At 53.9% G+C, this 72089-nt stretch overlaps 2 protein-coding genes and 2 pseudogenes across 2 annotated transcripts; 2 read left to right on the top strand and 2 right to left on the bottom strand.

The window, feature by feature from the left end:
* The first annotated feature begins 29899 nt into the window (after positions 1-29899).
* On the top strand, positions 29900-32243 carry LOC123450921 (zinc finger CCCH domain-containing protein 20-like). Its single transcript, XM_045127953.1, has 4 exons — positions 29900-29940; positions 30042-31093; positions 31176-31297; positions 31382-32243. The coding sequence occupies exons 1-4, from the start codon at positions 29900-29902 to the stop codon at positions 31829-31831; spliced, it is 1665 nt and encodes a 554-aa protein (XP_044983888.1). The 3' UTR covers positions 31832-32243.
* A 412-nt stretch (positions 32244-32655) lies between these two features.
* Positions 32656-36656, bottom strand: LOC123450030 (transmembrane and coiled-coil domain-containing protein 4-like). Its single transcript, XM_045127425.1, has 15 exons — positions 36320-36656; positions 36126-36207; positions 35490-35918; positions 35170-35335; positions 34939-35091; positions 34547-34644; positions 34344-34435; positions 34145-34215; positions 33932-34067; positions 33672-33731; positions 33505-33587; positions 33353-33429; positions 33183-33253; positions 32985-33042; positions 32656-32880 (listed from the first exon to the last, which is right to left on the bottom strand). The coding sequence occupies exons 1-15, from the start codon at positions 36589-36591 to the stop codon at positions 32755-32757; spliced, it is 1974 nt and encodes a 657-aa protein (XP_044983360.1). The 5' UTR covers positions 36592-36656; the 3' UTR covers positions 32656-32754.
* A 10626-nt stretch (positions 36657-47282) lies between these two features.
* On the bottom strand, positions 47283-48493 carry LOC123450918 (annotated as a pseudogene).
* A 165-nt stretch (positions 48494-48658) lies between these two features.
* Positions 48659-48743, top strand: LOC123451514 (annotated as a pseudogene).
* The last annotated feature ends 23346 nt before the right edge of the window (positions 48744-72089 follow it).

Genomic DNA, 72089 nt, shown 5'->3' with positions numbered 1-72089 from the left:
TCACCAAAATTACTTAGGCATAAACTATGCCCCAACAGTAATGTAATGCATTTACATCACGGCGGCGCTCTTAACATGGAATATGGCGACACTGATGTGGAGTTTTTGAACAACTAAAGCCTTGTGTTGTGTTTCCTAAGGATCCAACTCTTGTTGAACTTGTTCATAAGGTGAGGCAAGTGATGGATGTGGAAGAAAGTTTTATAGTAAGGTTGAAAGAAAGGTATGACGTCGGCACAAGCCATAGGTTGTTGAATCATGCATGAGGATCCTTATTACATATAAAGTGGTCCATGGTCGGCCTTGTATTTCGTAAAGCCCTAGACAAACTCGGCGATATAGGCCCATATATATAGGTAAAATGTTCGGGGCACCTAGGTGCCTAGGCCTATTATGGCAAGCCATTTTCATTGGTGCATTGCGTGCATTCAATGAAATAGTACCTTCCCATTTTTCATTTGCATGCATTAACACCTCTCAATACTTAATGATTGCTTTTCAAAAAAATATTATGCTGATTTTCCAGCAATAATCCCTTTCCAAATATTATTTTCATGTATGATACCTAATGAAAATGTACACGTAAGTATAGTCAAAAAATGTACACGTAAGTGGGCTATTATATCTAATAAAAATATACACATACCATAAATATCACTTAAGAAAAAATATACAGGTATGTATATGTTCTTAGTACATATACATATAATAACATGGATATATGTGTATTTTTTCTGTGTACATAGAAATTGGGAGATGGATCATGGATGAATTGTTGAATACGTACTAAAGAATGAAATAAACTACTGAAATTATGGTTGGAGGGATGGATGAGGAACATGCATGGTACAGGGGAATCATGAATGGGTACGTCCTTGTCCTTATTTCTTTCTTTGTTCGTTTATTACCCATCCAAAGCCATTAGCATTTCAGCTCTAGTCCTTCTCTCTTTCTTGTTTCAATTCAGCTTACCCATTTCGGCAGGGCTGCTGGCGCCATGAACGGATGGATGGATGGATCATGGGTGGATATATACCGAGCACCCTCCGCAAATGGGTAAGCTGAAATACTAGAAACGTGCCACCTCAACCGATCCCATCCACATCCCCATCCCCATCCCCTCTGAATGAATCTCGTCTTCTTGTGTCTTGTATGTATGGACCATGGCTTGCCTTTCACGACGCGACCAACGCCAACGGGGTCAAAACCCCACCCGTACACGAACGGTTGCATCATCCACGCGATGTCTGTTTTAGCCCATAGAGAGACTTATTGAGGCGGCCACACACATGGCCGGCCTTGAGGATGTCGACAAACCCCGACAGTTGTGCATGATAGACCATTTCAATGAGGGTACCATGTAGGAACCTTGTTAAACGTGATGACTTTACCACCCATTTATCAACACACGACACACATCAATAAGATCAAACGAGACACAAAGTAAGAACAAACCAACTACTACTACCAGGCATAGGTTTTAAAATAGCAGGGCATCCCCATAACCCCGCTGGACCCCAGGGTGTTGCTCTCTAGGAAAAATATGAACAAGTTTCACATCATAAGTGTCGATCGGGCTTTAGTTCAACCTACATTACTTCACTAAATACTAACAGGAACACGTTAGATAGCAAGAGAAATATCGTGATGCAGCCGTGCTTGGAGCACCAGACCCTCTAGATGTTAGAGCTGTTGGCGTTGAAGATCTTCACCTTGAGCCCCAAGCCATATAGCGTGACACTACTCGGGAAAAAGTTTTATAGATGAACCCTAATAAGTGTCGGGCGTTGTGGGTCATCCGTCACTGATAATGTTTATAAAGAGTTGTGGCTGTGTTAGAGTCCACCCGCCACAACTATGGTCATACCAGTGGCAGGTTGTAGTATGTGCCCGTCATAGGTACGCTCTTTCACAGTAGTCCACTCGCTCGACAGTTCAATGACGGGCATATCAAAACGCTCGTCGCTGGTTCTCTCATACCTAGCCTATGACGGGTTGCTATAGACGCCGGCGACAATAATGTTTGGCAAACCGCGCCGACCCATCCAATTTTTTATTGAAATTTTCGGTGGCGGGCAGCTGCTTCCCGCCCGCCATAGCTGTGTTATGCTTCGCGCTTGGTCGCATATATTTTTAGTTTCTCTCCCCCTCACTCACTCAGCCCGTTCCTCCCTCGTCTTCCCCTTCCACGCCGTTGTGTGCCTCGCCCGCCGTCGCCGTCATGCCTTCGACCCGCACTGCCGATGGATCTGCTAGCCGACGGTCCTTCTCCGTAGTCGTCGTCGGATCTGCTCTTCGTTCGCCTTCGACCCGCGACGCTGTATGATTTGCTCGGTGTCATCCGCCTCTACCGCCGCTGCCGACGTCCGACTCGACCGACGGTCACCGTCATCCGCCTCTACCGCCAGCTGCCGTCGTCCGACTCGACCGGCGGTCACCGTCATCCGCCTCTACCGCCAGCTGCCGTCGTCCGACTCGACCGACGGTCACCGTCATCCGCCTCTACCGCCAGCTCCCGTCGTCCGACTCGACCGACGGTCACCGTCATCCACCTCGACCGCCAGCTGCCGTCGTCCGACTCGACCACCACAGCCTTCATCCGCCTCGACCGCGAGCTGTCGTTGTCCGACTCGACCGACGGTCACCGTCATCCGCCTCTACCGCCAGCTGCCGTCGTCCGACTCGACCGACGGTCACCGTCATCCACCTCGACCGCCAGCTGCCGTCGTCCGACTCGACCACCACAGCCTTCATCCGCCTCGACCGCGAGCTGTCGTTGTCCGCCTCGACCGACGGTCACCGTCATCCGCCTCTACCGCCAGCTGCCGTCGTCCGACTCGACCGACGGTCACCGTCATCCACCTCGACCGCCAGCTGCCGTCGTCCGACTCGACCACCACAGCCTTCATCCGCCTCGACCGCGAGCTGTCGTTGTCCGACTCGACCACCACAGCCTTCATCCGCCTCGACCGCGAGCTGTCGTTGTCCGACTCGACCGACGGTCACCGTCATCCGCCTCTACCGCCAGCTGCCGTCGTCCGACTCGACCGACGGTCACCGTCATCCACCTCGACCGCCAGCTGCCGTCGTCCGACTCGACCACCACAGCCTTCATCCGCCTCGACCGCGAGCTGTCGTTGTCCGCCTCGACCGACGGTCACCGTCATCCGCCTCTACCGCCAGCTGCCGTCGTCCGACTCGACCGACGGTCACCGTCATCCACCTCGACCGCCAGCTGCCGTCGTCCGACTCGACCACCACAGCCTTCATCCGCCTCGACCGCGAGCTGTCGTTGTCCGACTCGACCACCGCAGCCTTCATCCGCCTCGACCGCGAGCTGTCGTTGTCCGACTCGACCGACGGTCACCGTCATCCGCCTCTACCGCCAGCTGCCGTCGTCCGACTCGACCGACGGTCACCGTCATCCTCCTCGACCGCCAGCTGCCGTCGTCCGACTCGACCACCACAGCCTTCATCCGCCTCGACCGCGAGCTGTCGTTGTCCTCCTCGACCGACGGTCACCGTCATCCGCCTCTACCGCCAGCTGCCGTCGTCCGACTCGACCGACGGTCACCGTCATCCACCTCGACCGCCAGCTGCCGTCGTCCGACTCGACCACCACAGCCTTCATCCGCCTCGACCGCGAGCTGTCGTTGTCCGACTCGACCGACGGTCACCGTCATCCGCCTCTACCGCCAGCTGCCGTCGTCCGACTCGACCGACGGTCACCGTCATCCACCTCGACCGCCAGCTGCCGTCGTCCGACTCGACCACCACAGCCTTCATCCGCCTCGACCGCGAGCTGTCGTTGTCCGACTCGACCGACGGTCACCGTCATCCGCCTCTACCGCCAGCTGCCGTCGTCCGACTCGACCGACGGTCACCGTCATCCGCCTCTACCGCCAGCTGCCGTCGTCCGACTCGACCACCACAGCCTTCATCCGCCTCGACCGCGAGCTGTCGTTGTCCGCCTCGACCGACGGTCACCGTCATCCGCCTCTACCGCCAGCTGCCGTCGTCCGACTCGACCGACGGTCACCGTCATCCACCTCGACCGCCAGCTGCCGTCGTCCGACTCGACCACCACAGCCTTCATCCGCCTCGGCCGCGAGCTGTCGTTGTCCGACTCGACCACCGCAGCCTTCATCCGCCTCGACAGCGAGCTGTCGTTGTCCGACTCGACCGACGGTCACCGTCATCCGCCTCTACCGCCAGCTGCCGTCGTCCGACTCGACCGACGGTCACCGTCATCCACCTCGACCGCCAGCTGCCGTCGTCCGACTCGACCACCACAGCCTTCATCCGCCTCGACCGCGAGTTGTCGTTGTCCGACTCGACCGACGGTCACCGTCATCCGCCTCTACCGCCAGCTGCCGTCGTCCGACTCGACCACCACAGCCTTCATCCGCCTCGACTGCGAGCTGTCGTTGTCCGCCTCGACCGACGGTCACCGTCATCCGCCTCTACCGCCAGCTGCCGTCGTCCGACTCGACCGACGGTCACCGTCCTCCACCTCGACCGCCAGCTGCCGTCGTCCGACTCGACCACCACAGCCTTCATCCGCCTCGACCGCGAGCTGTCGTTGTCCGACTCGACCACCGCAGCCTTCATCCGCCTCGACCGCGAGCTGTCGTTGTCCGACTCGACCGACGGTCACCGTCATCCGCCTCTACCGCCAGCTGCCGTCGTCCGACTCGACCGACGGTCACCGTCATCCCCCTCGACCGCCAGCTGCCGTCGTCCGACTCGACCACCACAGCCTTCATCCGCCTCGACCGCGAGCTGTCGTTGTCCGACTCGACCACCGCAGCCTTCATCCGCCTCGACCGCGAGCTGTCGTTGTCCGACTCGACCGACGGTCACCGTCATCCGCCTCTACCGCCAGCTGCCGTCGTCCGACTCGACCGACGGTCACCGTCATCCACCTCGACCGCCAGCTGCCGTCGTCCGACTCGACCACCACAGCCTTCATCCGCCTCGACCGCGAGCTGTCGTTGTCCGACTCGACCGACGGTCACCGTCATCCGCCTCTACCGCCAGCTGCCGTCGTCCGACTCGACCACCACAGCCTTCATCCGCCTCGACCGCGAGCTGTCGTTGTCCGCCTCGACCGACGGTCACCGTCATCCGCCTCTACCGCCAGCTGCCGTCGTCCGACTCGACCGACGGTCACCGTCATCCACCTCGACCGCCAGCTGCCGTCGTCCGACTCGACCACCACAGCCTTCATCCGCCTCGACCGCGAGCTGTCGTTGTCCGACTCGACCACCGCAGCCTTCATCCGCCTCGACCGCGAGCTGTCGTTGTCCGACTCGACCGACGGTCACCGTCATCCGCCTCTACCGCCAGCTGCCGTCGTCCGACTCGACCGACGGTCACCGTCATCCACCTCGACCGCCAGCTGCCGTCGTCCGACTCGACCACCACAGCCTTCATCCGCCTCGACCGCGAGCTGTCGTTGTCCGACTCGACCACCGCAGCCTTCATCCGCCTCGACCGCGAGCTGTCGTTGTCCGCCTCGACCGACGGTCACCGTCATCCGCCTCTACCGCCAGCTGCCGTCGTCCGACTCGACCGACGGTCACCGTCATCCACCTCGACCGCCAGCTGCCGTCGTCCGACTCGACCACCACAGCCTTCATCCGCCTCGACCGCGAGCTGTCGTTGTCCGACTCGACCACCGCAGCCTTCATCCGCCTCGACCGCGAGCTGTCGTTGTCCGACTCGACCGACGGTCACCGTCATCCGCCTCTACCGCCAGCTGCCGTCGTCCGACTCGACCGACGGTCACCGTCATCCACCTCGACCGCCAGCTGCCGTCGTCCGACTCGACCACCACAGCCTTCATCCGCCTCGACCGCGAGCTGTCGTTGTCCGACTCGACCACCGCAGCCTTCATCCGCCTCGACCGCGAGCTGTCGTTGTCCGACTCGACCGACGGTCACCGTCATCCGCCTCTACCGCCAGCTGCCGTCGTCCGACTCGACCGACGGTCACCGTCATCCACCTCGACCGCCAGCTGCCGTCGTCCGACTCGACCACCACAGCCTTCATCCGCCTCGACCGCGAGCTGTCGTTGTCCGACTCGACCGACGGTCACCGTCATCCGCCTCTACCGCCAGCTGCCGTCGTCCGACTCGACCACCACAGCCTTCATCCGCCTCGACCGCGAGCTGTCGTTGTCCGCCTCGACCGACGGTCACCGTCATCCGCCTCTACCGCCAGCTGCCGTCGTCCGACTCGACCGACGGTCACTGTCATCCACCTCGACCGCCAGCTGCCGTCGTCCGACTCGACCACCACAGCCTTCATCCGCCTCGACCGCGAGCTGTCGTTGTCCGACTCGACCACCGCAGCCTTCATCCGCCTCGACCGCGAGCTGTCGTTGTCCGACTCGACCGACGGTCACCGTCATCCGCCTCTACCGCCAGCTGCCGTCGTCCGACTCGACCGACGGTCACCGTCATCCACCTCGACCGCCAGCTGCCGTCGTCCGACTCGACCACCACAGCCTTCATCCGCCTCGACCGCGAGCTGTCGTTGTCCGCCTCGACCGACGGTCACCGTCATCCGCCTCTACCGCCAGCTGCCGTCGTCCGACTCGACCGACGGTCACCGTCATCCACCTCTACCGCCAGCTGCCGTCGTCCGACTCGACCACCACAGCCTTCATCCGCCTCGACCGCGAGCTGTCGTTGTCCGACTCGACCGACGGTCACCGTCATCCGCCTCTACCGCCAGCTGCCGTCGTCCGACTCGACCACCACAGCCTTCATCCGCCTCGACCGCGAGCTGTCGTTGTCCGCCTCGACCGACGGTCACCGTCATCCGCCTCTACCGCCAGCTGCCGTCGTCCGACTCGACCGACGGTCACCGTCATCCACCTCGACCGCCAGCTGCCGTCGTCCGACTCGACCACCACAGCCTTCATCCGCCTCGACCGCCAGCTGTCGTTGTCCGACTCGACCGACGGTCACCGTTATCCGCCTCTACCGCCAGCTGCCGTCGTCCGACTCGACCACCACAGCCTTCATCCGCCTCGACCGCGAGCTGTCGTTGTCCGCCTCGACCGACGTTCACCGTCATCCGCCTCTACCGCCAGCTGCCGTCGTCCGACTCGACCGACGGTCACCGTCATCCACCTCGACCGCCAGCTGCCGTCGTCCGACTCGACCACCACAGCCTTCATCCGCCTCGACCGCGAGCTGTCGTTGTCCGACTCGACCACCGCAGCCTTCATCCGCCTCGACCGCGAGCTGTCGTTGTCCGACTCGACCGACGGTCACCGTCATCCGCCTCTACCGCCAGCTGCCGTCGTCCGACTCGACCGACGGTCACCGTCATCCACCTCGACCGCCAGCTGCCGTCGTCCGACTCGACCACCACAGCCTTCATCCGCCTCGACCGCGAGCTGTCGTTGTCCGCCTCGACCGACGGTCACCGTCATCCGCCTCTACCGCCAGCTGCCGTCGTCCGACTCGACCGACGGTCACCGTCATCCACCTCGACCGCCAGCTGCCGTCGTCCGACTCGACCACCACAGCCTTCATCCGCCTCGACCGCGAGCTGTCGTTGTCCGACTCGACCGACGGTCACCGTCATCCGCCTCTACCGCCAGCTGCCGTCGTCCGACTCGACCGACGGTCACCGTCATCCACCTCGACCGCCAGCTGCCGTCGTCCGACTCGACCACCACAGCCTTCATCCGCCTCGACCGCGAGCTGTCGTTGTCCGACTCGACCGACGGTCACCGTCATCCGCCTCTACCGCCAGCTGCCGTCGTCCGACTCGACCGACGGTCACCGTCATCCGCCTCTACCGCCAGCTGCCGTCGTCCGACTCGACCACCACAGCCTTCATCCGCCTCGACCGCGAGCTGTCGTTGTCCGCCTCGACCGACGGTCACCGTCATCCGCCTCTACCGCCAGCTGCCGTCGTCCGACTCGACCGACGGTCACCGTCATCCCCCTCGACCGCCAGCTGCCGTCGTCCGACTCGACCACCACAGCCTTCATCCGCCTCGACCGCGAGCTGTCGTTGTCCGACTCGACCACCGCAGCCTTCATCCGCCTCGACCGCGAGCTGTCGTTGTCCGACTCGACCGACGGTCACCGTCATCCGCCTCTACCGCCAGCTGCCGTCGTCCGACTCGACCGACGGTCACCGTCATCCACCTCGACCGCCAGCTGCCGTCGTCCGACTCGACCACCACAGCCTTCATCCGCCTCGACCGCGAGCTGTCGTTGTCCGACTCGACCGACGGTCACCGTCATCCGCCTCTACCGCCAGCTGCCGTCGTCCGACTCGACCACCACAGCCTTCATCCGCCTCGACCGCGAGCTGTCGTTGTCCGCCTCGACCGACGGTCACCGTCATCCGCCTCTACCGCCAGCTGCCGTCGTCCGACTCGACCGACGGTCACCGTCATCCACCTCGACCGCCAGCTGCCGTCGTCCGACTCGACCACCACAGCCTTCATCCGCCTCGACCGCGAGCTGTCGTTGTCCGACTCGACCACCGCAGCCTTCATCCGCCTCGACCGCGAGCTGTCGTTGTCCGACTCGACCGACGGTCACCGTCATCCGCCTCTACCGCCAGCTGCCGTCGTCCGACTCGACCGACGGTCACCGTCATCCCCCTCGACCGCCAGCTGCCGTCGTCCGACTCGACCACCACAGCCTTCATCCGCCTCGACCGCGAGCTGTCGTTGTCCGACTCGACCACCGCAGCCTTCATCCGCCTCGACCGCGAGCTGTCGTTGTCCGACTCGACCGACGGTCATCGTCATCCGCCTCTACCGCCAGCTGCCGTCGTCCGACTCGACCGACGGTCACCGTCATCCACCTCGACCGCCAGCTGCCGTCGTCCGACTCGACCACCACAGCCTTCATCCGCCTCGACCGCGAGCTGTCGTTGTCCGACTCGACCACCGCAGCCTTCATCCGCCTCGACCGCGAGCTGTCGTTGTCCGACTCGACCGACGGTCACCGTCATCCGCCTCTACCGCCAGCTGCCGTCGTCCGACTCGACCGACGGTCACCGTCATCCACCTCGACCGCCAGCTGCCGTCGTCCGACTCGACCACCACAGCCTTCATCCGCCTCGACCGCGAGCTGTCGTTGTCCGCCTCGACCGACGGTCACCGTCATCCGCCTCTACCGCCAGCTGCCGTCGTCCGACTCGACCGACGGTCACCGTCATCCACCTCGACCGCCAGCTGCCGTCGTCCGACTCGACCACCACAGCCTTCATCCGCCTCGACCGCGAGCTGTCGTTGTCCGACTCGACCGACGGTCACCGTCATCCGCCTCTACCGCCAGCTGCCGTCGTCCGACTCGACCGACGGTCACCGTCATCCACCTCGACCGCCAGCTGCCGTCGTCCGACTCGACCACCACAGCCTTCATCCGCCTCGACCGCGAGCTGTCGTTGTCCGACTCGACCGACGGTCACCGTCATCCGCCTCTACCGCCAGCTGCCGTCGTCCGACTCGACCGACGGTCACCGTCATCCGCCTCTACCGCCAGCTGCCGTCGTCCGACTCGACCACCACAGCCTTCATCCGCCTCGACCGCGAGCTGTCGTTGTCCGCCTCGACCGACGGTCACCGTCATCCGCCTCTACCGCCAGCTGCCGTCGTCCGACTCGACCGACGGTCACCGTCATCCCCCTCGACCGCCAGCTGCCGTCGTCCGACTCGACCACCACAGCCTTCATCCGCCTCGACCGCGAGCTGTCGTTGTCCGACTCGACCACCGCAGCCTTCATCCGCCTCGACCGCGAGCTGTCGTTGTCCGACTCGACCGACGGTCACCGTCATCCGCCTCTACCGCCAGCTGCCGTCGTCCGACTCGACCGACGGTCACCGTCATCCACCTCGACCGCCAGCTGCCGTCGTCCGACTCGACCACCACAGCCTTCATCCGCCTCGACCGCGAGCTGTCGTTGTCCGACTCGACCGACGGTCACCGTCATCCGCCTCTACCGCCAGCTGCCGTCGTCCGACTCGACCACCACAGCCTTCATCCGCCTCGACCGCGAGCTGTCGTTGTCCGCCTCGACCGACGGTCACCGTCATCCGCCTCTACCGCCAGCTGCCGTCGTCCGACTCGACCGACGGTCACCGTCATCCACCTCGACCGCCAGCTGCCGTCGTCCGACTCGACCACCACAGCCTTCATCCGCCTCGACCGCGAGCTGTCGTTGTCCGACTCGACCACCGCAGCCTTCATCCGCCTCGACTGCGAGCTGTCGTTGTCCGACTCGACCGACGGTCACCGTCATCCGCCTCTACCGCCAGCTGCCGTCGTCCGACTCGACCGACGGTCACCGTCATCCCCCTCGACCGCCAGCTGCCGTCGTCCGACTCGACCACCACAGCCTTCATCCGCCTCGACCGCGAGCTGTCGTTGTCCGACTCGACCACCGCAGCCTTCATCCGCCTCGACCGCGAGCTGTCGTTGTCCGACTCGACCGACGGTCATCGTCATCCGCCTCTACCGCCAGCTGCCGTCGTCTGACTCGACCGACGGTCACCGTCATCCACCTCGACCGCCAGCTGCCGTCGTCCGACTCGACCACCACAGCCTTCATCCGCCTCGACCGCGAGCTGTCGTTGTCCGACTCGACCGACGGTCACCGTCATCCGCCTCTACCGCCAGCTGCCGTCGTCCGACTCGACCACCACAGCCTTCATCCGCCTCGACCGCGAGCTGTCGTTGTCCGCCTCGACCGACGGTCACCGTCATCCGCCTCTACCGCCAGCTACCGTCGTCCGACTCGACCGACGGTCACCGTCATCCACCTCGACCGCCAGCTGCCGTCGTCCGACTCGACCACCACAGCCTTCATCCGCCTCGACCGCGAGCTGTCGTTGTCCGACTCAACCACCGCAGCCTTCATCCGCCTCGACCGCGAGCTGTCGTTGTCCGACTCGACCGACGGTCACCGTCATCCGCCTCTACCGCCAGCTGCCGTCGTCCGACTCGACCGACGGTCACCGTCATCCACCTCGACCGCCAGCTGCCGTCGTCCGACTCGACCACCACAGCCTTCATCCGCCTCGACCGCCAGCTGTCGTTGTCCGACTCGACCGACGGTCACCGTCATCCGCCTCTACCGCCAGCTGCCGTCGTCCGACTCGACCACCACAGCCTTCATCCGCCTCGACCGCGAGCTGTCGTTGTCCGCCTCGACCGACGGTCACCGTCATCCGCCTGTACCGCCAGCTGCCGTCGTCCGACTCGACCGACGGTCACCGTCATCCACCTCGACCGCCAGCTGCCGTCGTCCGACTCGACCACCACAGCCTTCATCCGCCTCGACCGCGAGCTGTCGTTGTCCGACTCGACCACCGCAGCCTTCATCCGCCTCGACCGCGAGCTGTCGTTGTCCGACTCGACCGACGGTCACCGTCATCCGCCTCTACCGCCAGCTGCCGTCGTCCGACTCGACCGACGGTCACCGTCATCCACCTCGACCGCCAGCTGCCGTCGTCCGACTCGACCACCACAGCCTTCATCCGCCTCGACCGCGAGCTGTCGTTGTCCGACTCGACCACCGCAGCCTTCATCCGCCTCGACCGCGAGCTGTCGTTGTCCGCCTCGACCGACGATCACCGTCATCCGCCTCTACCGCCAGCTGCCGTCGTCCGACTCGACCGACGGTCACCGTCATCCACCTCGACCGCCAGCTGCCGTCGTCCGACTCGACCACCACAGCCTTCATCCGCCTCGACCGCGAGCTGTCGTTGTCCGACTCGACCGACGGTCACCGTCATCCGCCTCTACCGCCAGCTGCCGTCGTCCGACTCGACCACCACAGCCTTCATCCGCCTCGACCGCGAGCTGTCGTTGTCCGCCTCGACCGACGGTCACCGTCATCCGCCTCTACCGCCAGCTGCTGTCGTCCGACTCGACCGACGGTCACCGTCATCCACCTCGACCGCCAGCTGCCGTCGTCCGACTCGACCACCACAGCCTTCATCCGCCTCGACCGCGAGCTGTCGTTGTCCGACTCGACCACCGCAGCCTTCATCCGCCTCGACCGCGAGCTGTCGTTGTCCGACTCGACCGACGGTCACCGTCATCCGCCTCTACCGCCAGCTGCCGTCGTCCGACTCGACCGACGGTCACCGTCATCCACCTCGACCGCCAGCTGCCGTCGTCCGACTCGACCACCACAGCCTTCATCCGCCTCGACCGCGAGCTGTCGTTGTCCGCCTCGACCGACGGTCACCGTCATCCGCCTCTACCGCCAGCTGCCGTCGTCCGACTCGACCGACGGTCACCGTCATCCACCTCGACCGCCAGCTGCCGTCGTCCGACTCGACCACCACAGCCTTCATCCGCCTCGACCGCGAGCTGTCGTTGTCCGACTCGACCGACGGTCACCGTAATCCGCCTCTACCGCCAGCTGCCGTCGTCCGACTCGACCACCACAGCCTTCATCCGCCTCGACCGCGAGCTGTCGTTGTCCGCCTCGACCGACGGTCACCGTCATCCGCCTCTACCGCCAGCTGCCGTCGTCCGACTCGACCGACGGTCACCGTCATCCACCTCGACCGCCAGCTGCCGTCGTCCGACTCGACCACCACAGCCTTCATCCGCCTCGACCGCGAGCTGTCGTTGTCCGACTCGACCGACGGTCACCGTCATCCGCCTCTACCGCCAGCTGCCGTCGTCCGACTCGACCACCACAGCCTTCATCCGCCTCGACCGCGAGCTGTCGTTGTCCGCCTCGACCGACGGTCACCGTCATCCGCCTCTACCGCCAGCTGCCGTCGTCCGACTCGACCGACGGTCACCGTCATCCACCTCGACCGCCAGCTGCCGTCGTCCGACTCGACCACCACAGCCTTCATCCGCCTCGACCGCGAGCTGTCGTTGTCCGACTCGACCACCGCAGCCTTCATCCGCCTCGACCGCGAGCTGTCGTTGTCCGACTCGACCGACGGTCACCGTCATCCGCCTCTACCGCCAGCTGCCGTCGTCCGACTCGACCGACGGTCACCGTCATCCACCTCGACCGCCAGCTGCCGTCGTCCGACTCGACCACCACAGCCTTCATCCGCCTCGACCGCGAGCTGTCATTGTCCGACTCGACCACCGCAGCCTTCATCCGCCTCGACCGCGAGCTGTCGTTGTCCGCCTCGACCGACGATCACCGTCATCCGCCTCTACCGCCAGCTGCCGTCGTCCGACTCGACCGACGGTCACCGTCATCCACCTCGACCGCCAGCTGCCGTCGTCCGACTCGACCACCACAGCCTTCATCCGCCTCGACCGCGAGCTGTCGTTGTCCGACTCGACCACCGCAGCCTTCATCCGCCTCGACCGCGAGCTGTCGTTGTCCGACTCGACCGACGGTCACCGTCATCCGCCTCTACCGCCAGCTGCCGTCGTCCGACTCAACCGACGGTCACCGTCATCCACCTCGACCGCCAGCTGCCGTCGTCCGACTCGACCACCACAGCCTTCATCCGCCTCGACCGCGAGCTGTCGTTGTCCGACTCGACCACCGCAGCCTTCATCCGCCTCGACCGCGAGCTGTCGTTGTCCGACTCGACCGACGGTCACCGTCATCCGCCTCTACCGCCAGCTGCCGTCGTCCGACTCGACCGACGGTCACCGTCATCCACCTCTACCGCCAGCTGCCGTCGTCCGACTCGACCACCACAGCCTTCATCCGCCTCGACCGCGAGCTGTCGTTGTCCGCCTCGACCGACGGTCACCGTCATCCGCCTCTACCGCCAGCTGCTGTCGTCCGACTCGACCGACGGTCACCGTCATCCACCTCGACCGCCAGCTGCCGTCGTCCGACTCGACCACCACAGCCTTCATCCGCCTCGACCGCGAGCTGTCGTTGTCCGACTCGACCACCGCAGCCTTCATCCGCCTCGACCGCGAGCTGTCGTTGTCCGACTCGACCGACGGTCACCGTCATCCGCCTCTACCGCCAGCTGCCGTCGTCCGACTCGACCGACGGTCACCGTCATCCACCTCGACCGCCAGCTGCCGTCGTCCGACTCGACCACCACAGCCTTCATCCGCCTCGACCGCGAGCTGTCGTTGTCCGCCTCGACCGACGGTCACCGTCATCCGCCTCTACCGCCAGCTGCCGTCGTCCGACTCGACCGACGGTCACCGTCATCCACCTCGACCGCCAGCTGCCGTCGTCCGACTCGACCACCACAGCCTTCATCCGCCTCGACCGCGAGCTGTCGTTGTCCGACTCGACCGACGGTCACCGTCATCCGCCTCTACCGCCAGCTGCCGTCGTCCGACTCGACCACCACAGCCTTCATCCGCCTCGACCGCGAGCTGTCGTTGTCCGCCTCGACCGACGGTCACCGTCATCCGCCTCTACCGCCAGCTGCCGTCGTCCGACTCGACCGACGGTCACCGTCATCCACCTCGACCGCCAGCTGCCGTCGTCCGACTCGACCACCACAGCCTTCATCCGCCTCGACCGCGAGCTGTCGTTGTCCGACTCGACCGACGGTCACCGTCATCCGCCTCTACCGCCAGCTGCCGTCGTCCGACTCGACCACCACAGCCTTCATCCGCCTCGACCGCGAGCTGTCGTTGTCCGCCTCGACCGACGGTTACCGTCATCCGCCTCGACCGCCAGCTGCCGTCGTCCGACTCGACCACCACAACCTTCATCCGCCTCGACCGCGAGCTGTCGTTGTCCGCCTCGACCGACGGTCACCGTCATCCGCCTCTACCGCCAGCTGCCGTCGTCCGACTCGACCGACGGTCACCGTCATCCACCTCGACCGCCAGCTGTCGTCGTCCGACTCGACCACCACAGCCTTCATCCGCCTCGACCGCGAGCTGTCGTTGTCCGACTCGACCACCGCAGCCTTCATCCGCCTCGACCGCGAGCTGTCGTTGTCCGACTCGACCGACGGTCACCGTCATCCGCCTCTACCGCCAGCTGCCGTCGTCCGACTCGACCACCACAGCCTTCATCCGCCTCGACCGCGAGCTGTCGTTGTCCGCCTCGACCGACGGTCACCGTCATCCGCCTCTACCGCCAGCTGCCGTCGTCCGACTCGACCGACGGTCACCGTCATCCACCTCGACCGCCAGCTGCCGTCGTCCGACTCGACCACCACAGCCTTCATCCGCCTCGACCGCGAGCTGTCGTTGTCCGCCTCGACCGACGGTCACCGTCATCCGCCTCTACCGCCAGCTGCCGTCGTCCGACTCGACCGACGGTCACCGTCATCCACCTCGACCGCCAGCTGCCGTCGTCCGACTCGACCACCACAGCCTTCATCCGCCTCGACCGCGAGCTGTCGTTGTCCGACTCGACCGACGGTCACCGTCATCCGCCTCTACCGCCAGCTGCCGTCGTCCGACTCGACCACCACAGCCTTCATCCGCCTCGACCGCGAGCTGTCGTTGTCCGCCTCGACCGACGGTCACCGTCATCCGCCTCTACCGCCAGCTGCCGTCGTCCGACTCGACCGACGGTCACCGTCATCCACCTCGACCGCCAGCTGCCGTCGTCCGACTCGACCACCACAGCCTTCATCCGCCTCGACCGCGAGCTGTCGTTGTCCGACTCGACCACCGCAGCCTTCATCCGCCTCGACCGCGAGCTGTCGTTGTCCGACTCGACCGACGGTCACCGTCATCCGCCTCTACCGCCAGCTGCCGTCGTCCGACTCGACCGACGGTCACCGTCATCCACCTCGACCGCCAGCTGCCGTCGTCCGACTCGACCACCACAGCCTTCATCCGCCTCGACCGCGAGCTGTCGTTGTCCGACTCGACCGACGGTCACCGTCATCCGCCTCTACTGCCAGCTGCCGTCGTCCGACTCGACCACCACAGCCTTCATCCGCCTCGACCGCGAGCTGTCGTTGTCCGACTCGACCACCGCAGCCTTCATCCGCCTCGACCGCGAGCTGTCGTTGTCCGACTCGACCGACGGTCACCGTCATCCGCCTCTACCGCCAGCTGCCGTCGTCCGACTCGACCGACGGTCACCGTCATCCACCTCGACCGCCAGCTGCCGTCGTCCGACTCGACCACCACAGCCTTCATCCGCCTCGACCGCGAGCTGTCGTTGTCCGACTCGACCGACGGTCACCGTCATCCGCCTCTACCGCCAGCTGCCGTCGTCCGACTCGACCACCACAGCCTTCATCCGCCTCGACCGCGAGCTGTCGTTGTCCGCCTCGACCGACGGTCACCGTCATCCGCCTCTACCGCCAGCTGCCGTCGTCCGACTCGACCGACGGTCACCGTCATCCACCTCGACCGCCAGCTGCCGTCGTCCGACTCGACCACCACAGCCTTCATCCGCCTCGACCGCGAGCTGTCGTTGTCCGACTCGACCACCGCAGCCTTCATCCGCCTCGACCGCGAGCTGTCGTTGTCCGACTCGACCGACGGTCACCGTCATCCGCCTCTACCGCCAGCTGCCGTCGTCCGACTCGACCGACGGTCACCGTCATCCACCTCGACCGCCAGCTGCCGTCGTCCGACTCGACCACCACAGCCTTCATCCGCCTCGACCGCGAGCTGTCGTTGTCCGACTCGACCGACGGTCACCGTCATCCGCCTCTACCGCCAGCTGCCGTCGTCCGACTCGACCACCACAGCCTTCATCCGCCTCGACCGCGAGCTGTCGTTGTCCGCCTCGACCGACGGTCACCGTCATCCGCCTCTACCGCCAGCTGCCGTCGTCCGACTCGACCGACGGTCACCGTCATCCACCTCGACCGCCAGCTGCCGTCGTCCGACTCGACCACCACAGCCTTCATCCGCCTCGACCGCGAGCTGTCGTTGTCCGACTCGACCACCGCAGCCTTCATCCGCCTCGACCGCGAGCTGTCGTTGTCCGACTCGACCGACGGTCACCGTCATCCGCCTCTACCGCCAGCTGCCGTCGTCCGACTCGACCGACGGTCACCGTCATCCACCTCGACCGCCAGCTGCCGTCGTCCGACTCGACCACCACAGCCTTCATCCGCCTCGACCGCGAGCTGTCGTTGTCCGACTCGACCGACGGTCACCGTCATCCGCCTCTACCGCCAGCTGCCGTCGTCCGACTCGACCACCACAGCCTTCATCCGCCTCGACCGCGAGCTGTCGTTGTCCGCCTCGACCGACGGTCACCGTCATCCGCCTCTACCGCCAGCTGCCGTCGTCCGACTCGACCGACGGTCACCGTCATCCACCTCGACCGCCAGCTGTCGTCGTCCGACTCGACCACCACAGCCTTCATCCGCCTCGACCGCGAGCTGTCGTTGTCCGCCTCGACCGACGGTCACCGTCATCCGCCTCTACCGCCAGCTGCCGTCGTCCGACTCGACCGACGGTCACCGTCATCCACCTCAACCGCCAGCTGTCGTCGTCCGACTCGACCACCACAGCCTTCATCCGCCTCGACCGCGAGCTGTCGTTGTCCGACTCGACCACCGCAGCCTTCATCCGCCTCGACCGCGAGCTGTCGTTGTCCGACTCGACCGACGGTCACCGTCATCCGCCTCTACCGCCAGCTGCCGTCGTCCGACTCGACCACCACAGCCTTCATCCGCCTCGACCGCGAGCTGTCGTTGTCCGCCTCGACCGACGGTCACCGTCATCCGCCTCTACCGCCAGCTGCCGTCGTCCGACTCGACCGACGGTCACCGTCATCCACCTCGACCGCCAGCTGCCGTCGTCCGACTCGACCACCACAGCCTTCATCCGCCTCGACCGCGAGCTGTCGTTGTCCGACTCGACCACCGCAGCCTTCATCCGCCTCGACCGCGAGCTGTCGTTGTCCGACTCGACCGACGGTCACCGTCATCCGCCTCTACCGCCAGCTGCCGTCGTCCGACTCGACCGACGGTCACCGTCATCCACCTCGACCGCCAGCTGCCGTCGTCCGACTCGACCACCACAGCCTTCATCCGCCTCGACCGCGAGCTGTCGTTGTCCGACTCGACCACCGCAGCCTTCATCCGCCTCGACCGCGAGCTGTCGTTGTCCGCCTCGACCGACGATCACCGTCATCCGCCTCTACCGCCAGCTGCCGTCGTCCGACTCGACCGACGGTCACCGTCATCCACCTCGACCGCCAGCTGCCGTCGTCCGACTCGACCACCACAGCCTTCATCCGCCTCGACCGCGAGCTGTCGTTGTCCGACTCGACCGACGGTCACCGTCATCCGCCTCTACCGCCAGCTGCCGTCGTCCGACTCGACCACCACAGCCTTCATCCGCCTCGACCGCGAGCTGTCGTTGTCCGCCTCGACCGACGGTCACCGTCATCCGCCTCTACCGCCAGCTGCTGTCGTCCGACTCGACCGACGGTCACCGTCATCCACCTCGACCGCCAGCTGCCGTCGTCCGACTCGACCACCACAGCCTTCATCCGCCTCGACCGCGAGCTGTCGTTGTCCGACTCGACCACCGCAGCCTTCATCCGCCTCGACCGCGAGCTGTCGTTGTCCGACTCGACCGACGGTCACCGTCATCCGCCTCTACCGCCAGCTGCCGTCGTCCGACTCGACCGACGGTCACCGTCATCCACCTCGACCGCCAGCTGCCGTCGTCCGACTCGACCACCACAGCCTTCATCCGCCTCGACCGCGAGCTGTCGTTGTCCGCCTCGACCGACGGTCACCGTCATCCGCCTCTACCGCCAGCTGCCGTCGTCCGACTCGACCGACGGTCACCGTCATCCACCTCGACCGCCAGCTGCCGTCGTCCGACTCGACCACCACAGCCTTCATCCGCCTCGACCGCGAGCTGTCGTTGTCCGACTCGACCGACGGTCACCGTCATCCGCCTCTACCGCCAGCTGCCGTCGTCCGACTCGACCACCACAGCCTTCATCCGCCTCGACCGCGAGCTGTCGTTGTCCGCCTCGACCGACGGTCACCGTCATCCGCCTCTACCGCCAGCTGCCGTCGTCCGACTCGACCGACGGTCACCGTCATCCACCTCGACCGCCAGCTGCCGTCGTCCGACTCGACCACCACAGCCTTCATCCGCCTCGACCGCGAGCTGTCGTTGTCCGACTCGACCGACGGTCACCGTCATCCGCCTCTACCGCCAGCTGCCGTCGTCCGACTCGACCACCACAGCCTTCATCCGCCTCGACCGCGAGCTGTCGTTGTCCGCCTCGACCGACGGTCACCGTCATCCGCCTCTACCGCCAGCTGCCGTCGTCCGAGTCGACCGACGGTCACCGTCATCCACCTCGACCGCCAGCTGCCGTCGTCCGACTCGACCACCACAGCCTTCATCCGCCTCGACCGCGAGCTGTCGTTGTCCGCCTCGACCGACGGTCACCGTCATCCGCCTCTACCGCCAGCTGCCGTCGTCCGACTCGACCGACGGTCACCGTCATCCACCTCGACCGCCAGCTGCCGTCGTCCGACTCGACCACCACAGCCTTCATCCGCCTCGACCGCGAGCTGTCGTTGTCCGCCTCGACCGACGGTCACCGTCATCCGCCTCTACCGCCAGCTGCCGTCGTCCGACTCGACCGACGGTCACCGTCATCCACCTCGACCGCCAGCTGCCGTCGTCCGACTCGACCACCACAGCCTTCATCCGCCTCGACCGCGAGCTGTCGTTGTCCGACTCGACCGACGGTCACCGTCATCCGCCTCTACCGCCAGCTGCCGTCGTCCGACTCGACCACCACAGCCTTCATCCGCCTCGACCGCGAGCTGTCGTTGTCCGCCTCGACCGACAGTCACCGTCATCCGCCTCTACCGCCAGCTGCCGTCGTCCGACTCGACCGACGGTCACCGTCATCCACCTCGACCGCCAGCTGCCGTCGTCCGACTCGACCACCACAGCCTTCATCCGCCTCGACCGCGAGCTGTCGTTGTCCGACTCGACCACCGCAGCCTTCATCCGCCTCGACCGCGAGCTGTCGTTGTCCGACTCGACCGACGGTCACCGTCATCCGCCTCTACCGCCAGCTGCCGTCGTCCGACTCGACCGACGGTCACCGTCATCCACCTCGACCGCCAGCTGCCGTCGTCCGACTCGACCACCACAGCCTTCATCCGCCTCGACCGCGAGCTGTCATTGTCCGACTCGACCACCGCAGCCTTCATCCGCCTCGACCGCGAGCTGTCGTTGTCCGCCTCGACCGACGATCACCGTCATCCGCCTCTACCGCCAGCTGCCGTCGTCCGACTCGACCGACGGTCACCGTCATCCACCTCGACCGCCAGCTGCCGTCGTCCGACTCGACCACCACAGCCTTCATCCGCCTCGACCGCGAGCTGTCGTTGTCCGACTCGACCACCGCAGCCTTCATCCGCCTCGACCGCGAGCTGTCGTTGTCCGACTCGACCGACGGTCACCGTCATCCGCCTCTACCGCCAGCTGCCGTCGTCCGACTCAACCGACGGTCACCGTCATCCACCTCGACCGCCAGCTGCCGTCGTCCGACTCGACCACCACAGCCTTCATCCGCCTCGACCGCGAGCTGTCGTTGTCCGACTCGACCACCGCAGCCTTCATCCGCCTCGACCGCGAGCTGTCGTTGTCCGACTCGACCGACGGTCACCGTCATCCGCCTCTACCGCCAGCTGCCGTCGTCCGACTCGACCGACGGTCACCGTCATCCACCTCTACCGCCAGCTGCCGTCGTCCGACTCGACCACCACAGCCTTCATCCGCCTCGACCGCGAGCTGTCGTTGTCCGCCTCGACCGACGGTCACCGTCATCCGCCTCTACCGCCAGCTGCTGTCGTCCGACTCGACCGACGGTCACCGTCATCCACCTCGACCGCCAGCTGCCGTCGTCCGACTCGACCACCACAGCCTTCATCCGCCTCGACCGCGAGCTGTCGTTGTCCGACTCGACCACCGCAGCCTTCATCCGCCTCGACCGCGAGCTGTCGTTGTCCGACTCGACCGACGGTCACCGTCATCCGCCTCTACCGCCAGCTGCCGTCGTCCGACTCGACCGACGGTCACCGTCATCCACCTCGACCGCCAGCTGCCGTCGTCCGACTCGACCACCACAGCCTTCATCCGCCTCGACCGCGAGCTGTCGTTGTCCGCCTCGACCGACGGTCACCGTCATCCGCCTCTACCGCCAGCTGCCGTCGTCCGACTCGACCGACGGTCACCGTCATCCACCTCGACCGCCAGCTGCCGTCGTCCGACTCGACCACCACAGCCTTCATCCGCCTCGACCGCGAGCTGTCGTTGTCCGACTCGACCGACGGTCACCGTCATCCGCCTCTACCGCCAGCTGCCGTCGTCCGACTCGACCACCACAGCCTTCATCCGCCTCGACCGCGAGCTGTCGTTGTCCGCCTCGACCGACGGTCACCGTCATCCGCCTCTACCGCCAGCTGCCGTCGTCCGACTCGACCGACGGTCACCGTCATCCACCTCGACCGCCAGCTGCCGTCGTCCGACTCGACCACCACAGCCTTCATCCGCCTCGACCGCGAGCTGTCGTTGTCCGACTCGACCGACGGTCACCGTCATCCGCCTCTACCGCCAGCTGCCGTCGTCCGACTCGACCACCACAGCCTTCATCCGCCTCGACCGCGAGCTGTCGTTGTCCGCCTCGACCGACGGTCACCGTCATCCGCCTCTACCGCCAGCTGCCGTCGTCCGACTCGACCGACGGTCACCGTCATCCACCTCGACCGCCAGCTGCCGTCGTCCGACTCGACCACCACAACCTTCATCCGCCTCGACCGCGAGCTGTCGTTGTCCGCCTCGACCGACGGTCACCGTCATCCGCCTCTACCGCCAGCTGCCGTCGTCCGACTCGACCGACGGTCACCGTCATCCACCTCGACCGCCAGCTGTCGTCGTCCGACTCGACCACCACAGCCTTCATCCGCCTCGACCGCGAGCTGTCGTTGTCCGACTCGACCACCGCAGCCTTCATCCGCCTCGACCGCGAGCTGTCGTTGTCCGACTCGACCGACGGTCACCGTCATCCGCCTCTACCGCCAGCTGCCGTCGTCCGACTCGACCACCACAGCCTTCATCCGCCTCGACCGCGAGCTGTCGTTGTCCGCCTCGACCGACGGTCACCGTCATCCGCCTCTACCGCCAGCTGCCGTCGTCCGACTCGACCGACGGTCACCGTCATCCACCTCGACCGCCAGCTCCCGTCGTCCGACTCGACCACCACAGCCTTCATCCGCCTCGACCGCGAGCTGTCGTTGTCCGCCTCGACCGACGGTCACCGTCATCCGCCTCTACCGCCAGCTGCCGTCGTCCGACTCGACCGACGGTCACCGTCATCCACCTCGACCGCCAGCTGCCGTCGTCCGACTCGACCACCACAGCCTTCATCCGCCTCGACCGCGAGCTGTCGTTGTCCGACTCGACCGACGGTCACCGTCATCCGCCTCTACCGCCAGCTGCCGTCGTCCGACTCGACCACCACAGCCTTCATCCGCCTCGACCGCGAGCTGTCGTTGTCCGCCTCGACCGACGGTCACCGTCATCCGCCTCTACCGCCAGCTGCCGTCGTCCGACTCGACCGACGGTCACCGTCATCCACCTCGACCGCCAGCTGCCGTCGTCCGACTCGACCACCACAGCCTTCATCCGCCTCGACCGCGAGCTGTCGTTGTCCGACTCGACCACCGCAGCCTTCATCCGCCTCGACCGCGAGCTGTCGTTGTCCGACTCGACCGACGGTCACCGTCATCCGCCTCTACCGCCAGCTGCCGTCGTCCGACTCGACCGACGGTCACCGTCATCCACCTCGACCGCCAGCTGCCGTCGTCCGACTCGACCACCACAGCCTTCATCCGCCTCGACCGCGAGCTGTCGTTGTCCGACTCGACCGACGGTCACCGTCATCCGCCTCTACTGCCAGCTGCCGTCGTCCGACTCGACCACCACAGCCTTCATCCGCCTCGACCGCGAGCTGTCGTTGTCCGACTCGACCACCGCAGCCTTCATCCGCCTCGACCGCGAGCTGTCGTTGTCCGACTCGACCGACGGTCACCGTCATCCGCCTCTACCGCCAGCTGCCGTCGTCCGACTCGACCGACGGTCACCGTCATCCACCTCGACCGCCAGCTGCCGTCGTCCGACTCGACCACCACAGCCTTCATCCGCCTCGACCGCGAGCTGTCGTTGTCCGACTCGACCGACGGTCACCGTCATCCGCCTCTACCGCCAGCTGCCGTCGTCCGACTCGACCACCACAGCCTTCATCCGCCTCGACCGCGAGCTGTCGTTGTCCGCCTCGACCGACGGTCACCGTCATCCGCCTCTACCGCCAGCTGCCGTCGTCCGACTCGACCGACGGTCACCGTCATCCACCTCGACCGCCAGCTGCCGTCGTCCGACTCGACCACCACAGCCTTCATCCGCCTCGACCGCGAGCTGTCGTTGTCCGACTCGACCACCGCAGCCTTCATCCGCCTCGACCGCGAGCTGTCGTTGTCCGACTCGACCGACGGTCACCGTCATCCGCCTCTACCGCCAGCTGCCGTCGTCCGACTCGACCGACGGTCACCGTCATCCACCTCGACCGCCAGCTGCCGTCGTCCGACTCGACCACCACAGCCTTCATCCGCCTCGACCGCGAGCTGTCGTTGTCCGACTCGACCGACGGTCACCGTCATCCGCCTCTACCGCCAGCTGCCGTCGTCCGACTCGACCACCACAGCCTTCATCCGCCTCGACCGCGAGCTGTCGTTGTCCGCCTCGACCGACGGTCACCGTCATCCGCCTCTACCGCCAGCTGCCGTCGTCCGACTCGACCGACGGTCACCGTCATCCACCTCGACCGCCAGCTGCCGTCGTCCGACTCGACCACCACAGCCTTCATCCGCCTCGACCGCGAGCTGTCGTTGTCCGACTCGACCACCGCAGCCTTCATCCGCCTCGACCGCGAGCTGTCGTTGTCCGACTCGACCGACGGTCACCGTCATCCGCCTCTACCGCCAGCTGCCGTCGTCCGACTCGACCGACGGTCACCGTCATCCACCTCGACCGCCAGCTGCCGTCGTCCGACTCGACCACCACAGCCTTCATCCGCCTCGACCGCGAGCTGTCGTTGTCCGACTCGACCGACGGTCACCGTCATCCGCCTCTACCGCCAGCTGCCGTCGTCCGACTCGACCACCACAGCCTTCATCCGCCTCGACCGCGAGCTGTCGTTGTCCGCCTCGACCGACGGTCACCGTCATCCGCCTCTACCGCCAGCTGCTGTCGTCCGACTCGACCGACGGTCACCGTCATCCACCTCGACCGCCAGCTGCCGTCGTCCGACTCGACCACCACAGCCTTCATCCGCCTCGACCGCGAGCTGTCGTTGTCCGACTCGACCACCGCAGCCTTCATCCGCCTCGACCGCGAGCTGTCGTTGTCCGACTCGACCGACGGTCACCGTCATCCGCCTCTACCGCCAGCTGCCGTCGTCCGACTCGACCGACGGTCACCGTCATCCACCTCGACCGCCAGCTGCCGTCGTCCGACTCGACCACCACAGCCTTCATCCGCCTCGACCGCGAGCTGTCGTTGTCCGCCTCGACCGACGGTCACCGTCATCCGCCTCTACCGCCAGCTGCCGTCGTCCGACTCGACCGACGGTCACCGTCATCCACCTCGACCGCCAGCTGCCGTCGTCCGACTCGACCACCACAGCCTTCATCCGCCTCGACCGCGAGCTGTCGTTGTCCGACTCGACCGACGGTCACCGTCATCCGCCTCTACCGCCAGCTGCCGTCGTCCGACTCGACCACCACAGCCTTCATCCGCCTCGACCGCGAGCTGTCGTTGTCCGCCTCGACCGACGGTCACCGTCATCCGCCTCTACCGCCAGCTGTCGTCGTCCGACTCGACCGACGGTCACCGTCATCCACCTCGACCGCCAGCTGCCGTCGTCCGACTCGACCACCACAGCCTTCATCCGCCTCGACCGCGAGCTGTCGTTGTCCGACTCGACCGACGGTCACCGTCATCCGCCTCTACCGCCAGCTGCCGTCGTCCGACTCGACCACCACAGCCTTCATCCGCCTCGACCGCGAGCTGTCGTTGTCCGCCTCGACCGACGGTCACCGTCATCCGCCTCTACCGCCAGCTGCCGTCGTCCGACTCGACCGACGGTCACCGTCATCCACCTCGACCGCCAGCTGCCGTCGTCCGACTCGACCACCACAGCCTTCATCCGCCTCGACCGCGAGCTGTCGTTGTCCGCCTCGACCGACGGTCACCGTCATCCGCCTCTACCGCCAGCTGCCGTCGTCCGACTCGACCGACGGTCACCGTCATCCACCTCGACCGCCAGCTGCCGTCGTCCGACTCGACCACCACAGCCTTCATCCGCCTCGACCGCGAGCTGTCGTTGTCCGACTCGACCGACGGTCACCGTCATCCGCCTCTACCGCCAGCTGCCGTCGTCCGACTCGACCACCACAGCCTTCATCCGCCTCGACCGCGAGCTGTCGTTGTCCGCCTCGACCGACGGTCACCGTCATCCGCCTCGACCGCGAGCTGCCGTCGTCCGCCTCGACCGACGGTCACCGTCATCCGCCTCTACCGCCAGCTGTCGTCGTCCGACTCGACCGACGGTCACCGTCATCCACCTCGACCGCCAGCTGCCGTCGTCCGACTCGACCACCACAGCCTTCATCCGCCTCGACCGCGAGCTGTCGTTGTCCGACTCGACCACCGCAGCCTTCATCCGCCTCGACCGCGAGCTGTCGTTGTCCGACTCGACCGACGGTCACCGTCATCCGCCTCTACCGCCAGCTGCCGTCGTCCGACTCGACCGACGGTCACCGTCATCCACCTCGACCGCCAGCTGCCGTCGTCCGACTCGACCACCACAGCCTTCATCCGCCTCGACCGCGAGCTGTCGTTGTCCGACTCGACCACCGCAGCCTTCATCCGCCTCGACCGCGAGCTGTCGTTGTCCGACTCGACCACCGCAGCCTTCATCCGCCTCGACCGCGAGCTGTCGTTGTCCGCCTCGACCGACGGTCACCGTCATCCGCCTCTACCGCCAGCTGCCGTCGTCCGACTCGACCGACGGTCACAGTGTTCCACCTCGACCGCCAGCTGCCGTCGTCCGACTCGACCACCACAGCCTTCATCCGCCTCGACCGCGAGCTGTCGTTGTCCGACTCGACCACCGCAGCCTTCATCCGCCTCGACCGCGAGCTGTCGTTGTCCGACTCGACCACCGCAGCCTTCATCCGCCTCGACCGCGAGCTGTCGTTGTCCGACTCGACCGACGGTCACCGTCATCCGCCTCTACCGCCAGCTGCCGTCGTCCGACTCGACCGACGGTCACCGTCATCCACCTCGACCGCCAGCTGCCGTCGTCCGACTCGACCACCACAGCCTTCATCCGCCTCGACCGCGAGCTGTCGTTGTCCGACTCGACCACCGCAGCCTTCATCCGCCTCGACCGCGAGCTGTCGTTGTCCGACTCGACCACCGCAGCCTTCATCCGCCTCGACCGCGAGCTGTCGTTGTCCGACTCGACCACCGCAGCCTTCATCCGCCTCGACCGCGAGCTGTCGTTGTCCGACTCGACCGACGGTCACCGTCATCCGCCTCTACCGCCAGCTGCCGTCGTCCGACTCGACCGACGGTCACCGTCATCCACCTCGACCGCCAGCTGCCGTCGTCCGACTCGACCACCACAGCCTTCATCCGCCTCGACCGCGAGCTGTCGTTGTCCGACTCGACCACCGCAGCCTTCATCCGCCTCGACCGCGAGCTGTCGTTGTCCGACTCGACCACCGCAGCCTTCATCCGCCTCGACCGCGAGCTGTCGTTGTCCGCCTCGACCGACGGTCACCGTCATCCGCCTCTACCGCCAGCTGCCGTCGTCCGACTCGACCGACGGTCACAGTGTTCCACCTCGACCGCGAGCTGTCGTCGTCCGACTCGACCACCACAGCCTTCATCCGCCTCGACCGCGAGCTGTCGTTGTCCGACTCGACCACCGCAGCCTTCATCCGCCTCGACCGCGAGCTGTCGTTGTCCGACTCGACCACCGCAGCCTTCATCCGCCTCGACCGCGAGCTGTCGTTGTCCAACTCGACCGACGGTCACCGTCATCCGCCTCTACCGCCAGCTGCCGTCGTCCGACTCGACCGACGGTCACCGTCATCCACCTCGACCGCCAGCTGCCGTCGTCCGACTCGACCACCACAGCCTTCATCCGCCTCGACCGCGAGCTGTCGTTGTCCGCCTCGACCACCGCCGCCAACATCTGCCCCGGTACCATTGATTGTGTAATATTGTTGTGTTTTTCCGTGTCACCTTCTTTATTTGTTAGAGAAATTTATAGACATGGGATCAAAAGTAGGAACACAATGGATAATAGAACAAAGATATGTATGTAATGAACAAAATGCAATACCTTAGTTGTGTCGGTAAATAAGAAATCTATATATAGTCAAAGTGTCTTAGGATCGGTTAGACCGTAAATATGACAAGTATCAAATTTGATAACTCCTTGGAATTATTAGATACTTGAAAATGGGCGCCAACATTTTGGTGAAATGTTGATTAATTTCCATTTCATCAAATATTTGATACTCAACATATTTCAATATTAAGCAAAGGTCATGCCTTGTGGTAATCAGTACAAGGAAGAGCAACCGTAACGAGCGTGAGATGATCCGGCCGTGTCATGTATACGCAAGACCGTAATATATACGGATACGTAACAATGCCGTGCTTGCTTGCATGGACCGTGGCGGATACATGTGTACCCCCACATAGATTGGGCACATCAACGCACACGACGTTGGAACGTGAATCACATGGACATGTCCAAAAGCAACACGTACCCTGACGAACAAAAATGAAGATAAATCTTCACATGCTTGGTACGTTGATGCTGGATGTTGTCGCGGTAGACAACAAATAACAAATAGCTGGTTGAAGAGGACAATGGTGGTGAGATGAAGACGATGGCGACGTTGCGGTATTCGGCCCTAGAGAGAGAGTATATACCGTAGGTTATCGTAGGTCGATAGATGGGGCTCGCAGCGCACGTGAACCCAGGCGATCGGGGGGCGTGCAGCACGAGTTTCACGCGCCACAGCAACGGCAATGAAAAAAATGTATTTTATTTTCGTTTTGGAAATTGGTGGAATGGATGAAAAGAGAAGAAAAAAAGGGTGTGGAATGTAGAGAGAGACGGGCCGTCCTGTCTCGTCAGGTGGCCCAAAAAGCCCATTCCGGACAGACGCGTAGGTACGTACGGGTAACTGCTGCTGCTGCTGTCGCTCATGTCGTGCATGTGTGGTGATTCCGAGCTACTTCTCCGCTCCGGCTCCGCTCTAGTAGCACTGTAGAGTAGACGACCTGTAACGGTTAAGCTGCCGGTGTTCGATAGGATCTATGCAACTGCAAGCTGCTACTCCTACTCCGTAGTAGCAAAAGCACTGTTCCGTATCCAAGTATGCAAGTATCCGTATGCGTATCCGTAGGCAGCAGGCTGTCCCTCCAGTTGGGCGGGACGCTCCCTTCACTGGTACAGGCTACAGGCAGTAGACGGTGCTTTTCCATGCCGATTCGCCGCCCGAATCCAGCGCACTTTAGCAGCACGCACGCACGCACGTCCGCGTCACACCTACTGATATTGTACTGTACTGTATTGAAAACAGGAGAGCTTCCACGCTCGCCATTGCAGCCTCTGCCTCCTGCCCCGCAAAAAAAAAACCTTCTGAATCCTGGCTGGTTTACTCCCGCTCACAAATTTTTTTAAAAAAAAATCCACAGTAATGGCTTTTAATTTATTACTCCTTCCGTTCCTAAATATAAGTCTTTTTAAAGATTTTATTAATAGACTACATACGGATGTATATAGACATACTTTAGACTATAGATTCACTCATTTTGCTCCGTATGTAGACCTCTAGTGGTATCTTTTAAAAGACTTATATTTAGGAACGGACGGAGTATATCTTTTTCAGACTTCACTAGGGAGGGACGCCACATATTAGTCTTTCCTGGCAGTGAGTAACAACGTAGCTGCCGAGGTATGCATCAACTTGTTCATGGCAGAAGTGCTTGCGCTCCAGTTTAGTTTACATGTAGCAACATGGGGTAGGCTGTGCTAAAGTGATGGTCAACTCTAATGCTGCTTACGCAATAATGACAATGCAAGATGGGGGAAAATACTCGTCAGGATCCTCAGCTGCAATTTTGGACGACTGTTTTCATATGAGGAGGGACTTGACATGTGTGCGTTATGAGCATTGTCGCAGGGAAGCTAATGCTGTGTGGCGGATGAGCTAGCTGAAATTATAATTTTTCTTCCCCCTAGTTCTTTGTTTGATGAGGCATGCATCATCCCGTTGCTTGTAAAAGACAATGTTTTGATCACTAGGTAATAAAAAGGGTGCGAGAATTTTAAAAAAGACATTTATGTTTATTATTTGAGTAGCTAGATGACTTGACTATATCCATTCCAGTGTTTTGTTATGATGCTGAAATCAAGGGGCCAGCCGGTGGAACAGTACGTATGTAAGGAAAAAACAAATATATTCAATAATAACACTGGAATGGAATATTCGCAAGAAAGAAACAGAAAAAAAACACTGGAATGGAATGGAATGGAAATGTAACGAGGAATGATGGGGGGGGGGGGGGGGAGGTCATTCATTGGCGGTGTGGACCGTGGACCTCCGACCACCACGCCACGGCCACGGCCACGGCCACGAGAAGCACGCACCTGCCACCCGCGTGCCCCGAGCCGAGCTAGTTACAGCACACGACTCAGCCCAGCCCAGCCGACTTTTATTGCTCGCACCCGCACCGAACCAAGGAGCGAATACAACGACCAACCAACGGCGTCCCCCTTCCAACCCGACGGACGGTCTCATCCCCCAGTTTTTCTCCCTCTTTTTTTTTTTTTCTTTTCCCGCGGCGCGCAGGCAAGCAGAACAAGACCACCATAACAAAGCATGCGCCCACCCGCAGAGCGGAGCGGAGGGCCCAGATTACAGTAATCCTTTTTTTTTTTTTTGTGTGTGTGTGTGCCGAAAGCACCCCGCCGAAGCGCCAAATTACTACCCTTTCCATTCCCCTTTCTCTTTGCTGGTGCAGCTGGTCTTCTATTCTTGTCACGAGCAAGAAACTGTTAGCTGATCCTGCTGCTTCTGCCGAGCCGATTGACGGGTCTGCTGTTCTGGAAAGAGACTTAATGGCTGCTGATTCAAATGTCCAAAAAGAACTGTGCAGCAAGCCTACTCTTGTCACGAGTGAGAAGGTGGTGGTTGAACCTGCTTCTTGTGCTGAGTCAGTAGGTGTGCCTGATGTTTTGGGCTCAGCATCTAACCTGGAGAGAAGAGATCTAAACGATGAAGATCCAATTATTCAAAAAGAACTGTTCAGCGAGTCAGTAGATGTCACAGGTGATAAAATGGTGGTCAAACCTGTCTCTCGCACCGAGTCAGTAGATGTATCTAATGTTTTGGAATCAGTATCTAACCTGGAGGGAAGAGATTTAAATGTTGAAGATTCAATTGTTCAAAAAGAGCTGTTCACGGAGTCTACTCTGGTCACAAGTGATAAAATGGTGGTTGATCCTGCCTCTTGCGCTGATGTCTCTGATGTCTTGGAATCAGTATTTAACCTCGAGAAAACAGGTTTGGAAGGTGAACATTCAAATATTCAGAAGGAATTGTATGAGGAGTCTGCTCTGGTCACAAGGGAGAACGTGGTAACTGATCCTGCCATCTGCGCTGGGTCAGTACATGTGTCTGATGTCCTGGAACCAGTATTTGACTTGGAGAAGACATATTTGGGAGGTGAAGGTTCAGATATTCAAAAAGAATTGCATGAAGGGTCTACTCTTGTTACAAGAGAGTACATGGCGGTTAATCCCGCCCCTTGCCCCGAGTCGACAGATGTGTCTTTAACAGAACAAAATCGTGGAACTTTGTGCATGGATACGCTAGCAGCAATAGAGCAATTCATGACCGCTTCACCGGAGGAAGAACCACAATGCTCTAGCCCCATTGCGTTATCCCCATGGGGCGAATCTGGTTACTATCAAGGTGACGCTGTTGATTCTGGACTATGGGGTGTCCCGGATGATACAATCAATGAAATGTGGTCATTGCTATCACCAACGCCTGCTCCCCAGCATTCATCTGGTTAGTCAGCATGTCGATGTTTACCATGCGTCCATCTATTCTTTATTGTTTAATATAATCATTCATTTTCTCTGCTCCCCAGGGGTTAAATCTGAGGTGGAGGGTGGTGCCCAGTCTGTCAACGTGGCAACTGTTGCCCAAGGAGAGTATGATTTTTTTCAAAGAGATCCAACACCAGGGGTGCATTGGGGACTGACTGAGCAGGTATGTTATACTGCAACATCTGACCAACATTTTGCTTCCTACATGACACTCAGTATGACGTTAAAGTTCTCCGTGTTACTTCAGGTGAAACCAAAAGCAACTGCTGCGCCTGTGTCATCGATAGATGTGAATGTGAGCACAGGATTGTTCGGTTGGCAACCATCAGCCAGTGAGAGATCGAACACGGGTAACACGGCTGCTGCTGCATGGAGCACTAGTCAGAATTCAAACTACTTGTACTCTAGCTATGGAGCAGCAGCACCCTCTGTCAGGACCTCTCAGGAAGCCCCAGTGAAGCAGGAATACACCGAGTTGGATGCTGCAAATTTTGGAGGGGCCCTAGGGAATTTCGGAGGGGGCCTAGGGAACAGCAGCAAGAACTGGAACGCGCCTGCTGGCAATGCTAACCGAGGCAGCCAGCGCCGTGACAGGTACTCTCAGATAAGCGAGTCTTGGCTCCTTAGCTCGAGTAACAACTCTAGGAGTAGGACAGACGGATTTGGCGGGACATCACGGACGCCCCCAAGGGGGTAGCCGCATCGGGCCGCGGTGTGTAAATTCCACGAGAGCGGGTACTGCAGGAAGGGCTCATCGTGTAGCTACGTGCACACGTCGTTTCTACAACAGTAGAGGGAAGAAGAGGTTTTGCGATTCTTTTGGTCATATGTTTCCACTTTTGTATAGACTAATCAGTCACGATGGTAGCCGACCTTAGGAGGGCGCACACGATCGATCTCCATTCAAGTGTAGTAGTAAGAGTACCAAGTATATATATGTATCTCTAGCATAGGAAAATGACTGGAGTGTTTCCCCAAAGTAGATTTGTCTGTTGTGGGGGCCATGGCAGTATTCCAATGGAACTGTATGTGTACCAAAACCATTTCTTTCATCTTGGCCTCGATTCGCCTGATGTGCCGGAAAAGTGAAGTGTGATGTCCCGACTGAATCATGTTCGTTTTCTGATGCTCCTGGTGGTGACCAGATCTGTGATAGTTTTTCGACAAACTTGTCATGGGCGAGCAAACTTTGAGGAACATGGTTTGTTTGCGCGGTTTTCATTCATTGCACAAGTTATGCAGGTGGTGATGATGAAGATTGTATTCGTGTGGTTGGTTGGTTTGTTGATCGATTGTTGTCAATGTCATGAGCTTTCTTACGGTACCTGCATACTGATTTCATTTTTATCGTCGCGTATAGTAATGCGGGCGACGCGTCCCTGTCATTATAGATGTTGTATTTGCAGTTGAAGAGTTGATAGTTGGATAGCGGCATCTCATACTAGACTAGGCCGATCCTCCTAGGTCTAGCTGAGAGCAACCTATCTATCTGATGTAATGCAAGAGACGATCGCGCTCGAATACAGCACAAAAGCTCATTATGTTTCTATATACACACATCATTTTCGTTGAACCCTACAAGTGTAATTTGTACCCTTGTCTAGGCAACTGCTACACCTGTTACTTGCTAACTGCTGTGAAGGGGGCAAAGACAGGATAGTAGGTGTTTAGTTCCAGGTGCTCCAGGATCAGCTGCGCAGCTGACAGGTAGGAAGAATGGCCATCGACGAGCTCGGTGACATCGACCTGTAACAAATTGTAGAAAAGTTATGTACTCACCTGTAAAAATTGTACACAATTATGTACTACAAGGGTAACAGAACTTGACTCGAGGCGATCAGCATGCTTACATTTTCGACGCCGGGGACATCGACGGCCTGTATCCCAGCCAATCCTTGTGTGAGTAGACTGCATGAGGTGAACTAGTAAGTCAGCAGAAAAGATGGTGACCCTAAACTGTTGTTCTGTCAATGATCATCCATGTAAAAAACACCATCTCGGCTCAAGAGCATGTGTGAATCATATGCGAAACCCGGCACCGTCTTTACCTTGCGCGGAAGGTGACGCCGAGAATCCAGTCATCTTTGGAGTACACGTTCACAAACCTTCCAGCAACCATCTGCAGCGACGTCATGAGAAAATTGTGGCAGGTTTTGAGATGCTTGAGTGTGACACACATACAACTGCACATCACAATGTTTCTGATCGCACAAAGTACCTTCCTAGCAGGCTCCCACCGCTCGCCTTTGACCGAAACCGGCGCGCCTAGGAGCACAACCCTCTCGACGAGTCCCTCTGCTTGCATCAAAACAAGTGAGCAGGACTGCAGCAAAGTATATGTATGGGAGGAGATAACTATGCAGAGGTTACCATTATCGCTTGATAAAGCAAGCTCCTGTAAGCACTTGAATATGACACGTGCCCCTAGCGAAAACCCAATGAGGGTAACAGGCCTGGGAGGATTTTGGTATCAGATGAGAAAAATAACCCAAGAAACTAACTGCGCTAAATAGAATGAGTTGCAGGTTGGGATTTACCTGTTCCCTTGCGAGCCCTTCATGAGTACTTCAGCAAGCATTTTCCCTGCCTTGTCTGATCTGAAATATTACAGTAGGTCAGTTAAGTAAACAGATTGCTATGATGAATAAAAAGGCAGCAGTCTATGTTGAGTGCGTATGATAGCATGTTATAACATTTCAATCCTCCAAATACATTAATCAGCTCTAAAAATCAAGAGAAAATTTGGTTCAATCAGTGAGCATTGCACATGGTGACAGATACTGGAGTTAGCATGTACCTATCAATAGCAACGGACCATTTACTATCGATAAAATCTGTAGCTGCAAGCAGAGTAGCAGGCCATGCAAATGCTGCAAGAAAGCCGCTTAAGACTGTTCTCATCGCACCTTGCTTCATCAATTCCAAAGCAAGTCCTGCATCAATAGCTATACATGTTAACCAAAGGCATTTGCAGCAGTGCAAACTAGATGCACAAATTTAGAAACATTACTTGATGTCAGCCAATCTTGTATTGCTGTACTCACTGCAATTATATGCTTAGACTCCCACTGAAGAATATACCTGCAAGTCATTAGTCCACAGTGTAACTGTATACGAATGTTGTACTGGTATAACATTAGATTTAAACATGTCGATGAAGTACAGCAAAAATGATCTGGAAAAAGAGTACGCCAAAAAATATTCTAGACCTTTCTAGGTTATCCTTCCATCCTTCCCAAGGTCTAATGTAATCCTCCTCATCAAAAGCAAATCCAGAAACCAAGATGCCAACCGCAAGACGCTGAAAGGGTGAACGACATCGAGGCCAAATCAGTTCAGTTACTATATGGATGAATGACATTCCAGTGAACATGGAATTTGGTGCGGCATCAGAGAGAGATAAGGAACTCACACCCTGGTTATGGTTCTCACCAATCGGTTTGAACTCAAATTCTTTCACACTACCAATCCTTCTGGCCATTTTGGTCCCCGTCAAGCCAGCTCCAGCAGCTAATTTTACAAAGGTCATTCCAAGGATAATATAAGTAACTGAGTAGAAATATATCCACAATACACAATTTTCTCATTGACCCATTCCATCTCTCTTTTGGGGGTTTATGCAGTGCATCTTCTCCCGGCAGTCCATCTAATCATCTTAATTGTAGAATGTGCCGACACAAATGAGGTGTGCAATATAACACCCATAAACAGGAAATGAAACTTTAGCTGCTAGCAGTATAGGATGAAGAAACAAAAGCTCTAAACAACATCAACACAAGGTTTAGAAAGGGCATTCAGACCTACCCCCAAATGATGCAGCCACAGCCACAGAGCCAGCAACAGACCCCGCAGCAGTAGCCATAGCAGCAAATCCACTAGCTCCTATAACAGGCATAAGTGTGCCTAGCGTTGGAGCAAGAGCACCAAACCCGGCAGCAATTGCTGGAGCAGCTAAACCTGTCATGTAGAAGAAGAGAATATGAACGACCCAGGATTTTTAGCATCTCAACAGAATTTCGAAAAAAGATCTCCTACCCCCAGTAATAGCCAGTAATGCTCCTCCAGTCAATGCAGCTGCACCAATGATTCCTCCGCGCTTCCATTTCGCCCATTTGCTTTTGGGCGACGCGTTTTCTCCTGACTGTTCTTGTTCTTTTGCTGCTGCCATAGCAGAGCATGCTACCATAACTTCGATGGCTTCCTATACAAAAGAAGAATGGGCGATCAAAAAATTATGTAGCACAGCCTGAAAGCACATGTGTATGTTTCGGTTTCCTTTGTGTTTGATGATGTCAGAATGCAGTTTGATAACATAATTATGGCTGATGCATCGGGAAAGAATGTATTGTACAAACCATTTTGATCCACTTGACATCAAGCCATGTTGCTAGCAATCGAAGAGCGACCCGATGCCGAGCGTCGTAGCCCTTCCTGAAGTGAGAGGACTTCCTGTCGTCTTCCTCTTGCGATACGGGTTTATCAGCCACGCAGGCAGAGAGGAGCGTAAACAACAGCGTCATCTTCCGGTGATCGGTAGCAGGAACGTCATCCAGGGACAACTTATCGATTCCCAGCAAGTCATCAGCAAAGCCTTTCGCCGAGGATTGAGCCACACCAGAACTAGTAGAAGTCCCTTGATCAACCTCTTTGGTTGACGATTCATCCATGGCAGTGTCACTGCTCAGGCTCATCACCATGACATCAACTCCTTTAGCCAACGCGTGTTCCTGGTCCTGGCTATCCGAAGAGCTCTCGGCATCTTCTTCGAAGATCATCCTCAGAAACTACAAAATGGAAGTGGGATCAGACGCAGCGAAGCACACATTGGGAGTTTGGAACAAAAAGGAAACAGCTATGTGAGCATATTCAGCGCTTAGTCCCAATCCTGCTGCAGTGGAATCCCCAGATGTGCTCTGCACCTCACTGTGTGAAACGAAATGTAAACCCAACTAGGGCGACCGAGGACACACAAGTGTGATGAAGGGTCGTACCGCGCCGATGTGGTGCTTGGCCTCCGGCGAGGCCGCCGTCTCCTCCAGCCCCGGCCACGCGGCGGGGTCGATCTCCAGGAACCTGACAGGACAGTGATCCCCAACCCCAAGCAGTAAGTGAGACTGAAACTGAAGCGTTCGTTTCAGAATTGGTAACCGCTGAGTCAAATGTGGGGGGCGGGGGCGGACCGGACCTGAAGACGGGGCGGAGGAGGCCGCGGGAGTCGTGCGTCCAGAGCGCCTTGGCGGCGGCTGCGGCGTCTTCCCCGCTGCCTCCGGTGGAGCTGCTGCTACCGCTGCCGCTGCCGCTGCCGCCGCTGGCGCTGCTGGCGCGCTCCTCCTCGTCGTCGGCGGCGGGGGAGGAGCCGAGGAGGACGGACTGGTGGATCTGCGCCTGGCGGAGCGCGAGCGCCAGCAGGGCCCCCGCCGCGTAGCGCTGCGTCGGCGTCAGCAGCGCCGCCGCCATGGCTGGGCGACGCGGGCGGCAGTCGGCAGCTGGGGTTTGCTTCCAGGGAGGGAGGCGACGTGGACCTGTTGGGCCGGACGCGTGCCGGCGCCGGTGGTTTTTATACCTTGTGCCGGTCAAACTTTGGGTTTGCTGACTTCTTCTTCTACTACAATAGACTGTTACTTTAACTTCACATGAAATCTATTTTGAAATATCTTGGTTCTCGCAAAATTTAAGGGGAACAAATTGCGATCGAACATATTTTTCGTCAGATTTACTAATCCTAGATTGCCTAAAAGCAGAATTTGGAACAATCGATTTCACACAAGAGAGAAGAGAAGGACCGACATCCAAGCACGCACCGACCGTGGCATCGTAGGTGGAGAGCGTGACAGAGGTGACGGTACTGACAACCGTCAGTAGTTCCGGCATGGTAAAGCACGTGATCACAAGTTTCACAAGGGACCACACATGCGGGGTTTACCCGGATTCAGACCCTCATGGTTGATGTAATACCTTAGCCTTGTGCAAGAGCATTATTTCATAATCATGTTTGTTGCGAAAGTTTGTTCATATAAGTGAGAGAGCAAGTGTTGTTTAATGATATGAATAACATAAGGGCCATATTTTCATTGTGAATGTTATGAATCTTGATGGTAATATTGACATCCATAACATTAACGCTAAATATTGCAAGATTGATACGAATCTCACATGTTTGCAGCAATGTGATGGATTTTAGAGTCATCTTGATTTTGCATCATTTGACACTCGCAAACTTTCGTTAAAGGATAAAATGACTAAAACATCGCTCATAGGCCATAAGGAAGATGCAACTAACTTATTGGTAATCATGCATATAGATGTATGCGGTCCAATGAGTAGCTTTGCATATGGATTCTTCTAATTCTTTACTTACAGTGATGATTTAAGTGGATATATGAATATGTACTTAATAAACATAAACCTGTAACCTTTAAAAAGTTCAAAGTATTTCAGAGTGAAGTATAAAGTTATTGTAACAATATAAGTTAAGTTTCTGCAATGGGATTGCGGAAAGAACTTTTAATTTACATGCTTAGCAAACATTTTATGAGTCATGAAATTGTTTCATAACATGCATCTCTCGAAACGCTTCTACTGTGAGTAGAGTGTCCGAGAAATGTAATCAAACCTGATATAACATGATACCATCAAAGGTGATGTTAATAAATTTGCCATTATCTTTCGGAGTTATACTTTAGTGACTACGAATTTTACACCAAAAAGAGCGCAATCATATGTGTTGAAATGACATCACACATGAACGAGCCAAAGGGTGCCATGGAAGATGTTTTTTCCCAATCTAATTCCTTCATCTATCTTTGGGGCTAGCCGGGGTAGGCGTCCAAAAAACACAATCGCTTGGATCCCGCGGTGGAATCAATGCCTTGTTACAACATTTTTTATACTTCACTCTGGAATCCAAGAGGACTTTGGGCAGGCGGTAGCCACCAATGACCGGATAAAGCACAAGGGTGAATTTTCCTGGGTGGAGGATGTCATCTAAGTGATTGGTTCAATCGAAGGAGATGGTGGAGTCACACCACTTTAGGCATTTTGTATTGATGGGCGCGGTTGTGTAAACGAATCCGCAAGTGAGTTTTAGGCTCTCCTTGTGTTGGTGGCCCGGAAGATCATGTGCACGTGTTGTACCAGAGCGGGATGGTGGGTTGTAGAAAACTAATTGACTTGGTGTTGCCAAAAAATCTTGGGATCGTGCCCCAAGGCAGGTGCTGAGGAGAACGTCCATTGTTGCATGCCATGGAGACGGCGAGTGACGTCCTACTTGGTGAACTGTAGCTCCGAGCTCTTGCTCAGAGGATCCTGTATGATGACGGGTGGCGAGTTGGCGTAGAGTCAACCCATTTTATCAGCGGTGAAGGTGAAGGCGCCGACTTGGGGTTGAGATCCAATTTGGGTTAGTTCTTCGATCGACACATCCCCGTACCTAGTGTGCCAATTGACATTATTGAAACCCATCAGTAGTCTCAGTGGGGTAGAGTGCGTGGTCGAAAGTTCTAGAGGAAATAACACATGGGAGGTTTACCTAGGTTTTGACCCTCATGGTTGGTAATACCCTACTTCTACTTTTGCTCTAATTGCTTGCGGGGAAAACACCTCACGCGAGGGGGTTACAATATGCGTGGACATGAACTATTGAGCCATGGGTTATATGTTCGACAAACCGTCTTGGAGTCTCAACCTGCAGGAGCCCTGGAATTTTACGCCAAGGTAAGCTTCTTCCTGAAAGAGGGTTCCATACGCAGCCGGGGGCTCTTGAAGACACATGCCCTTCTGGGCCCTAAGGCTAGCCCATCATTTGGCTTACCAATCGATGAGCCGCCCCCAATGTCATACACCGCCAAGAGGCTTGAGGACTTTGGTTCGGGGTGCCCTGCCAAAGACGGACAAGGGAGAGGCTTGTAGAGGAGTGGTTGGGGGCAGTGACATCACACCAAAAGGGATCGTCTTTGGTTGGTAGTTAGGATTAGGTTGGAGGGAGGCACATTGGACATATGCTAGCAATTAGGCTTTGGTTGGAGGGTGGAGCAATAGGAGCACTCAATGGATGGGGATGAAGAAGGTGGAGTCAATCCAACAGTTAGAAGGATGTACCAAAGTCCATGACCAATCATGCAGTTTTGAAATAGGCTCTTGTCTCGTTTTATAGATAAAACATAAACCAAAGTACACGATCAATCATGCATTGCAGCTAACTTTTCATGAAGAAGGAAGGGGTGAGCCGCACACATGTGTTTGAAGAGGTTGGCTTTCACGTGTTACACATGTTTGTTCCTTTTTTGTCTCCTTTTCCTTTGACAGGGCCACGAACGTTTCCTTACACGTGGATGTCTAAAATCTTACAAAAAATCATAATTCTCAATTTCAATGTTTCCAAAATGCAAAACCCGAATGTTCATTGTTTTTGAATCTCCAAGACTAAGTAGCATATATATAGAGTGATGATCCATAATTATATGGTATCAATCGTAATCCTTTTGATAAGTAAGAGTGTCGAACCCAACTAGGAGCAGAAGGAAATGACAAGTGATTTTCAGCATGGTATTCTCTGCAAGTGCTATGAGTAACAATGATAGGTAGTTTTGTAGCAAGATAATTCGTAACAAGTGACAAGTAACAATAGTAACAAGTGTGCAACAAGATAGCCTAATCCTTTTTGTAGCAAATGACATGCCTCAAAATACTCCTATATGAAGCAAGCACTCCCGAGAACACATGGAAACTTCTGTCTAGTCATGTCCATCATATTGAGTTCATTCGAGTTCGTTACTGTGATAATTTGATATTTGGGTGGATCGGTGCTAAGGTGCTGTTCTTACTTAAATAAACAACCCACTTATGATTACCCCCTCGCAAGCATCCATAACTATGAAACACGAATTAAGATAATCTAACCATAGCATGACATGTATGGATCCAAATCACCCCCTTATAAAATAACACATAAACTAGGTGTCACGCCCAAGATGCGACCATATCCTCAATTTGGCACGAAGGCCTCGTCAGGAATAGAAGCGCATCTCGTCGTGTCGCAAGAATGGATATCGTTACAAGTACATGTACTGAAAAGAAGAGATATATATATATATATATAGAGTTGGCTTACACTCGCCACAAGCTACATCAGAGTCACATCAGTACATTACATAATCATCAAGAGTAAGAGCAGGGTCCGACTACGGACGAAAACAAACGAGAAAAAATAAGAACGACGTCCATCCTTGCTATCCCAGGCTGCCGACCTGGAACCCATCCTAGATCGATGAAGAAGAAGAAGAAGAAGCAACTCCAAATGAACAATCAACGCGCTCGCGTCAAGTAACCTTTACCTGTACCTGCAACTGGTGTAGTAGTAATCTGTGAGCCACAGGGGACTCAGCAATCTCATTTCCAAAGGTATCAAGACTAGCAAAGCTTAATGGGTGAGGTATGATTAAGTGGTGAGGTTGCAGCAGTGGCTAAGCATATATTTGGTGGCTAACTTACGAGTACAAGAAATAAGAGGGGGAAGAACTACGCATAACGGACGTGAACTACTGATGATCAAATGAATGATCCTGAACACCTACCTACGTCAGACATAACCCCACCGTGCCCTCGATCGGGGAAGGAACTAACGAAAGAGACAGTCACGGTTACGCACACAGTTGGCATATTTTAATTAAATTACTTCAAGTTATCTAGAACTAGTGTTAAACAAAGTTTCCACGTTGCCACATAACCGCGTGCACGGCTTTTCGAAAAATTTAACCCTGCAGGGGTGCTCCAACTAGTCCATCACAAGTTACCACAAGCTGCATAGAAATCCTCAATCACGAAGCTCGCGATCTCGTCGGATTCCCTAGTGGAAAACCTCAACTCTGAGATTAACCAAAGCATCACCGGAATCCCGATGCACAAGATATCTCGTCAAAGGTAAAACTAATCCAGCAAGGCCGCTCGACGTGTCGACGAACCCGATAGGAGCCGCGTATCTTGTTCTCAGGACACGACGGATGGAACTAGCTACGAGTGCCAAACCTCGAGTTTCCTCGCGGTGGCCCCGCAGGCAGACTGTTTGGGACCAACACCATCAGCACTGGCCCCTCCTGTTTATGTAAAATTACTCCTCGGGTAGCGCTAACTCCCTATGCATTTCAGTATTATCAAATTATTATGTTGGGCAAATGTAAAACCAATGTTGGGCCTTGCCATACCAGCTTTAATCTAAAACGAATTATCAAGGGGGTCCCCATAACAACCCCGATCGTGTTAGGAGCGCTCAATTATGGAAGATAACACCGGTAGCCGAAACTAAGGGGGCAAAGGTGGAACAAAACACCAGGCTAGAAAGACCGAGCCTTCCATCTTTTACCAAGTATATAGGTGCATTAAATTAAATAGCATTAATATGGTGATATGACAAGGAACCCATGTTTTCACATGGAAGCAACTGCACCTGCAACTAGCAACGCTAACACATGGATAAGCAAGCAGTAACATAGCCAATCAGTGGTTTGCTAGGTCGAACAGGTTGAAGGTAATCATGGCATTGTTGAGAGGCTGATATTTAACATGTGGTAGGCAACGAGACATAACGATAGAAACGGTAAAACTAGCATGGCAATGATAGTAATGGTATCTGGGGAAATGGTCATCTTGCCTGAGATCCCGCTTGGAAGAAGAATGCCTCCGTGAAGCAGACGAACCGACGTAGTCGAACGGGTCCTCACAATCCGACACGCTGCGGAACTCTATCGAGACGAAGCAAACCGGAAACAAGAATCATCACACGATATTCACTAGACGATGCACAACACAAATGATGCATGAGCAGCTGAATACATGCAAGACACGGCATGACAATTCACGTCAAACAAACACCACACATTAAGTGAAGTTCAATAGGCAACGAGTTGCATATTGACGAAACTCCACATCTAATTATTTAGTTCTATCCCGATTAGATACACAGCAACATTAAATGTGGTTAAACATGGCAAGAGGTGAAGCGTAATCAAACTACCTATCTAGGCATTTTAAATGAGGTCGGAAATGACTTATAGCACCTCCGAAACGACCTCACATGTTAATTTACAAATATGTCCAGATCTGAATTAACACATTAAATTAGTTGTTAAACAGCAAAACAAATAGGTTCACGTGATTCTACGCGTCGAGATAAGCAATTTACACATAGAGAACATCTCCAACGGAGCTACGGATCAAAAGTTACAAGCACCGCAAGATATGATGGCATGAATGCAATATGTGTGCAACGACGGTCACGAGCACTTCAAAACATATAACCAGCAAGAGAAACTGAAACTACACGAGATTCTAAGCAAGTTTCATGTAGGACACGATCAAATCGGAGCTACGGTTCAACATCTACGAGCAAAACGAGAATTCACTACAATCTGCCAAAATCAGCCACATAACACTTTCTAGGCCCCACAACTACGGGCTACACTATTCCGATAAACTCAAGCAAGGCATGGCACGAAAGAGGGCAAGAAGCACTACTACAAAAAACTAACAACAACTAGCATGGCATCATGAATCACTAGGGAAAGAAGACATAAAATGGCATCTCATACACTATTTCAGACTTGGTGAAAATTACACCTCATGAAAGTGCAGTTTACGATCTGAAGCCATATTGACAGCAGCAAAACCTATAGCTACAGGACTCCAGATGGCATGAAAATTGACAACATGCTAGAGAAACACAAGGGCTACAACTAACTCCATTGGACCAACCTCAAAAGAGCTACAGAACAAAAGATACAAGCAAGACAAGACAACAACAAAATATAACAGATTCCAGACTTAGAAATATTTCAGCTCGTCCAAATCAGCACTATTTCTAGCAACTTGAGGGCTATCAAACCACACCTAAACATGCATTTCTATTGCAACCAAAAATACCAGGGGCTATACTAAACACCCAAGAACAACTCCCTAGTTGACAACTTAATCAAACGAAGCACGGAATAAATCCTACGAATTAAACAAAAGGGCATCACGGCAAAATATCGCACGAACTAACTTGCTCAAAAGCTAAAACTAATTGCACAGAAAAATCCCATGGATTTTTCTACCCCGAAAACATATAAAATATGTGGGGTTGCACAACAATATAATGCTACACGAAAATGCGAGAAAATAACCTATACACGGGAAAATAAACTATCGGCAAACCCTACACGCAAAAATGTCAATGACCGCTCTAAAATACATGGAAAAATGGTTTCTAAAACATGGGCATTTATGCTACGGCATTCGGGCTATTCGAACATGCGCGGAAAAATAATACGGGCTATATTCTATTTGGACAACATACTAATCTATGCATTTGACACGTTAAACTACGTCAAATAATTATGCAAGTTGTAAATACGGATTCTACACAAGAAACTACGCGAAAACCATATACTACATGTCGCGAACCGACTAACGGAAATAAACTACGTACGATCTAATATACGTATATTTTTCTGGAATTTATTATAATTCCGAAAAATCCCTAAAAAGAAAAAAATACTATCGGGCCTAATCTATTTACTAATGGGCTACATAGGCATGGCGTTACATAATAAAAATGCACGCGGGCGAGGGACATAACTCGGCTCACCTTGGGCCTCCACTTGGGCCGGCCTGGAGCTGCGGGCTTGGGGGAAGTTGGGCCGAAGCAGGCCTGGGGCGCGGAGGCGGCCTCGAGGCAACCACATGCGAGGCGTGAGGCCGACCCAGGAGCGTGGCGCGGCCCATTGGCGCGACGCGAGCGGCAGGCTAGCGCTGGTTCCGTGCTCGCAGGAACAAGGAGGCCGGCGGCGGCGGTTCCTGGGGGCTCCAGCGAGCGAGCCCACCGACGGGACCCGAGGGAAAACGACAGATCTGGATCGGCGGCGCTCGATTCGTCCCTTTCAGGCGAGGGCGAGGCCCTAAGCTGCGAGCTGCACGTCCATGCCGCCCGGGACCTGCGAGGGAGAGAGTGAGCGCCGGGAGATAGAAGAAGAAGACATGAGAAGAGGGAGCTCCTACCTGGGAGGGCTGCGGCGGCAGTACGGGCCTGCTCCGACGAGCGCGGCGAGGTCCAGGGCGGAGCGGCATGGGAAGGGGCGGCGCGCAGGCATCCGCAACGGCGGCCGACGGGCATGGGCACGCAGAGCAGACGAGCTCGGGGAGATCGGGGGCAGAACGTGGGCGGCGGCGGCTCGGGCCCGGGCAGGCCTTAGATGGGTTTGGCGGGCCCGCGGTGGCTGGCGGCTGGTGGGAGAGAGTGGCTGCGCGGCTAGGGTTAGGGGGTAGGTGGGCGCGGATCCCGAGGTGGAAGGAGGGGGTGTCTAAAAATGCACTCGGGAACTATATATAGACAAATGGGGGCTAGGTTTAGCGAAATTTTGACCCGGATCAACCGTGCGGTCGGATTCGGATGATTCCGCACGCGGTAACGGGCGAGGCCGTGTAGAGGGGATATCCGGGGACGAGAGGGAGAACGGGCAACGCGGCAACGAGTTTTTAAAACACCGACAAACGTCCGATGGTAGACCGGATACGGTGCCGCTACGGTCGACCGTTCGGGTAACAGACGAACCCCGATCGCGACGAAATTCGACAGGCGGCCTAACTAAAACAAATTACGACCGCATGCTAAGTTTCACCCCGATTAGAGAAAGTTTTAAACGCACTTTAAAAACAGGGTTTCGAACGGTGCCGCGGGCCCGTGCGTGTGTGGTCGGGCTCAGAACGGACAACGACGAGAACCAGCAACTACCAACGGATGCAAGTTTTGAAAACGGGAGGCAACGGAGATGCCGATGCAATGCAGATGATGCGCATGATGCGATGATGATGCAACAAATAAAGATACCCACACGATGGAAACGGAAAGGAAAGGGGAATCTTCTGGAACGCCGGCATCGGGCTGTCACACTAGGGTTTGAACTTCTGTCACTCTAGCAACCCATCATGTAGTTATCACTTCACAATGCCTTCCCTTAGGGATTGTCCAACCCACCAGACATGCCTATTCCACCCAGAACGCGTGGCAACGCAACGGTCAGGCGGTGACAATGCGGCTGGCATGCAAATTCTCGTGCTCTGGAGGTGGGGGCACTCGACTACCATCCAAACCTCGACGTCAAGACACTACACCATGTATTTATGATTAAATAGATACTTATGTACCTATAAATGATTTTTGGGGAAAATAAAAAGCAAATTATAATACAACTGCAGTTCAAATTTAATCCGCTTCCATCTGAATCGACATAAATTTGTCTTTTTCACGAGAGGTGCATAAAAGTTTTTAACACCCAACCATTTTGTCAATTGTACATTAAATATATCCTACTATTTTTACAAAAATGATTTGGTATAATTTTGAAACAAATATATGGTAGGTAGTTCACAAAAAAATTCATTTTGGACACTTGAAAAATGGAGAATGATTTCTACATAGAAGGAAAATGAAAACTTTCTTAATTAACATTGTTTGTCATTTGAATATGCACCCTTGTGCATAATATTATATCATTTCAACAAACTATGTCATAAATGTCGTCATAAGATGGATCATTTGACTTGAAAGCCATGAATCTTCATACATGATAGCCCATTTCTAAGAACACTTTTTAAAAATAATTGTCGTATTATAAATTTATTATTTTTCCTGATAACTTTGTCACATATAATGACACAATGCAATGATTTTCCATTTTTTGAATTTTTTATGGCTATTTCAAAATGCGGTCAAAACAGAGGGTATGATCGTTCCTACCTAGTGGTTGAATCTTGAAAATATTTTGGTGTTTCTCTGATTAAGTAGATACTTGTATACCTAGAAATGGTTTTTGAGAAAAATAAAGAGCAAACTATAATGTAGCTGTAGTTTAAATTTGATTCGTTTCGAGCTGATTCAACGAAAATTTGTCTTTTTCACGAGAGGTCGATAAAAGCCTCCAACACTAAACCATTTGGTCAATTGTACATTAAATATGTCCTAGTATGTTAGAAAAATGATTTTGTCCAATTTTGCAACAAATATATGGTAGGTCCTTCACAAAAAAACTCATTTTAGGTACTCAAAAAATGGAAAATAAATTTTGCGTCCAAAGAAAATGAATTTTTTCTTAGGCAACATTGTTTGCCATTCCAATACGCACCCTTGTGCACAATATGAGGTCATTTTAACATACTATGTCATGAATGTGGCCATAAGATTGATTATTCGGCTTGAAAGCCATGAATCTTTAGAGATGATAGCTCATTTCTGAAAACACTTTTAAAAAATAATTGACATATTACAATTTTATTATTTTACCTGCTAACTTTGTCACATATAATGACACAATGTGAAGGTTTTCCATTATTTTGATTATTTTGAATTTTTCATGCCATTTCAAACTGCGGTCAAAACGGCGGGCATGACCATTCCTAGCTAGTGGTTGAATCTTGGAATTTTTTTGGTGTTTCTCTGATTAAATAGATACTTTTATATCTAAAAATACTTTTGGAAACAATAAAGAGCAAACTATAATGCAGCTGCAGTTTAAATTTGACCAGCTTTCAGCTGAATCTGCAGAAATTTGTCTTTTTCACGAGAGGTGGATAAAATATTTTCACACCCAACCATTTGGTCAATTTTACATTAAATATGGCCTAGTAATTTATAAAAATGACTTGGTCCAATTTTGCAACAAATATATGGTAAGTTCTTCACAAAAAAACTCATTTTGAGCACTCAAAAAAAATGGAAAATGAATCCATCTTCATAACGTGTTTCTTCTTAGCCAAAATCAGGTGTCAACAAGGCCCTTCACAAAAAACCATCTTTGTCACTCGTAAATAGTAAATGTTTTTCTTATGATTTTTTTAATTAATTACGACCTATTTAGATGGCCATAACGTATTCATAGTGTTTACTCCGTTCTGATTGGTCCATAAGGATCTCAAGCGGATCATGCATCAAGGACCGTTGGATGATCCCGGATCCAACGAAAGCCCTCTACTCTGTAGATGAAACCCTAGCTTTGTCCTCGCATTTTTCATCCACCCCGCCTCCTTTCTTCCTCTCTTCTCCTTCCTCCCTTCCTCCCGAGCTCCCCGATCCAATCCCTTCCCCACATCGGCGGCACCACCCACCGCCCCGCCTCGCTTCCTCATACCTCGTCGCCGTCGTCGTCGGTCATGGCCGCTGCTCCCACCCGGATGCTTGGACAAATAACAAGAAGGGGCGCGCTTCCCCGTGGATCTCCTCCCTCCGAGAGATCTGTAGCGAGCGGGCGAGGGCTCGATCCGCAGATGGAGGAGACGGCGGCCGTGGCGGCGGCGACGGAGACCGTGACGGAGACGGAGACAGCGGAGAAGTCATCGTACAGGTACTGGGTGCGGCAGGCCACGGGCGAGGCGGCGCCCCTCCCCGTGCCCCACAAACTCGACCCCGCCGCCGCCAACGGCGTTGGCGGCGGCAACCCCAAAGCGCCGCCGTCCCTTGGCTCCGTTGGATGACCGACGGGTTCGGCAACCCCAACGCGCCGCCGTCCCTCGGCAACCCCAACGTACGCTGGTGCATGCATGCAGGTGTCCCGTCGTCGGACTCGTACCCTCCATCCTACGGGCCGGCAGCGTCGCCGAGCGGTACGAGCTCGTACGAGTTCAGCGGGTACAAATCGTGCTTCACGTACGATGAGCTGACGGGGATCACCAACGGGTTCTTGGCGGACAAGGTGATCGGCGAACGCGGGTTCAGGAAGGTGTACATGGGCGCGCTGGGCGACGGGCGGCGCGTGGCGGTGAAGCAGCTCAAGGTCGGAGGCGGGCAGGGGGAGAAGGAGTTCCGCGCCGAGGTGGACATCATCAGCCGCATCCACCATCGCCACCTGGTGACGCTGGTCGGGTACTGCGTCACCGAGAACCACCACCTCCTCGTCTACGAGTTCGTCTCCAACGACACGCTCGAGCACCACCTGCATGGATAAGGGCTTCCTGTGATGGACTGGCCGAAGCGGATGAAGATTGCCATCGGATCAGCCCGTGGATTGACCTACTTGCACGAAGACTGTAGGTGACACGTGGTTTGTTCGATCATGCTGCTTTAGTTCTCTACAACTGTAAGAGGAGCTGTTTATTGAACTTGTATTGTTGTTGCGTGGCAGGCCATCCTAGGATCATACATCGGGATATCAAGTCAGCCAACATTCTCCTGGATGACGCCTTCGAGGCAAAGGTATTGCAGGCAGCACAGAGCTGGTTCATCCTCCCTTCATGTACCACCACTACTGACGATGGACGTCGATTTCATTTCTTGGCTCCACCTCCGCAGGTTGCAGATTTCGGTCTTGCTAAGCTCACCAACGTCGCCATGACTCATGTTTCCAGGCGCGTCATGGGCACATTCGGGTAAGCTCCTGCCTCCTGGGGCAAAAATGTAGTAGAACTTTGCAGCCCACACTTAATTTTACATCATCTTTGCTGGTCTAGTTACTACAGTATATCTTGGTTCTGTTATTGTGGTACACAATGGAGTTTGTCAGCTAGGCATATGATGTTACAAGGAGATGCTACTGAGATGTCACCCATCGTTGAAGTATCTTAAACCGAGTTTTTAAAACTGATGCTTGGTTTAGCTAGTGCTGGTAGCTTAGAGTGAGTATTGCTTATCTGTTTGTCAATCGAAATCCACAACACATTAAATCTAGCAGTGGTTCATTGCTTGTCTAATTAGCCCTTAGAGCTGTTAGGAAAGCAATTTATCTGTATTGAAAGCCCAATGGATATATATATAAACTTACACATGACTTGAGGTGTAAGAAAAGTAAACATAGACTATTAAGGGCTCCTAGACTAATACTAATAGACTAATAAGGACTCCTAGACTAATACTAATACTTCCTAACACCCCCCTCAAATGCAAAGCGTATGCAATAGCATTGCATTTGAAGAAGTGTAATACTAAAAAAACAATGATAATCCAAATCCGCGTCTTGAGAGTGTCGTGGTAGCATGAAGAGTCTTCAAAACTTGTCGAGTCGCCGAATAAGAGAACGAAGAGATGGCACATCAGAGGTAAACACCGCATTACTTGAAGAAGATAAGTATCAAGAGAAGATGGGTTGTCAAAAGAAGATGACACATCAAGAGGAAGACACCAAAGAGATGGCACATCAAGAGAATAAAGCATTGCTCGGAAAATCATAGTCCACGACAACCGTCGGCGAAAGAAGCTCGGCGGATAAGGCACAATGGACATAGATCGACAATGCAAAAGAAGTCCAGAAAATCCTATAGAAAACAACAAGGACAAGTAGGCCACAAAAGTTACATAGAAAGGATGAGAACCAGAGAAAAGGCCGATGGACTAAGGTATGGTGGACTCACATGGCATGAGAAAACACAAAATATCAACGGATTTGGTGGACGCAGCGGAAAATAAAATAAAAACTAGAAAGCACATAGTAGACTAGATGCAATGGCAGCAGAAGAGCACAAACACCGTAGAAAAGTGCGTGTGCGAGACGAACTCGACAATACACTGTCAAGATCTAAAGGAACCGAGGCATCTGGCACCACGTAGCAGCAAGTAGACGTAGCAGCAGCCGGTAGCAGCGGCAGGTAGTAGCACGCCATCAACACGTAGCAGCACACGGGCACCATGTAGCACACGCTTTTTTTCTTTCTTTTGCTGAATCAATCTAGTCAACACAACTTTGACCGGATGGCTAGAACCACATTCCCACAAGCAGGCTGGCAGTCGTGCGTTATGCCCCTGTTGGCTGAAGGCAGCAGGCACGTCTTGCACGTCTTGGCCGAAGGCAACCGTCCAGCGGTACGTCTTGGCGGTGGCCCGATCTAGAAGGCCCGGGTCAATTTGGATCCATGCGACGGCTGGGGCGCGAGATCCAGCGGCGGCTGGGGGTGACTCCGTGACACCAGACCTTCCCCTGCAACGACACCAGAAGAATGCTGCTAGCACTCTCCGGCAATCGAAACTAGAAGAATGTTGTTGACGGCCCACCAGCGCGTGGGATCGTAGCAGTTTTCGAGGGTAGAGTATTCAACCCAAAATTGTTGCTTCGCACGACGGGAAGTGAGAGAATACTCTCAAGTATTAGCAGCTGAATGTGTCAGATTCAACCATACCTGAAAGATTAGTATCTGCAAGCAAAGTATCAGCAGCAAAGTAGTATGATAACAACGGTGTCAGAAATGATCTGTTGATGGCAGACTATTCCTAACTATCGTATCAATGGCGCCAGAAGTTGCCCGTGGACGGAAAATATTCTTTCCCGTCAACGGCGCGAGAAAAGCTATTGTAGCAGGTAGCAGCAGTGTAACGAGTAATAGCAGTGGCAAGGAACAGCAGTAGTGACAACAGTAGCAAGTAGCAACAGTAGCAAGCGACAGTAGCAGCAGAGAAAGACAAGTAATAACATTAGTAGCAGAGCAAGACAAGTAACAACAGCAGTAGGAGAAACTCGTAGGCAATGGGTCGGTGATTTGTTTGGATGATATTCATCATGCAACAGTTATAACACGGAGAGATATGTGGCTAGCTCCCGTTCATCAATGTGATGTAGGCATGCATTCCGTGTGTCGTCATACGTGCTTAGGGAAAAGAACTTGCATGACATCTATTGTCCATCCCTCCCGTGGCAGCGGGGTCCAAAAGGAAACAACAGGATATTAAGGTTCTCCTTTTAATAAAGAACCGGACCAACGCATTAGCACTTGGTGAACACATGAACTCCTCAAACTATGGTCATCATCGGGAGTGGTTCCGGTTATTGTGACTCCGGGGTTGCCGGATCATAACACATAGTAGGTAACTACAACTTGCAAGATCGGATCGAAAACATACATATATTGGTGACAACATAATAATTTTCAGATCTGAAATCATGGCACTTGGGCCCTAGTGACAAGCATTAAGCATGGCAAAGTAGTAGCAACATCAATCTCAAAACATAGTGGATACTAGGGATCAATCCCCGTCAAAACTAACTCGATTACATGATAGATCTCATCCTACTCATCACCGCCCAGCGAGCCTACGAATAGATTACTCACGAACGATGAAGAGCTTCATGGAATTGGAGAGGGAAGAAGGCTGATGATGACGATGGCGACGATTTCCCCTCTCCGGAGCCCAAAACGGACTCCAGATCTGCCCTCCAGATGAAGAACAGGATGTGGCGGCGCTTCCGTATCGCAAACGCGACGAAATCTTCTCTTTTTATTTTTTTGGGACGAAAGTGAATGTATAGAGCTGAGATTGGGGGCGGCAGAGCCACGTGGGCCCCACAAGCTTGCCATCCGCCACCGGGGGGGGGGGTGGCGGCTACAGGGCTTGTGGCCCACTGGCCCATCCCATTCGGTGGATCTTTGCACAGGTATTTTTCGTATTTTCCAGAAATATTCTTCGTAAATTTTCAGGACGTTCTGAGAACTTTCATTTCTGCACAAAAACAACACCAAGGCAATTCTGCTGAAAACAGTGTTAGTCCAGGTTAGTTCCATTCAAATCATGCAAATTAGAGTCCAAAACAAGGGCAAAAGAGTTTGGAAAAAGTAGATACGATGGAGACGTATCAACTCCCCCAAGATTAAAACCTTGCTTGTCCTCAAGCAACTCAGTTGACAAACTGAGAGAGAAAGAAAAACTTTGACAAACTCTATTTGATCTTGTTGTTGCAACTATGTCTAACTCATAACCAGAATTTCAGCAAGATCACAAGTTAACTACATAAGCAAGTGACACAAAGATCTCACGGTAAACTAATATCAATGGCATAATCAGCTAACAAGCAAATAATAACGAGTTTCAAATACCAACACTTCAACCAAAACAAGCATGAAGCAATATGAATAGGTGGTATCTCGCTAGCTCTTTCTGAGACCGCAAAACATAAATGCAGAGCACTTTCGAAGATCAAGGGCTGACTAAACATTGTAATTCATAGCAACGAAGATCCAGTCATAGTCATACCCAATATCAATCAAAAGCAAAGCATAAAAATGACAGATGCGCTCTCTAATTGGTGCTTATATAAGAAGAGGATGACTCAACAGGAAAATAAATAGACAGGCCCTTCACAGAGGGAAGCATTGATTTGCAGAGGTGCCAGAGCTCAAGCTTTGAAAACAGAGATAATAATTTTGGGTGGCATGCTTTCATTGTCAATGCAATGATCAAGAGTTCTCAATATCTTCCATGCTACTCATGCTATAGGCGGTTCCCAAACAGAAAAGTAAAGTTTTAACTCCCCCACCACCAATCAATCACACTCCACGGCTAGCCGAATCCTCGGGTACCGTCCATACTAACATCAATCCGGGGGGAGTCTTGTTTTACAGTTATGTTTTCGATTTAAGCATGGAACTGGGCATTCAAATTACCTGCCCCTTTCTCGTGAATGACAATGAATAAACACATGTCGAGGATAATACTCCTAGCATGGAAGATACCAATAGCCCCCTGTCACAACATGAGCGGTTCGGGCATGCAAAACAGATTATTTCTTGAAGGTTTAGAGAGTGGCACATGCAAATTTACTTGGAATGGTAGGTAGATACCGCAAATAGGTAGGTATGGTGGACTCTCATGGAAAAACTTTTAGGTTTATGGAAGTGGATGCACAAGCAGTATTCCTCTTAGTACAAGTGAAGGCTAGCAAAAGACTGGGAAGCGACCAACTAGAGAGCGACAACAGTCATCAAGATGCAATAAGTTTGACTAACATTGAATGCAAGCATGAACAAGATGTAAATCACCATGAACACGAACATCATAGAGGCTATGTTGATTTTGTTTCAACTACATGCATGAACATGCGCCAAGTCAAGCTACTTGAATCATTCAAAGGAGAATACCATCCTATCATACTACATCATAGGCATTCAAGACAAACCATTATAAACTCTGAGCTAATTAAGCATGGCATCAGAAACTATGATCTCTAAGTTGTCATTGCAAACATGGTTCTCTGACAACAAAGCTGAATCTGGGTTGACAAGCTAGTCATATTTACAAAAACAAAATAGATAGAGTTCATACCAGCTTTTCAGTCTCAGTCACTTCATCATATATCATCATTATTGCCTTTCATTTGCACGATCGAATGATGTGAACAATAATAAGAGTGCTCGTGCATTGGACTAAGCTGAATCTGCAGGCAAACACAAAGGAGAAGACAAAGTAATATGGCTCTTTGAAAGCTAAACTGGTATGCATGCAAGAACCACTAAACATTGTAACCAATATCTTCTACCTTGACTCAAAGAAAAAGAAAACTATTTACACGGGAAAACTCCCAACAAGCAAAAGAAGAAAGAAAAATCTTTTTGGGTTTTCTCAAAAGGACTCAAAACAAGAAAACAAGAAAACGAAAATAAACTAGCATGGATAATACAGTGGCAAAGTGTAAACACCGGCTAACAAAGTGAAAGCATAAGCATGAATGTAAAGTCGGTGAGAACACGTACTCCCCCAAGCTTAGGCTTTTGGCCTAGCTTGGTCTTCTCCCAAGGCGGGAACTAACCAGCTCCAGGATACTCCGGAGCAGACTATGGATGCCACTGCTGTGTGAGCTCCTCTGGCTCCCACTGATAAACTGGCGTCTGGTACTCGACTGGCGGCTCAGGCACGGGCGCCTGTGGTTGGGCCAAGCCCCAATATGCGTAGATGTCCGAGGGCATAATAGTGTACCTGCCTGCATGAAGATCGAACAAAGAAGGAGCAGGCAAAGTAATAGTCTCTTGAGTACCCTCACTAAATACCAGGTTATAAATCATCCATCTACTAGCATCTCTATCCAAAAAATCATGGCGAACCATGCTGTCATAATCCAGATATTTCTCAGGGAGAAGCATCTCTCCTTCCTCTCCCAGTCTAATGGGTATCTCAAAGTGTGTGGCAAGATGGGTAGCATAGATACCTCCATAGACAACACCCTTGGAACGGTTGGTGTTCAATCGCTGGGCCACTATAGCACCTAGGCTATAAGTCTTATCATTATAAAGGCCTTCACGCAAAACCGCAAGGTCTGGAGAACTAAGTGATCCAGCCTCCCCACGGCCAATCAAACATTTTCCCACAAATAGTGAGAAGTATCGAAGCACAAGAACATATCTGCTAGCAATTCTTGCGCGATGCACTCCTCTCTCCTCTCCAACAACAACAGTACCAATGAAATCCTCCATGTCCCGTGGGCGAGGGTCACGGATATCTCGAACATATGGTAATTTGCATACATTGCAAAAATCCTGTAGTGTCATGCACTAGGGAACATCGTATATCATGAACTCAACCATGGGAGGATTCTTCCTCGGATAAAAGTTGAAGCTTTGAACGAAAATATTGGTGAGCAGGAGGTATTGTGAGCACTTATCTTCAACGAACGCAGTAAGACCTGCATTCTCCACCAAGTAATAGAAGTCTTCATAAAGTCCGACGACGCGCAAATATTCATTACTTGGCCACTCGCACGCTCGAACTTCTGTGACTCGAGGGACTACGTACTTGGGGTGGTTCTTCTCATCCTCCTTGGGGTTACGGCTTGAGGAGCCTCTCAAGAACCTCCTCATCTTTTCCTTTTTCTAGCTCTGAAAAATTCTGAAATTTTAGAGACTTCGAAAGAAAAGTGAATAAAGATTAACCCAACTTGTAGCAACTACTCCTACTAGTGCCTAGAGACCGTATCACACGCTAAAACTACTTGGGACCAGCTCAAATCAACATTTCTAGCTCAAGAACAGGGTCACCAAGGTAGCAAGAATACGCGAAGGATAAAGCACTAGAGAAAAAACTATTTGGACCGATGGAGGAGTCACTTACCAAGGAGTAATTTCCCTAAAACGGTTCGGAGAATGGTGCTTTGAGCAAGGAGATCGAAAATCACAGCCAAATGAGCAAGAACATGGGTTTGAGCTGCGAAACAATTTTTACTGGAGGTGGAAGAACAGGATGGGAGCTGGAATGAGTGGAGGGGGTCCCTGTGGGCCCCACAGTTTGGACGAAGTCCCCGTGACCGTTCCTTAGAGTCGCCGGGACGTTTAGATCACCCCATACCCAAAATTAGTGAGTAATAACACACAAAACTGGCTAGAATAGACCAAATCTGCGAGTTTTGACGATGTCCCCGTAATCGAACCCCTAAGTACCCGATCGTTCGTACCGCCCCGGAAACCAAAATCAGTGAGTACTAGTATGGAAAACTAGCCAGAATGGACCAAATTTGCGAGCTTTGACGAGGTCCCCCGTAACCAGACCCCAAAGTTTGCGGAACGTTCCGATCGCCCCCGGTACCGAAAATCAGTGAGTAATAGCGTACCAAACTGGCCAGAATGTATAAAATCAGCGAGTTTTGATGAGGTCGCCGTAAGCGGTTCCCGGAGTTCGCGAAACGTTCGTATCGCCTTGGGACCTAAAACCTGTGAGTAATAGCATGGAAAACTGGCGAGAATAGGCCAAATCTGCGAGTTTGGACGAAGTCCCCGTAACCGGTCCTTAGAGTCCGCGGAACGTTCACATCACCCCGTACCCAAAATTAGTGAGTAATAGCACACAAAATTGGCCAGAATGTATAAATCTGCGAGTTTGGACGACGTCCCCGTAACCAGTTCACGGAGTTCGCGGAACGTTCGTATCGCCTCAGGACCCAAAATCAGTGAGTAATAGCATGGAAAACTGGCCAGAATTGACCAAATCTGCGAGTTTTGATGAGGACCCCGTAACGAGTTCTCGGAGTTCGTGGAACATTCGTATCGCCTCGGGACCCAAAATCAGCGAGTAATAGCATGGAAAACTGGCAAGAACGGATCAAATCTGCGATATTTGGCGAGGTCCCCGTAACAGACGCCAAAGATCGCGGAACGTTCGGATCGCCCCGTACCTAAATTTAGTGAGTAATAACACACAAAACTGGACAAAATGGACCAAATCTGTGAGTTTTGACGACGTCCCCGTGACCGGACCCCGAAGTACCCGAACATTCGTACCACTCCAGTAACCAAAATCAGTGAGTAATAGCATGGAAAACTGGCCAGAATGGACCAAATTTGCGAGCTCTGACGAGGTTCCCGTAACCGGACCCCGAAGTTCGCGGAACGTTGCGATCTCCCCGGTAGCCAAAATCAGTGAGTAATAGCATACAAAATTGGCCAGAATGTATAAAATCTGCGAGTTCTGACGAGGTCCCCGTAACCGGACCCCGAAGTTCACGAAATGTTCTGATCTCCCCGGTACCCAAGATCAGTGAGTAATAGCATACAAAACTGGTCAGAATGTATAAAATCTGCGAGTTTTGACGAGGTCCCCGTAACCGGACCCCGAAGTTTCCCCGAACTTTCATATCGCCCTAGGACCCAAAATCAGTGAGTAATAGCAGGAAATTTGGCCAGAATTGACCATATCTGTTAGTTTAAACAAGGTCCCCGTAACCGGTTCCCGGAGTTCGCGAAACGTTTGTATCGCCTCGGGACCTAAAACCAGTGAGTAATAGCATGGAAATCTGTCGAGAGTGGACCAAATCTGCAAGTTTGGACGAAGTCTCTGTAACCGGTCCTTAGAGTCCATGGAACGTTCAGATCTCCCCGTACCCAAAATTAGTGAGTAATAGCACGCAAAACTGGCTAGAATGGACCAAATCTGCGAGTTTTGACGACATCCCCGTAACCAAACCCTGAAGTACCCGAACTTTCGTACCACCCCGGGAACCAAAATGAGTGAGTAATAGTATGCAGAACTGGCCAGAATGGACCAAATTTGCGAGCTTTGACGAGGTCCCCGTAACCAGACCCAAAGTTTGTGGAACGTTCCGATCTCCCCGGTACCCAAAATCAGTGAGTAATAGCATAGAAAACTGGCCAGAATGTATAAAATCTGCAAGTTTTGACGAGGTCCCCGTAACCGGACCCCAAAGTTCCCTGGACGTCCGTATCGCCCCAGGACCCAAAATCAGTGAGTAATAGCACGGAAAACTGGCCAGAATGTATAAAATCTGCGAGTTGTGACGAGGTCCCCGTAACCGGACCCCAAAGTTCCCCGAACGTTCGTATCTCCCCAGGACCCAAAACCAGTGAGTTGCATGGAAAACTGGCCAGAATTGACCAAATCTGCGAGTTTTGATGAGGTCCCCGTAACCAGTTCTCGGAGTTCGTGGAACATTCGTATCGCCTCGGGACCCAAAATCAGTGAGTAATAGCATGGAAAACTGGCAAGAACGGACCAAATCTGCGAGCTTTGACGAGGTCCCCGTAACGGACGCCGAAGATCGCGGAACGTTCGGATCGCCCCGTACATAAATTTAGTGAGTAATAGCACACAAAACTAGACAAAATGGACCAAATCTTCAAGTTTTGACGATGTCCCCGTAACCGGACCCTGAAGTACCCGAACATTCGTACCACCCGAGTAACCAAAATCAGTGAGTAATAGCATGGAAAACTGCCCAGAAAGGACCAAATTTGCGAGCTTTAACGAGGTCCCCGTAACCGGACCCCGAAGTTCGCGTTATGTTGCGATCTCCCCGGTAGCCAAAATCAGTGAGTAATAGCATACAAAACTGGTCACAATGTATAAAATCTGCGAATTTTGACGAGGTCCCCGTAACCGGACCCCGAAGTTCGCGAAACGTTCTGATCTCCCCGGTACCCAAAATCAGTGAGTAATAGCATACAAAACTGGTCAGAATGTATAAAATCTGCGAGTTTTGACGAGGTCCCCGTAACCGGACCCCGAAGTTTCCTTGAACTTTCATATCGCCCCAGGACCCAAAATCAGTGAGTAATAGTAGGAAATTTGGCCAGAATTGACCATATCTGTCAGTCTAAACAAGGTCCCCGTAACCGGTTCCGGAGTTCGCGGAACGTTTGTATCGCCTCGAGACCTAAAACAGTGAGTAATTCCATGGAAAACTGGCGAGAATGGACGAAATCTGCGAGTTTGGACGAAGTCCCCGTGACCGTTCCTTAGAGTCGTCGGGACGTTTAGATCACCCCATACCCAAAATTAGTGAGTAATAACACACAAAACTGGCTAGAATAGACCAAATCTGCGAGTTTTGACGATGTCCCCGTAATCGAACCCCGAAGTACCCGATCGTTCGTACCGCCCCGGAAACCAAAATCAGTGAGTACTAGTATGGAAAACTAGCCAGAATGGACCAAATTTGCGAGCTTTGACGAGGTCCCCGTAACCAGACCCCAAAGTTTGCGGAACGTTCCGATCGCCCCGGTACCGAAAATCAGTGAGTAATAGCGTACCAAACTGGCCAGAATGTATAAAATTAGCGAGTTTTGATGAGGTCGCCGTAAGCGGTTCCCGGAGTTCGCGAAACGTTCGTATCGCCTTGGGACCTAAAACCTGTGAGTAATAGCATGGAAAACTGGTGAGAATAGGCCAAATCTGCGAGTTTGGACGAAGTCCCCGTAACCGGTCCTTAGAGTCCGCGGAACGTTCACATCACCCCGTACCCAAAATTAGTGAGTAATAGCACACAAAATTGGCCAGAATGTATAAAATCTGCGAGTTTGGACGACGTCCCCGTAACCAGTTCACGGAGTTCGCGGAACGTTCGTATCGCCTCAGGACCCAAAATCAGTGAGTAATAGCATGGAAAACTGGCCAGAATTGACCAAATCTGCGAGTTTTGATGAGGACCCCGTAACGAGTTCTCGGAGTTCGTGGAACATTCGTATCGCCTCGGGACCCAAAATCAGCGAGTAATAGCATGGAAAACTGGCAAGAACGGATCAAATCTGCGATATTTGGCGAGGTCCCCGTAACAGACGCCAAAGATCGCGGAACGTTCGGATCGCCCCGTACCTAAATTTAGTGAGTAATAACACACAAAACTGGACAAAATGGACCAAATCTGTGAGTTTTGACGACGTCCCCGTGACCGGACCCCGAAGTACCCGAACATTCGTACCACTCCAGTAACCAAAATCAGTGAGTAATAGCATGGAAAACTGGCCAGAATGGACCAAATTTGCGAGCTCTGACGAGGTTCCCGTAACCGGACCCCGAAGTTCGCGGAACGTTGCGATCTCCCCGGTAGCCAAAATTAGTGAGTAATAGCATACAAAATTGGCCAGAATGTATAAAATCTGCGAGTTCTGACGAGGTCCCCGTAACCGGACCCCGAAGTTCACGAAATGTTCTGATCTCCCCGGTACCCAAGATCAGTGAGTAATAGCATACAAAACTGGTCAGAATGTATAAAATCTGCGAGTTTTGACGAGGTCCCCGTAACCGGACCCCGAAGTTTCCCCGAACTTTCATATCGCCCTAGGACCCAAAATCAGTGAGTAATAGCAGGAAATTTGGCCAGAATTGACCATATCTGTTAGTTTAAACAAGGTCCCCGTAACCGGTTCCCGGAGTTCGCGAAACGTTTGTATCGCCTCGGGACCTAAAACCAGTGAGTAATAGCATGGAAATCTGTCGAGAGTGGACCAAATCTGCAAGTTTGGACGAAGTCTCTGTAACCGGTCCTTAGAGTCCATGGAACGTTCAGATCTCCCCGTACCCAAAATAAGTGAGTAATAGCACGCAAAACTGGCTAGAATGGACCAAATCTGCGAGTTTTGACGACATCCCCGTAACCAAACCCCGAAGTACCCGAACTTTCGTACCACCCCGGGAACCAAAATGAGTGAGTAATAGTATGCAGAACTGGCCAGAATGGACCAAATTTGCGAGCTTTGACGAGGTCCCCGTAACCAGACCCAAAGTTTGCGGAATGTTCCGATCTCCCCGGTACCCAAAATCAGTGAGTAATAGCATACAAAACTGGCCAGAATGTATAAAATCTGCAAGTTTTGACGAGGTCCCCGTAACCGGACCCCAAAGTTCCCCGGACGTTCGTATCGCCCCAGGACCCAAAATCAGTGAGTAATAGCATGGAAAACTGGCCAGAATGTATAAAATCTGCGAGTTGTGACGAGGTCCCCGTAACCGGACCCCAAAGTTCCCCGAACGTTCGTATCTCCCCAGGTACCAAAACCAGTGAGTTGCATGGAAAACTGGCCAGAATTGACCAAATCTGCGAGTTTTGATGAGGTCCCCGTAACCAGTTCTCGGAGTTCGTGGAACATTCGTATCGCCTCGGGACCCAAAATCAGTGAGTAATAGCATGGAAAACTGGCAAGAACGGACCAAATCTGCGAGCTTTGACGAGGTCCCCGTAACGGACGCCGAAGATCGCGGAACGTTCGGATCGCCCCGTACCTAAATTTAGTGAGTAATAGCACACAAAACTAGACAAAATGGACCAAATCTTCGAGTTTTGACGATGTCCCCGTAACCGGACCCCGATGTACCCGAACATTCGTACCACCCCAGTAACCAAAATCAGTGAGTAATAGCATGGAAAACTGGCCAGAATGGACCAAATTTGCGAGCTCTGACGAGGTTCCCGTAACCGGACCCCGAAGTTCGCGGAACGTTGCGATCTCCCCGGTAGCCAAAATCAGTGAGTAATAACATACAAAACTGGCCAGAATGTATAAAATCTGCGAGTTCTGACGAGGTCCCCGTAACCGGACCCCGAAGTTCACGGAACGTTCTGATCTCCCCGGTACCCAAGATCAGTGAGTAATAGCATACAAAACTGGTCAGAATGTATAAAATCTGCGAGTTTTGACGAGGTCCCCGTAACCGGACCCCGAAGTTTCCCCGAACTTTCATATCGCCCTAGGACCCAAAATCAGTGAGTAATAGCAGGAACTTTGGCCAGAATTGACCATATCTGTTAGTTTAAACAAGGTCCCCGTAACCGGTTCCCGGAGTTCGCGAAACGTTTGTATCGCCTCGGGACCTAAAACCAGTGAGTAATAGCATGGAAATCTGGCGAGAGTGGACCAAATCTGCAAGTTTGGACGAAGTCTTTGTAACCGGTCCTTAGAGTCCATGGAACGTTCAGATCTCCCCGTACCCAAAATTAGTGAGTAATAGCACGCAAAACTGGCTAGAATGGACCAAATCTGCGAGTTTTGACGACATCCCCGTAACCAAACCCCGAAGTACCCGAACTTTCGTACCACCCCGGGAACCAAAATGAGTGAGTAATAGTATGCAGAACTGGCCAGAATGGACCAAATTTGCGAGCTTTGACGAGGTCCCCGTAACCAGACCCAAAGTTTGCGGAATGTTCCGATCTCCCTGGTACCCAAAATCAGTGAGTAATAGCATACAAAACTGGCCAGAATGTATAAAATCTGCAAGTTTTGACGAGGTCCCCGTAACCGGACCCCAAAGTTCCCCGGACGTTCGTATCGCCCCAGGACCCAAAATCAGTGAGTAATAGCATGGAAAACTGGCCAGAATGTATAAAATCTGCGAGTTGTGACGAGGTCCCAGTAACCGGACCCCAAAGTTCCCCGAACGTTCGTATCTCCCCAGGTACCAAAACCAGTGAGTTGCATGGAAAACTGGCCAGAATTGACCAAATCTGCGAGTTTTGATGAGGTTCCCGTAACCAGTTCTCGGAGTTCGTGGAACATTCGTATCGCCTCGGGACCCAAAATCAGTGAGTAATAGCATGGAAAACTGGCAAGAACGAACCAAATCTGCGAGCTTTGACGAGGTCCCCGTAACGGACGCCGAAGATCGCGGAACGTTCGGATCGCCCCGTACCTAAATTTAGTGAGTAATAGCACACAAAACTAGACAAAATGGACCAAATCTTCAAGTTTTGACGATGTCCCCGTAACCGGACCCTGAAGTACCCGAACATTCGTACCACCCGAGTAACCAAAATCAGTGAGTAATAGCATGGAAAACTGCCCAGAAAGGACCAAATTTGCGAGCTTTAACGAGGTCCCCGTAACCGGACCCCGAAGTTCGCGTTACGTTCCGATCTCCCCGGTAGCCAAAATCAGTGAGTAATAGCATACAAAACTGGTCACAATGTATAAAATCTACGAATTTTGACGAGGTCCCCGTAACCGGACCCCGAAGTTCGCGGAACGTTCTGATCTCCCCGGTACCCAAAATCAGTGAGTATAGCATACAAAACTGGTCAGAATGTATAAAATCTGCGAGTTTTGACGAGGTCCCTGTAACCGGACCCCGAAGTTTCCCTGAACTTTCATATCGCCCGAGGACCCAAAATCAGTGAGTAATAGTAGGAAATTTGGCCAGAATTGACCATATCTGTCAGTCTAAACAAGGTCCCCGTAACCGGTTCCGGAGTTCGCGGAACGTTTGTATCGCCTCGAGACCTAAAACCAGTGAGTAATACCATGGAAAACTGGCGAGAATGGACGAAATCTGCGAGTTTGGACGAAGTACCCGTAACCGTTCCTTAGAGTCGTTGGGAAGTTTCGATCACCCCATACCCAAAATTAGTGAGTAATAACACACAAAACTGGCTAGAATAGACCAAATCTGCGAGTTTTGACGATGTCCCCGTAATCGAACCCCGAAGTACCCTATCGTTCGTACCGCCCCGGAAACCAAAATCAGTGAGTACTAGTATGGAAAACTAGCCAGAATGGACCAAATTTGCGAGCTTTGACGAGGTCCCCGTAACCAGACCCCAAAGTTTGCTGAACGTTCCGATCGCCCCGGTACCGAAAATCAGTGAGTAATAGCGTACCAAACTGGCCAGAATGTATAAAATCAGCGAGTTTTGATGAGGTCGCCGTAAGCGGTTCCCGGAGTTCGCGAAACGTTCGTATCGCCTTGGGACCTAAAACCTGTGAGTAATAGCATGGAAAACTGGCGAGAATAGGCCAAATTTGCGAGTTTGGACGAAGTCCGTGTAACCAGTCCTTAGAGACCGCGGAACGTTCACATCACCACGTACCCAAAATTAGTGAGTAATAGCACACAAAATTGGCCAGAATGTATAAAATCTGCGAGTTTGGACGATGTCCCCGTAACCAGTTCACGCAGTTCGCGGAACGCTCTTATCGCCTCGGGACCCAAAATCAGTGAGTAATAGCATGGAAAACTGGCCAGAATTGACCAAATCTGCGAGTTTTGATGAGGACCCTGTAACCAGTTCTCGGAGTTCGTGGAACATTCGTATCGCCTCGGGACCCAAAATCAGCGAGTAATAGCATGGAAAACTGGCAAGAACGGACCAAATCTGCGAGCTTTGACGAGGTCCCCGTAACAGACGCCAAAGATCGCGGAACGTTCGGATCGCCCCGTACCTAAATTTAGTGAGTAATAGCACACAAAACTGGACAAAATGGACCAAATCTGTGAGTTTTGACGACGTCCCCGTAACCGGACCCCGATGTACCCGAACATTCGTACCACCCCAGTAACCAAAATCAGTGAGTAATAGCATGGAAAACTGGCCAGAATGGACCAAATTTGCGAGCTCTGACGAGGTTCCCGTAACCGGACCCCGAAGTTCGCGGAACGTTGCGATCTCCCCGGTAGCCAAAATCAGTGAGTAATAACATACAAAACTGGCCAGAATGTATAAAATCTGCGAGTTCTGACGAGGTCCCCGTAACCGGACCCCGAAGTTCGCGGAACGTTCTGATCTCCCCGGTACCCAAGATCAGTGAGTAATAGCATACAAAACTGGTCAGAATGTATAAAATCTGCGAGTTTTGACGAGGTCCCCGTAACCGGACCCCGAAGTTTCCCCGAACTTTCATATCGCCCTAGGACCCAAAATCAGTGAGTAATAGCAGGAAATTTGGCCAGAATTGACCATATCTGTTAGTTTAAACAAGGTCCCCGTAACCGGTTGCCGGAGTTCGCGGAACGTTTGTATCGCCTCGGGACCTAAAACCAGTGAGTAATTGCATGGAAATCTGGCGAGAGTGGACCAAATCTGCAAGTTTGGACGAAGTCTCTGTAACCGGTCCTTAGAGTCCATGGAACGTTCAGATCACCCCGTACCCAAAATTAGTGAGTAATAGCACGCAAAACTGGCTAGAATGGACCAAATCTGCGAGTTTTGACGACATCCCCGTAACCGAACCCCGAAGTACCCGAACGTTCGTACCACCCCGGGAACCAAAATGAGTGAGTAATAGTATGCAAAACTGGCCAGAATGGACCAAATTTGCGAGCATTGGCGAGGTCCCTGTATCCAGACCCCAAAGTTTCCGGAACGATCCGATCTCCCCGGTACCCAAAATCAGTGAGTAATAGCATACAAAACTGGCCAGAATGTATAAAATCTGCAAGTTTTGACGAGGTCCCCGTAACCGGACCCCAAAGTTCCCCGGACGTTCGTATCGCCCGAGGACCCAAAATCAGTGAGTAATAGCATGGAAAACTGCCAGAATGTATAAAATCTGCGAGTTGTGACGAGGTCCCCGTAACCGGACCCCAAAGTTCCCCGAACGTTCGTATCTCCCCAGGACCCAAAATCAGTGAGTAATATCATGGAAAACTGGCCAGAATTGACCAAATCTGCGAGTTTTGATGAGGTCCCCGTAACCGGTTCTCGGAGTTCGTGGAACATTCGTATCGCCTCGGGACCCAAAATCAGTGAGTAATAGCATGGAAAACTGGCAAGAACGGACCAAATCTGCGAGCTTTGACGAGGTCCCCGTAACGGACGCCAAAGATCGCGGAACGTTCGGATCGCCCCGTACCTAAATTTAGTGAGTAATAGCACACAAAACTGGACAAAATGGACCAAATCTGCGAGTTTTGACGATGTCCCCGTAACAGGACCCTGAAGTACCCGAACATTCGTACCACTCCAGTAACCAAAATCAGTGAGTAATAGCATGGAAAACTGCCCAGAATGGACCAAATTTGCGAGCTTTAACGAGGTCCCCGTAACCGGACCCCGATGTTCGTGGAACGTTCCGATCTCCCCGGTTGCCAAAATCAGTGAGTAATAGCATACAAAACTGGTCAGACTGTATAAAATCTGCGAATTTTGACGAGGTCCCCGTAACCGGACCCCGAAGTTTGCGGAACGTTCTGATCTCCCCGGTACCCAAAATCAGTGAGTAATAGCATACAAAAGAGGTCAGAATGTATAAAATCTGCGAGTTTTGACGAGGTCCCCGTAACCGGACCCCGAAGTTTCCCCGAACATTCATATCGCCCCAGGACCCAAAATCAGTGAGTAATAGTAGGAAATTTGGCCAGAATTGACCATATCTGTCAGTCTAAACAAGGTCGCCGTAACCGGTTCCGGAGTTCGCGAACGTTTGTATTGCCTCGAGACCTAAAACCAGTGAGTAATACCCTGGAAAACTGGCGAGAATGGACGAAATCTGCTAGTTTGGACGAAGTCCCTGTAACCGTTCCTTAGAGTCCTCGGAACGTTTAGATCACCCCGTACCCAAAATTAGTGAGTAATAGCACACAAAACTAGCTAGAATAGACCAAATCTGCGAGTTTTGAGGATGTCCCCGTAATCGAACCCCGAAGTACCCGATCGTTCGTACCGCCCCGGAAACCAAAATCAGTGAGTACTAGTATGGAAAACTGGCCAGAATGGACCAAATTTGCGACCTTTGACGAGGTCCCCGTAACCAGACCCCAAAGTTTGCGGAACGTTCCGATCGCCCCGGTATCCAAAATCAGTGAGTAATAGCGTACCAAACTGGCCAGAATGTATAAAATCTGCGAGTTTTGATGAGGTCCCCGTAAGCGGTTCCCGGAGTTCGCGAAACGTTCGTATCGCCTTGGGACCTAAAACCTGTGAGTAATAGCATGGAAAACTGGCGAGAATAGGCCAAATCTGCGAGTTTGGACGAAGTCCCCGTAACCGGTCCTTACAGTCCCCGGAACGTTCACATCACCCCGTACCCAAAATTAGTGAGTAATAGCACACAAAACTGGCCAGAATGTATAAAATCTACGAGTTTGGACGATGTCCCCGTAACCAGTTCTCGGAGTTCGCAGAACATTCGTATCGCCTCGGGACCCAAAATCAGTAAGTAATAGCATGGAAAACTGGCCAGAATTGACCAAATCTGCGAGTTTTGATGAGGACCCTGTAACCAGTTCTCGGAGTTCGTGGAACATTCGTATCGCCTCGGGACCCAAAATCAGCGAGTAATAGCATGGAAAACTGGCAAGAACGGACCAAATCTGCGAGCTTTGACGAGGTCCCCGTAACGGACGCCAAAGATCGCGGAACGTTCGGATCGCCCCGTACCTAAATTTAGTGAGTAATAGCACACAAAACTGGACAAAATGGACCAAATCTGCGAGTTTTGACGACGTCCCCGTAACCGGACCCCGAAGTACCCGAACATTCGTACCACCCCAGTAACCAAAATCAGTGAGTAATAGCATGGAAAACTGGCCAGAATGGACCAAATTTGCGAGCTCTGACGAGGTTCCCGTAACCGGACCCCGAAGTTCGCGGAACGTTGCGATCTCCCCGGTAGCCAAAATCAGTGAGTAATAACATACAAAACTGGCCAGAATGTATAAAATCTGCGAGTTCTGACGAGGTCCCCGTAACCGGACCCCGAAGTTCGCGGAACGTTCTGATCTCCCCGGTACCCAAGATCAGTGAGTAATAGCATACAAAACTGGTCAGAATGTATAAAATCTGCGAGTTTTGACGAGGTCCCCGTAACCGGACCCCGAAGTTTCCCCGAACTTTCATATCGCCCTAGGACCCAAAATCAGTGAGTAATAGCAGGAAATTTGGCCAGAATTGACCATATCTGTTAGTTTAAACAAGGTCCCCGTAACCGGTTGCCGGAGTTCGCGGAACGTTTGTATCGCCTCGGGACCTAAAACCAGTGAGTAATTGCATGGAAATCTGGCGAGAGTGGACCAAATCTGCAAGTTTGGACGAAGTCTCTGTAACCGGTCCTTAGAGTCCATGGAACGTTCAGATCACCCCGTACCCAAAATTAGTGAGTAATAGCACGCAAAACTGGCTAGAATGGACCAAATCTGCGAGTTTTGACGACATCCCCGTAACCGAACCCCGAAGTACCCGAACGTTCGTACCACCCCGGGAACCAAAATGAGTGAGTAATAGTATGCAAAACTGGCCAGAATGGACCAAATTTGCGAGCATTGGCGAGGTCCCTGTATCCAGACCCCAAAGTTTCCGGAACGATCCGATCTCCCCGGTACCCAAAATCAGTGAGTAATAGCATACAAAACTGGCCAGAATGTATAAAATCTGCAAGTTTTGACGAGGTCCCCGTAACCGGACCCCAAAGTTCCCCGGACGTTCGTATCGCCCGAGGACCCAAAATCAGTGAGTAATAGCATGGAAAACTGCCAGAATGTATAAAATCTGCGAGTTGTGACGAGGTCCCCGTAACCGGACCCCAAAGTTCCCCGAACGTTCGTATCTCCCCAGGACCCAAAATCAGTGAGTAATATCATGGAAAACTGGCCAGAATTGACCAAATCTGCGAGTTTTGATGAGGTCCCCGTAACCGGTTCTCGGAGTTCGTGGAACATTCGTATCGCCTCGGGACCCAAAATCAGTGAGTAATAGCATGGAAAACTGGCAAGAACGGACCAAATCTGCGAGCTTTGACGAGGTCCCCGTAACGGACGCCAAAGATCGCGGAACGTTCGGATCGCCCCGTACCTAAATTTAGTGAGTAATAGCACACAAAACTGGACAAAATGGACCAAATCTGCGAGTTTTGACGATGTCCCCGTAACAGGACCCTGAAGTACCCGAACATTCGTACCACTCCAGTAACCAAAATCAGTGAGTAATAGCATGGAAAACTGCCCAGAATGGACCAAATTTGCGAGCTTTAACGAGGTCCCCGTAACCGGACCCCGATGTTCGTGGAACGTTCCGATCTCCCCGGTTGCCAAAATCAGTGAGTAATAGCATACAAAACTGGTCAGACTGTATAAAATCTGCGAATTTTGACGAGGTCCCCGTAACCGGACCCCGAAGTTTGCGGAACGTTCTGATCTCCCCGGTACCCAAAATCAGTGAGTAATAGCATACAAAAGAGGTCAGAATGTATAAAATCTGCGAGTTTTGACGAGGTCCCCGTAACCGGACCCCGAAGTTTCCCCGAACATTCATATCGCCCCAGGACCCAAAATCAGTGAGTAATAGTAGGAAATTTGGCCAGAATTGACCATATCTGTCAGTCTAAACAAGGTCGCCGTAACCGGTTCCGGAGTTCGCGAACGTTTGTATTGCCTCGAGACCTAAAACCAGTGAGTAATACCCTGGAAAACTGGCGAGAATGGACGAAATCTGCTAGTTTGGACGAAGTCCCTGTAACCGTTCCTTAGAGTCCTCGGAACGTTTAGATCACCCCGTACCCAAAATTAGTGAGTAATAGCACACAAAACTAGCTAGAATAGACCAAATCTGCGAGTTTTGAGGATGTCCCCGTAATCGAACCCCGAAGTACCCGATCGTTCGTACCGCCCCGGAAACCAAAATCAGTGAGTACTAGTATGGAAAACTGGCCAGAATGGACCAAATTTGCGACCTTTGACGAGGTCCCCGTAACCAGACCCCAAAGTTTGCGGAACGTTCCGATCGCCCCGGTATCCAAAATCAGTGAGTAATAGCGTACCAAACTGGCCAGAATGTATAAAATCTGCGAGTTTTGATGAGGTCCCCGTAAGCGGTTCCCGGAGTTCGCGAAACGTTCGTATCGCCTTGGGACCTAAAACCTGTGAGTAATAGCATGGAAAACTGGCGAGAATAGGCCAAATCTGCGAGTTTGGACGAAGTCCCCGTAACCGGTCCTTACAGTCCCCGGAACGTTCACATCACCCCGTACCCAAAATTAGTGAGTAATAGCACACAAAACTGGCCAGAATGTATAAAATCTACGAGTTTGGACGATGTCCCCGTAACCAGTTCTCGGAGTTCGCGGAACATTCGTATCGCCTCGGGACCCAAAATCAGTAAGTAATAGCATGGAAAACTGGTCAGAATTGACCAAATCTGCGAGTTTTGATGAGGACCCCGTAACCAGTTCTCGGAGTTCGTGGAACATTCGTATCGCCTCGGGACCCAAAATCAGTGAGTAATAGCATGGAAAACTGGCAAGAACGGACCAAATCTGCGAGCTTTGACGAGGTCCCCGTAACGGACGCCAAAGATCGCAGAACGTTCGGATCGCCCCGTACCTAAATTTAGTGAGTAATAGCACACAAAACTGGACAAAATGGACCAAATCTGCGAGTTTTGACGACGTCCCCGTAACCGGACCCCGAAGTACCCGAACATTCGTACCACTCCAGTAACCAAAATCAGTGAGTAATAGCATGGAAAAGTGGCCAGAATGGACCAAATTTGCGAGCTCTGACGAGGTTCCCGTAACCGGACCCCGAAGTTCGCGGAACGTTCCGATCTCCCCGGTAGCCAAGATCAGTGAGTAATAGCATACAAAACTGGTCAGAATGTATAAAATCTGCGAGTTCTGACGAGGTCCCCGTAACCGGACCCCGAAGTTTCCCCGAACTTTCATATCGCCCTAGGACCCAAAATCAGTGAGTAATAGCAGGAAATTTGGCCAGAATTGACCATATCTGTTAGTTTAAACAAGGTCCCCGTAACCGGTTCCCGGAGTTCGCGGAACATTTGTATCGCCTCGGGACCTAAATCCAGTGAGTAATAGCATGGAAATCTGGCGAGAGTGGACCAAATCTGTGAGTTTGGACGAAGTCTCTGTAACCGGTCCTTAGAGTCCGTGGAATGTTCAGATCACCCCTTACCCAAAATTAGTGAGTAATAGCACGCAAAACTGGCTAGAATGGACCAAATCTGCGAGTTTTGACGACATCCCCGTAACCGAACCGCCAAGTACCCGAACGTTCGTACCACCCCGGGAACCAAAATGAGTGAGTAATAGTATGCAAAACTGGCCAGAATGGACCAAATTTGCGAGCTTTGACGAGGTCCCCGTAACCAGACCCAAAAGTTTGCGGAACGTTCCGATCTCCCCGGTACCCAAAATCAGTGAGTAATAGCATACAAAACTGGCCAGAACGTATAAAATCTGCAAGTTTCGACGAGGTCCCCGTAACCGGACCCCAAAGTGCCCCGGACGTTCGTATCGCCCCAGGACCCAAATCAGTGAGTAATAGCATGGAAAACTGGCTAGAATGTATAAAATCTGCGAGCTGTGACGAGGTCCCCGTAACCGGACCCCAAAGTTCCCCGAACGTTCGTATCTCCCCAGGACCCAAAATCATTGAGTAATAGCATGGAAAACTGGCCAGAATTGACCAAATCTGCGAGTTTTGATGAGGTCCCCGTAACCGGTTCTCGGAGTTCGTGGAACATTCGTATCGCCTCGGGACCCAAAATCAGTGAGTAATAGCATGGAAAACTGGCAAGAACGGACCAAATCTGCGAGCTTTGACGAGGTCCCCGTAACGGACGCCAAAGCTCGCGGAACGTTCGGATCGCCCCGTACCTAAATTTAGTAAGTAATAGCACACAAAACTGGACAAAATGGACCAAATCTGCGAGTTTTGACGATGTCCCCGTAACCGGACACGGAAGTACCCGAACATTCGTACCACTCCAGTAACCAAAATCAGTGAGTAATAGCATGGAAAACTGCCCAGAATGGACCAAATTTGCGAGCTTTAACGAGGTCCCCGTAACCGGACCCGAAGTTCGTGGAACGTTCCGATCTCCCCGGTAGCCAAAATCAGTGAGTAATAGCATACAAAACTGGTCAGAATGTATAAAATCTGCGAGTTTTGACGAGGTCCCCGTAACCGGACCCCGAAGTTTCCCCGAACTTTCATATCGCCCCAGGACCCAAAATCAGTGAGTAATAGTAGGAAATTTGGCCAGAATTGACCATATCTGTCAGTCTAAACAAGGTCCCCGTAACCGGTTCCGGAGTTCGGGGAACGTTTGTATCGCCTCGAGACCTAAAACCAGTGAGTAATACCATGGAAAACTGGCGAGAATGGACGAAGTCCCAGTAACCGTTCCTTAGAGTCCTCGGAACGTTTAGATCACCCCGTACCCAAAATTAGTGAGTAATAGCACACAAAACTGGCTAGAGTAGACCAAATCTGCGAGTTTCGAGGATGTCCCCGTAATCGAACCCCGAAGTACCCGACCGTTCGTACCGCCCCGGAAACCAAAATCAGTGAGTACTAGTATGGAAAACTGGCCAGAATGGACCAAATTTGCGACCTTTGATGAGGTCCCCGTAACCAGACCCCAAAGTTTGCGGAACGCTCCGATCGCCCCGGTACCCAAAATCAGTGAGTAATAGCGTACCAAACTGGCCAGAATGTATAAAATCTGCGATTTTTGATGAGGTCCCCGTAAGCGGTTCCCGGAGTTCGCGAAACGTTCGTATCGCCTTGGGACCTAAAACCTGTGAGTAATAGCATGGAAAACTGGCGAGAATAGGCCAAATCTGCGAGTTTGGACGAAGTCCCCGTAACCGGTCCTCAGAGTCCGCGGAACGTTCACATCACCCCGTACCCAAACTTAGTGAGTAATAGCACACAAAACTGGCCAGAATGTATAAAATCTGCGAGTTTGGACGACGTCCCCGTAACCAGTTCTCGGAGTTCGCGGAACATTCGTATCGCCTCGGGACCCAAAATCAGTGAGTAATAGCATGGAAAACTGGCCAGAATTGACCAAATCTGCGAGTTTTGATGAGGACCCCGTAACCAGTTCTCGGAGTTCGTGGAACATTCGTATCGCCTCGGGACCCAAAATCAGCGAGTAATAGCATGGAAAACTGGCAAGAACGGACCAAATCTGCGAGCTTTGACGAGGTCCCCGTAACGGACGCCAAAGATCGTGGAACGTTTGGATCGCCCCGTACCTAAATTTAGTGAGTAATAGCACACAAAACTGGACAAAATGGACCAAATCTGCGAGTTTTGACGACGTCCCCGTAACCGGACCCCGAAGTACCCGAACATTCGTACCACTCCAGTAACCAAAATCAGTGAGTAATAGCATGGAAAACTGGCCAGAATGGACCAAATTTGCGAGCTCTGACGAGGTTCCCGTAACCGGACCCCGAAGTTCGCGGAACGTTCCGATCTCCCCGGTAGCCAAGATCAGTGAGTA

This window comes from Hordeum vulgare, chromosome 4H, assembly GCF_904849725.1.
Source record: "Hordeum vulgare subsp. vulgare chromosome 4H, MorexV3_pseudomolecules_assembly, whole genome shotgun sequence".
Lineage (NCBI taxonomy): Eukaryota > Viridiplantae > Streptophyta > Magnoliopsida > Poales > Poaceae > Hordeum > Hordeum vulgare.
Note: the sequence above shows the minus strand (reverse complement) of the source record. Positions and strands in the feature narration are given on the sequence as shown.

What these genes read in the sequence shown, in the direction of transcription:
- LOC123450030 (XM_045127425.1), bottom strand. Translation starts at nt 36,591, where the DNA reads ATGGCGGCGGCGCTGCTGACGCCGACGCAGCGCTACGCGGCGGGGGCC. An exon ending in TGTGGCTGCATCATTTGGGG is followed by an intron (nt 34,645 to 34,938) that starts GTAGGTCTGAAT and finishes TTGTAAAATTAG; the next exon opens with CTGCTGGAGCTGGCTTGACG. An exon ending in GTGAGAACCATAACCAGGGT is followed by an intron (nt 34,436 to 34,546) that starts GTGAGTTCCTTA and finishes TCACCCTTTCAG; the next exon opens with CGTCTTGCGGTTGGCATCTT.
- LOC123450921 (XM_045127953.1), top strand. Translation starts at nt 29,900, where the DNA reads ATGCGCCCACCCGCAGAGCGGAGCGGAGGGCCCAGATTACA. An exon ending in TGCTCCCCAGCATTCATCTG is followed by an intron (nt 31,094 to 31,175) that starts GTTAGTCAGCAT and finishes TCTGCTCCCCAG; the next exon opens with GGGTTAAATCTGAGGTGGAG. An exon ending in ATTGGGGACTGACTGAGCAG is followed by an intron (nt 31,298 to 31,381) that starts GTATGTTATACT and finishes GTGTTACTTCAG; the next exon opens with GTGAAACCAAAAGCAACTGC.